At 41.6% G+C, this 72,089-nt stretch overlaps 2 protein-coding genes across 2 annotated transcripts; both read right to left on the bottom strand.

Moving 5' to 3' along the window:
- Positions 1-18,469: 18,469 nt before the first annotated feature.
- Positions 18,470-23,259, bottom strand: LOC116761755 (protein pitchfork-like). The gene is made up of 6 exons (XM_032647949.1): positions 23,207-23,259; positions 22,829-22,974; positions 22,109-22,207; positions 21,243-21,373; positions 19,729-19,846; positions 18,470-18,699 (listed from the first exon to the last, which is right to left on the bottom strand). The coding sequence occupies exons 1-6, from the start codon at positions 23,223-23,225 to the stop codon at positions 18,631-18,633; spliced, it is 582 nt and encodes a 193-aa protein (XP_032503840.1). The 5' UTR covers positions 23,226-23,259; the 3' UTR covers positions 18,470-18,630.
- A 24,974-nt stretch (positions 23,260-48,233) lies between these two features.
- PIFO (primary cilia formation) lies at positions 48,234-54,135 on the bottom strand. Its single transcript, XM_032605385.1, is given in 6 exon segments — positions 48,234-48,302; positions 49,343-49,460; positions 52,109-52,239; positions 53,010-53,108; positions 53,723-53,865; positions 54,117-54,135. Coding segments are annotated over 6 exon segments (579 nt in total).
- Positions 54,136-72,089: the final 17,954 nt, after the last annotated feature.

Below are 72,089 nucleotides of genomic sequence, written 5' to 3'. Positions count from 1 at the left end.
ATAGGAAAGGCAGCTCAGAAACCAATGATTGAGATAGCCTCATACACCAGAGGGCAGACAGCAGAAACAAGAAGAACTACAATCCTGCAGCCTGTGGAACAAAAACCACATTCACAGAAAGATAGACAAGATGAAAAAGCAGAAGGCTATGTATCAGTTGAAGGAACAAGATAAACCCCCAGAAAAAACAACTAAATGAAGTGAAGATAGGCAACATTCCAGAAAAAGAATTCAGAATAATGATAGTGAAGATGATCCAGGACCTGGGAAAGAGAATGGAGGCAAAGATCGAGAAGATGTAAGAAATGTTTAACAAAGACCTAGAAGAATTAAAGAACAAACACACAGAGATGGACAATAAAATAACTGAAATGAAAACTACACTAGAAGGAATCAATAGCAGAATAACTGAGGCAGAAGAACGGATAAGTGACCTGGAAGACAGAATGGTGGAATTCACTGCTGCGAAACAGAATGAAGAAAAAAGAATGAAAAGAAATGAAGACAGCCTAAGAGACCTCTGGGACAACATTAAATGCAACAACATTCACATTATAGGGGTCCCAGAAGGAGAAGAGAGAGAGAAAGGACTAGAGAAAATACTTGAAGAGATTATAGTCAAAAACTTCTCTAACATGGGAAAGGAAATAGCCACCCAAATCAAGGAAGCACAGAGAGCCCCATACAGGATAAACCCAGGGAGAAATATGCCAAGACACATAGTAATCAAATTGGCAAAAATTAAAGACAAAGAAAAATTATTGAAAGCAGCAAGGGATAAATGAAAAATAACATACAAGGGAACACCCATAAGGTTAACAGCTGATTTCTCAGGAGAAACTCTACAAGCCAGAAGGGGGTAGCATGATATACTTAAAGTGATGAAAGGGAAGAATCTACAACCAAGATTACCCTACCCAGCAAGGATCTCATTCAGATTCGATGGAGAAATCAAACGCTTTACAGACAAGTAAAAGCTAAGAGAATTCAGCATCACCAAAACAGCTCTAAGCATATGCTAAGGGAACTTCTATAAGTGGGAAACACAAGAGAAGAAAAGGACCTACAAAAACAAACCCATAACAATTAAGAAAATGGTCATAGGAACATACATATGGATAATTACCTTAAACGTGAATAGATTAAATGCTCCAACCAAAAGACACAGGCTTGCTGAATGGATACAAAAACAAGATCCATATATATGCTGTCTACAAGAGACCCACTTCAGACCTAGGGACACATACAAACTGAAAGTGAGGGGATGGAAAAAGATATTCCATGCAAATGGAAATTAAAAGAAAGCTGGAGTAGCTATACTCATATCAGATAAAATAGACTTTAAAATAAAGAATGTTACAAGAGACAAGGAAGGACACTACATCATGATCAAGGGATCAATCCAAGAAGAAGATGTAGGGCTTCCCTGGTGGCGCGGTGGTTGAGAGTCTGCCTGCCGATGCAGGGGACACGGGTTCGTGCCCCGGTCTGGGAAGATCCCACATGCCGCGGAGGGGCTGGGCCCGTGAGCCATGGCCGCTGAGCCTGTGCATCCGGAGCCTGTGCTCCGCAATGGGAGAGGCCACAGCAGTGAAAGGCCCGCATACTGCAAAAAAAAAAAAAAGAAGAAGATGTAACAATAATAAATATATTTGCACCCAACCTGGAGCACCTCAATACATAAGGCAACTGCTAACAGCTATAAAAGAGGAAATCGACAGTAACACAATAATAGTGGGAGACTTTAACACCTCACTTACACCAATGGACAGATTATCCAAAATGGAAATAAATAAGGAAACAGAAGCTTTAAATGACACAACAGATCAGATAGATTTAATTGATATTTATAGGACAATCCATCCAAAAACAACAGATTACACTTCCTTCTCAAGTGCACACGAAAGAGGATAGATCACATCTTGGGTCAGAAATCAAGCCTCAGTAAACTTAAGAAAATTGAAATCATATCAAGCATCTTTTCTGACCACAACACTATGAGATTAGAAATGAATTACAGGGAAAAAAACGTAAAAAACACAAACACATGAAGGCTAAAGAATATGTTACTAAATAACCAAGAGATCACTGAAGAAATCAAAGAGGAAATCAAAAAATACCTAGAGACAAAAGATAATGAAAACATGATGATCTAAAACCTATGGGATGCAGCAGGAGCAGTTCTAAGAGGGAAGTTTATAGCTATAAAAGCCTACCTCAAGAAACAAGAAAAATCTCAAATAAACCATCTAACCTTACACCTAAAGGAACTAGAGAAAGAAGAACAAACAAAACCCAAAGTTAGCAGAAGGAAAGAAATCATAAAAATCAGAGTAGAAAGAAATGAAGTAGAAACAAAGAAAACAATAGCAAAGATCAATAAAACTAAAAGCTGGTTCTTTGAGAAGATAAACAAAACTGATGAACCATTAGCCAGACTCATCAAGAAAAAGAGGGAGAGGACTCAAATCCATAAAATTAAAAATGAAAAAGGAGAAGTCAGAAGAGACACCACAAAAATATAAAGCATCCTAAGAGACTACTACAAGCAACACTACGCCAATAAAATGGACAACCTGGAAGAAACGGACAAATTCTTAGAACCGTATACCTTCCAAGACTGAACCAGGAAGAAACAGAAAATATGAACAGACCAATCAGAAATAATGAAAATGAAACTGTGATTAAACATCTTCCAACAAACAAAAGTCCAGGACCGGATGGCTTCACAGGTGAATTCTATCAAACATTTAGAGAAGAGCTAACACCCATCCTTCTCAAACTCTTCCAAAAACTTGTGGAGGAAGGAACTCTCCCAAACACATTCTATGAGGCCACCATCACCCTGATAGCCACACCAGACAAAGATACTACAAAAAAAGAAAATTACAGACCAATATCACTGATGAATATAGATGCAAAAATCCTCAACAAAATACTAGCAAACAGAATCCAACAACACATTAAACGGATCATACACCATGATCAAGTGGGATTTATCCCAGGGGTACAAGGAATCTTCAATATACACAAGTCAATCAATGTGATACACCATTTTAACAAATTGAAGAATAAAAACCATTTGATCATCTCAATAGATGCAGAAAAACTTTTGACAAAATTCAACACCCATTTACGATAAAAACTCTCCAGAAAGTGGGCATAGAGGGAACCTACCTCAACATAATAAAGGCCATATCAACAAACCCACAGCAAACATCATTCTCAAAGGTGAAAAACTGAAAGCATTTCCTCTAAGATCAGGAACAAGACAAGGATGTCCACTCTCACCAGTGTTATTCAACATAGTTTTGGAAGTCCTAGCCACAGCAATCAAAGAAGAAAAAGAAATAAAAGGAATCCAAACTGGAAATGAAGAAGTAAAACTGTCACTGTTTGCAGATGACATGATGCTATACATAGAGAATCCTAAAGATGCTACCAGAAAACTACTAGAGCTAATCAATGAATTTGGTAAAGTTTCAGGATACAAAATTAATGCACAGAAATCACTTGCATTCCTATACACTAATGATGAAAAATCTGAAAAATCTGAAAGAGAAATTAAGGAAACACTCACATTTACCATTGCAACAAAAAGAATAAAATACCTAGGAATAAACCTACCTAGGGAGACAAAAAACCTCTATCCAGAAAACTATAACACACTGATGAAAGAAATTAAAGATGATACCAACAGATGGAGAGATATATCATGTTCTTGGATTGGAAGAATCAATATTCTGAAAATGACTATACTACCCAAAGCAATCTACAGATTCAATACAATCCATATCAAATTACCAATGGCATTTTTTATGGAACTAGAACAAAAAATCTTTAAATTTGTATGGAGACACAAAGGACCCCGAATAGCCAAAGCAGTCTTGAGGGAATAAAATGGAGTGGGAGGAATCAGACTCCTTGACTTCAGACTATATTACAAAGCTACAGTAATCAAGACAATATGGTACTAGCACAAAAACAGAAATATAGATCAATGGAGCAGGATAGAAAGCCCAGAGATAAACCCACGCACATATGGTCACCTTATCTTTGATAAAGGAGACAAGAATGTACAGTGGAGAAAAGACAGCCTCTTCAATAAGTGGTGCTGGGAAAACTGACCAGCTACATGTAAAAGAATGAAATTAGAATACTCCCTAACACCATACAGAAAAATGAACTCAAAATGGATTCAAGACCTAAATGTAAGACGAGATACTATAAAACTCTTAGAGGAAAACATAGGAAGAACACTCTTTGACATAAATCTCAGCAATATCTTTTTTGATCTGCCTCCTAGAGTAATAGAAATAAAAACAAAATAAACAAATGGGACCTAATGAAACTTCAAACCTTTTGCACAGCAAAGGAAACCATAAAGAAGACAAAAAGACAACCCTCAGAGTGGGAGAAAATATTTGTGAACGAATCAACAAAGGATTAATCTCCAAAATATATAAACAGCTCATGCAGCTCAATATTAATGAAACAAACAATGCAATGCAAAAATGGGCAGAAGAGCTAAATAGACATTTCTCCAAAGAAGACATACAGATGGCCAAGAAGCACATGAAAAGCTGCTCAACATCACTAATTATTAGAGATATGCAAATCGAAACTTCAATGAGGTATCACCTCACACCAGTTAGAATGGGAATCATCAGAAAATCTACAAACAAAAAATGCTGGAGAGGGTGTGGAGAAAAGGGAACACTCTTGTACTGTTGGTGGGAATGTAAATTGATACAGCCACTATGGAGAACAGTATGGAGGTTCCTTAAACAACTACAAATAGAATTAACATTGATTCAGCTATCCCATAACTGGGCATATACCCAGAGAAATCCATAATTCAAAAAGACACATGCACCCCAATGTTAATTGCAGCACTATTTACAATAGCCAGGTCATGGAAGCAACCTAAATGCCCATTGACAGATGAATGGATAAAGAAGATGTGGTACATATATACAATGGAATATTACTCAGCCATAAAAAGGAACGAAATTGGGTCATTTGTTGAGACATGGATGGATCTAGAGACTTTCATACAGAGTGAAGTAAGTCAGAAAGAGAAAAACATATATCGTATATTAACGCATGTATGTGGAACATAGAAAAATGGAACAGATGAACTGGTTTGCAGGGCAGAAGTTGAGACTCAGATGTAGAGAACAAATGTATGGACACCAAACGGGGTAAACTGTGGAGGGGGATGGGGATGGTGGTGTGATGTATTGGACTATTGAGATTGACATGTATGCACTGATGTGTATAAAATTGATGACTAATATAACCTGCTGTATAAAAAAATAAATAAAATTAAATTTAAAATTAAAAAAGAAATCAATGATTTACATATATGTCAGAATTCATTTTATGTATTATATATAATTTATATAACACATATATAATATATATAAAATACATGAACATGAATCACTGACATTTACCTTCTTAGACATGTACACAGACACACATATACCCTTAATACCCCAAAGACCTTTACAAATAAACACACTCACTTCTGGTTCTTTGTAATCAAATCCAGGGGTTGTGGTAGAGAAGAAATTGAAACTGGAATATTTGTTTTTTCTTCACCAACTCCGACCAACTCTTTTATCTCTAACTGCATGTTCTGCCTTGCCTTTCTGTCTCTGTTCTCCCTCCTTTGATAAGTTTAGAGAAGAGTAAGCAAAGGTAAGACAAAGGAAGATGAGATTGTCCTGGGGCAGCAGGAAGGAGGTTCTGAGTGTTCATACCCCTTTGTTCATAAGAGAGGAGATAGAATTAAAGCTGCCAAGAGGAGGAACATTACCCCTTATATTGATGAGCAGGGTAACAAAAGTGCCAAACTTTTACCATGGCGGGGTGGTCACAGAGGGCCCAATAATTTTGCTGGCATAACTTTTAAGAAGGAGACGATAAAGCTAACCATAATCAACCCTACTACCACTAATGCAAGTGTGTGAGAAGTCGGTAGCCTCAGTCTCTCAGACCTTGACGATTCATTGGTGACCAAAAGGGGACTTGATGGTTCCTGTAGGTGCACTTGCCAATAAAATCCTGGCCTCAGGACCATGTCTGCATGCTTGTTGGAGGCTGCTGGCACTCCATAAGCGTAACTGAAGACAAAGCTCTCTCTGCTTAGAGAGTTCTTTTTTGAGATTATGACACAATTTATTTTTATTCCATGGAAATAGAAGGAAATCTACATGTTATTGATTATCTACAATGTGCTAGCTTTTTAACATATGTTATTCCATTTAATTCTTATAATAAGCCTAGAGGCTAGATTACATGAAGAACGCATGATGAATGTATGCTCAACAAATGCAAGTGTTATTATTATGAAATATGTATTATAATTTTCATTTTCTAATAAGGAAATTGATGCTAAGAGAGGTTAATTTACTTTTGGAGGGCATATAGTAAATGGTATACTAGTATTTGGTTTACAGGTCTGAATAATTCCAAACTTATCCTCTATTCACCACACCTTAACAGACTCCCAGTTTGTAAGAACACTTGTCATTCCAAGATCCTCTTGTATAGGGTTCAGTTGGCTTCCTCTTTTGGAAAACAATATGGCTGTATATAACAGGAATTGTGTAAATATGTATACTCTTTAGCCTCCAATTTCAGTTCTTGGGTATTTTTGGAAAGACAATATGATCAAAGCATTTATGTATTAAGGTATTTCTCAGAGTCTTGCTTATGATTGTAAAACATCACAAGAATGAATAATGGTGTATTAAATTATATTTCATAAACATGAAAAAGTATTTTAAATCATTAAAAATAAGTATAAAGATTAAGCAGAAACATGAGAAATGTTTATTTGTCATCCAAAGTGAAAACAAAGATAAAAAACAGGATAGAGATGGTTTTTATGCTGTGATGGTGACCTTGTAAACAATGATGGTGGGTGCATGAAGACTGTGATTAACATGCAAAAGTGATGAGTTATTTTAGAGTGGTATGATGAAGTTTTTCTTTATATTTTCTTTTTACAAAGGTATTGCATAATGCTTTCAATAATTTTATAGTGTTTTAAGAGACTTTGTGCTAGGTTGATAGATGACACTCATCACAAGTGAAGTTTCTGAAAGCCAATGGATTTGACGGTTTGGGGTCTTGGCTTAGATGACTTCTTGGGAAACTTCTAAAGTGAGGGTTTATACCTTCTGATCTCCAAGCTCAAGTCTCTGCTGGGGCTTTAGACACCAGGTAATTAGAGAAGCACCTTGAACCAAAAAAACTATACTTCCATACACATTTGTTCACTTACTGATTCTCTAGGAAGCAGAGGCACAAGGCATGATTCCTGCTGTGGGGATTTAAATTTATTTTTGCAGAGAAAAATTAAAAATTCTAGTAAGGATGACCATATGCTTTACTTCCCAACCTGGGATACTTTTTTTCCCCTTCTCTAAAAACAACTTTATTGAGGTATAGTTTACATACCATGAACTTTACTCATTTTAACAATACAATTTTACAATTTCACTCATATTGCGATTCAAAGATTTTTGTAAAATTTATAGACCTGTTACCACAAATCAATTTTAGAACATTTTCATCATCCTAGAAAGATCTCTCAGGGAACTTTCCTGATGGTTCAGTGCGTAAGATTCCACGCTTCCACTGCAGGGGGCGTGGGGTTGATCCCTGGTCGGGGTACTGAGATCCCACATCCTGTGCAGTGTGGCCAAAAAAAAAATCTCTCAAACAACCCATTTGCAGTCACTCCCCATTCCTCCTCAGCCCCAGGCAACACTAGTCTGCTTTCTGTGTCTACAAATTTGTCTCTTCAGGATACTCATATGCATGGAATTGTAGTATTCATGTTGTAAGTGTATCAGTACTGGGACATTTTTGAGTGAATAATAGTACAACCCTATAGAGTCCACAGAAACATGGGATGGATGGTCATCCTATTTAGAGTAGGCCAGAGCCCATGAACCATTTCACCTAGGCATAGGACATTACAATTTAAATGTACCATGAGAGTCAGTACCTTGAACATCAAGACAACTTATGGTTTCTAACATTCAATAATTTCTCATCTGAGAGTTTGAGATGGGCTTTTGAGGTAAATTATTGAACAAAACCCTAGAAAATATGCACTTTTCCATCTGTCAGTATGCTATATACAAAATTACTGCCTTGCTATGGTGAACTTGAGACTAATTCATTTTGCCTATCAAGAAACAGCTATTGCTGTGTAACCCAGCAAAGAAACTAAATACCAAATATTTCAAGACTATATATTTTCTCCAGTCTATCTAGTGAAAGGAATAAAACTAGGATTCTTTTCACTTTGAGCAAAGAATCCTGTGGTAATCTGCAACTCTGCTCTAATCTTTGGTGAAAAGTGTTCTCCTACCTCTAATCTGGATTGATTTGGATTTAAGAAAAGACTTTTCTAATTTTGTATGTTTAGGGTATTGATCCCTCTACTATTCTAGTGAAGAGCTCACTTTAGACTTATCTGAATGTGGAATCAGTATGTTGTTTTCTTTCCAGAGACTACCATTGATAAAAAGATAATTCAAATTATAATAAACTAAAAGATCTAGATGAATAAGTTGTAGGGAAACATGAACTAATCAAATTGACATAAAAAGAGGTAGAAAACTTAAACAGACCAATAACCTTGGAAGATGTTGAAAGTGCTATTAAAAATTATCCCCAAGGGCTTCCCTGGTGGCGCAGTGGTTGGGAGTCCGCCTGCCGATGCAGGGGACGTGGGTTCGTGCCCCGGTCCGGGAGGATCCCACGTGCCGCGGAGCGGCTGGGCCCGTGAGCCATGGTCGCTGAGCCTGCGCGTCCGGAGCCTGTGCTCCGCAACGGGAGAGGCCACAGCAGGGAGAGGCCCGCGTACCGCAAAAAAAAAAAAAAAAAAAAATTCCCAAAGCTACCAGGCCCAGACACTCCTCAAACATTTAAGAAAGAATTAAGAACTTCCAGAGCTTAAAAAATCTTTTCAATTTATTTACATTTCAACTAAACCTGATAGAGATAAAGAATAAGCACATATGTATTGAGCATCTATTATTTCCCAGGATTCTGCTAGGCCCTGGGGATCAGGAGCAAATAAAATATATAAATTTCTTTTCTTCATAGCTTTTCTAATCCATCAGAATAAATCATATACCTATATGGGAAAGCTCAACATTATAAATTTGTCATTTTTCACATAGTAATTTCTAAATGTATCACAATGTAAAAATTCCAGAGCTGCGTGTGTGTGTGTTTTAATTGGAAAAACTGATTATCAAGAAAAATACACTACTGAAAGTGGTCAAGAAAATATTTCTTTAAAAATTTGGAATACGGCTTCCAAATTGCCTTTCAGTGATTCTTGACTCCTTGTCTTCATGCCCTTGTATCATCCCCTCCCACACTGATAAGACTGGCCTGTGTAACCAATAAGGACACTGTGGATACATTGGAGTGGGACTTCCGTCATGCTCTTTCTTGGTTCATTTACCCTGGGAGAATCAGCTGATATTCCCCCAGCCCTAAAGAGAGGCCCACAAGGAGGTACTGAGACCTCCTGCCAACAGCCAGCACCAGCTTGCCAGCCGTGTGAGTGAGTCATTTTAGGAATGGATCCTTCAGACGCAGTCAAGCCTTCAGTAACTGCTCCAGTCAACATCTTGACTGCAACCTGCAGTCCTCATCAGAGAACCCAATCCAGAGCCACTCAGCCAAAGCTGCTCCTGAATTATAGACTCTATATGAAATAATACATATTTCTTATTGTTTTAAGTGGCTAAGTTTGGAGAGAATTTGTTATACAGCAATAGATAAGGAATAGAGTCAGGAATAGCTTGGTTGTTGATTTTGGCCATGAGATTGCCCAACACCAAAACTGTTGAAGAAGAGACATCCATTTATTCAACCAACTTGTATCAAGTGCCTAGTCTGTGTCAACTTCCAGGGATCCAAAGATGAACTCAAGAAGACTTAAAGGAGGCTAGATACACTGAAGAAATTCTTGGTTCAACCTGAGGACCTGCTTTAAGGCCAAGGCTGGCAGCTGCCCCTCCACCTGTGCCAACTCTTAACTGCCCGGTTGGCTTAGGGTCAGTTTGAGAGATGTGGCTGCTGGCAGTGGCAAATCTATGGCCTTGGGGCATCAGGTGAACTAAAACAAGCCCTGACCTCTGTAACTCCTGCCCACCTTGTAACACTGACTACTCTCCCAGGCACACCTCTCCCTCCTTCCCCCACACCTCTAAACCTCATCTATTTTTCCTAAGGAGTCAAGCTCTAGCAAAAATAGGACACAATGTTCCTTGTACCCTAATACCACCATCCCTCCAAGAATGAGGAGGAGGGGGCGGAGATACAAGGTCCATGTTTCTCTGGCAGCAGCTGCTTTCTTTCCATCTCTCCCCTGGGCTGGAATAAGGGGGGAGAGCTGGCAGCTGCAGCATCCTATGTCTGTCCTTGTCCTTTCCCTCCAGAACTATGGCAGTAAAATCACTAGGGGACAAAGGGGAGAAGATGAGCAGGGCTAATCCTTCCCTGAACCAGGTTCCTTCCAGGACCCTTGCCATTGGCCTTAAATGGTCATATAGGAGGAAAATTACATGCCTTAAATGAATACTCAATATCGCAAATAACCGCCCCCTGCAATGTGTTTTCCTGGTTCTGGGCCCTTACCTTGGGACCCTCACTCCAGCATTGTGCCCTTCATTCCTTCCCTGGGCTTCCACATCCCCAGGGAGACTTGGCCTCAGTGCTAAGCTAAGGCTTCCATTTGTAAGCAGTTCTTTCAAAGTAGCCAGGCCTGGGCTAGTGAGGGAACTCTCCTGGGATTCTCTTCCCCTTAGATTCTCATGAATCTGGGATGAAATGGGATGGGTGGAGATATGAATGTGACAGCCTCGGGCATCTGTGATCATAAGATGGCAGCTGTGCTGTTATCTGAATGATGAAATGGGTCTCGTCTTTACATAAGGACTGCGCCAAGAGGCTGCCCAAGGTGGCCAGTGTGTAGGCATGGTGGGGAGGATGCTGCTCTGGGCTTGTGAGTCTCCTACCCTTTTTGCCCTTCTTCCTTCCCACAGGTCATGGGGTGTCCCTGGGAATGGGGAGGAGGGCAGACTTCTGTTTCAGTGAGGCTTTTACATGCCGCCATCCCCCTCCCCCACCCCAATGCCTTGGGCTCTGAAAGGCCACTGATAAATCCAAAGGCCTTTGGGCCCTTGACATCCTGGAAGTCTCCTGGGTAGGAGCAGGTCATAACTGGGAAACCCATTTGAGGACTCCTTGTTTTTGTATTTTGTTTCTTTGTTTGTTTCAGGCTTGGCTCTTCTGCTGCAGGTACAGCTAGGTAAGGAGTAACACAGCCTCCTGTCCACACTCCAGTTTTCCTGATCATTACTCCTTTTTCCCTCCTTCCTTCCAACTCTGCATTTCCTTCTCCTTTCGTGATGTCAGGACTAGAACCCCAGTGTGGGTTGGGGCGCAGGCTGCTGTGGTCCCAGCAGCAGTCAGCATCCCAGACTGATCCTGATCCACTGCCTCCTTAGGCTCCAACAATGGCTGCCCTTGCCCTGTTGAGATGCCTTCTGGGTCCAAGCCAGCTACATCCCTCACAACTACATGGTCCGCTGGGCCATAGCAGCTCTGGCCCTACTGTGGAGCTGCACTGCAGAGAAAGAGTAGCCAGAGCGGGTGCTCTACTGAGGCTGGGGCACGCACTGGGGCAGTGGTGGGAAACCGGTCTGAGTCCCAGGCAGTTTCAATCTGCTTCCTCCACCTTGTTTTGAGGATTAGCAAGTGTGTGTACACTCTTCAAGAGTGGAGTCTAGGCTTCTTATAGCTCCTTGCCAGTCCCACTAGTTTTCAAAGCACCTAAGGGGACTTATCCTCCTGGTGTTGGACCCCAGGGCTGGGACGTCCAATATGTGGCCCACCAGGGAGGATCTCTGAGCCCACATAATCCTCCTCCTCTTCTGTGTCCCCTCCCAGGGGTGCAGGTCCTGACCTGATCACTTCTCTTCCCTTCCTACCTGATTACATGTGGATCTTTCTTACAGCTTTGGTTGTATAAAAGTCATTCTGCCAGTCTCCAGTTTGTTTTCAGTGAGAATTGCTCCACATGTAGATGTGTTTTTGATATGTTCATGGTGGGAGGTGAGCTCCACATCTTCTCATTCCGTCATATTGATCTCCCCTCTGAGGGTGTATAAACATGTGTTTATAGACTATAAAACTGCTGACTATGGCAGAGGAGCTAAATTTTCTAGATATTAAGGCACCTTCAAATACAGGATTCAGAAAACATTTAATAGCATATTCTTTGTGGTGTCAGAAGTGCCTCATTAAATGTATTCACAGATTGTAAGTCACATCTTAATTTGGGAACAGTAAATATAAAAAACAAACATCATAGAATCAAAGAAATATAGTTATCTAAACCACTGCCCTTGAAAGATCTCACTACAAAAGAAAATGTACATGTACCTTTGATCTTATGAATAAGTAGAAAAATACTATTCAATGGGTATACCAAAGAAAAAAAAGTTTAAATTAAAAATATTCATCCATTAATTAACATTAACATTTTTGAGTTCATCTTAACTGTAAAAATACAACAGGGGTTATTATAAAATGCAAATTAAAAATTAATATTAGAATGGTGTGGGGAGGATTCCTGGATCTGTGATGTTAATACAGACAAACTCTCTGCCTAGATTCACCACCATGGTCTCCACAGCTGTCAAAAGCAAAATCTTCATCTGTCCTTTCATTGACTTCCTTTGTCAACATGGATTTGATGGCACTGACTTGGATATAGAATATCCAGGGATATAGAATATCCCAGGGAATATCCCTCCCACCTAAGGACAAACAGTGATTTACCATCTTGATTAAGGTGGGAATGAAGCACTAGCTCTGTGTCTTCTTGTAGGGAGGCTGGTACCTTAGTAGATTTTCTATAAGAGTTGCATTTCCTGGGGATAGCAAAGGGTGCTGCCCTCGGAAGTACACTAGTGAAGGTGTTTGTGGTTTGCAGGCAACAGAAACAGACTAGCTAACTCAAGCCAAAAGAGGATTTATTGAAAGGATACTGGTATCTGAAGGAACCCAAGGAGGACATTCTTGAGTTGAGGAGGTGGAACCATTTGTTATATCATTTGTTCAGTAAGTATTTATTAAGCATCTACTGTGATCCAGACATGGTGCTTTTCACTAGAGATAGAGCAGTGAACAAGACAAGCATGATCCCTGCTCTTGCGGGGTTACAGCATAGTGGAGGATACAGAGGGGGGAAAAAAAGAAAAGAAAGAAAAATAAAATGAAAAAAGAAAAAATCAAATAATTGCAAATGGTGATAATAGCAGTGATACCAGCAAATAGGATGGTCGGGACAGGGGGCCTTCTCAGAGGAAGTGATATTTAAGCTGCAATATGAAGAGTTAAAAGGAGCCAGGCATACAAAAGATAGGAAGAAGAATTTTCTAAGGAAGTGGTAACAGCATTAGCAAAGGACTGAAGGCAGGAAAGAGGCATGGCTATTAAAAATTGAGAGACTAGAGCTTTAAAAGGGAGAGTGAAGTCACAGCAGGCAAGATAGCTCCTAGACTCTCTGCCAGGAGTTCCTGGGCTTTTTTTTAGAATTGTCATAAAGTGTGACTTGGATTCAAGGATTGTTAGTGTCCTTGTACCTCTTTGGTCCAAGTTACACCTTGCCAGAACCTATCCCTATATTTCAGGGGTTATTTCCAGAAATAAGGGAATTGCTATAAGCTGGAAAGCAGCCCCAAATGTACGTACTATTGGACAGAGATAATGAAGACAACCGCAAAAATTCACCCTTTATTCTCTCCAGGAAATGCTACAGACTTTTGAAGAAGAAGCTAAGGAAACAGGATACCCAAGACTACAGATCACAGCAGCTGTATCTGCTGGCAAAGGGACCATTGACACAGGATATGAAATTGCGGAGGTTGGGAAGTGAGTGTGATGAACTTCCCAGGGCCCCCAAATCCTAGAGCAGAGATTTGTAAACTTTTTGGTGGAGAGCATCCCAAGTAGTTATGTAAACATAATGTTGAGAAAGCTGGTACCTTCAATTGCCAAAGAAGTTTGGGGAATTAATGGCTCCGGGATAAAGAGCTGACTCCTTTAAATTGCCACTATGATGGGTGTTGGGGAAAAGAGGAACAAGATTCAAGACCTTGGCAAATCCTTATATGCAATAGAAATTCTCATTAGCAGTTCCTTTTGGAAAAGGTTGTAAAATCAGGAAAACTATTATTGACAAAGCTACTCATTTGTGCTTACCATGGCCCTGGAGATGTGTATTTCTAAAACACACTCTTCTAACAACATATCTTTCCCTCTTCTCTGGGTTTGCCCTTAATCTTTCAAGGAAGTAAAGGAGACTTTCTGTCTAGCCCTATGGGAGTCACAGAAGATAATCTGCTCCCTGGAGACACCAAGGAAGCCACATTAGTGGGGCCATATGTACATCTACTTGACATCATGAATTTCCACAGCTACCATTTCTTGCTCTTAAATTGTCTATAAGAAAATGCTCCCAGGATCTTGATGGCTCAAAATCTCTTGTTCCAGGCTCCTTGATCCCATCAGTGTGATGACCTATGACTTCCATGGTGTCTGGGGCACATATGTAGGACACAACATTTTCCTGCATGTAGGAAACAAGGATGGAGGTGACATGTGTTATTGCAACTGTGTAAGAAAGAAGACTCAAATCATATGCAGAAGGGAGATGGGGAAGGGATTGGGAGTCTTGGTTGTTGGAAAACAGGGTTTCTCTTTGGGGGACAATTAGCTAGACTGTTGATCATATGGAACAAACACTGGTGAGGAATAATGTCTGTGTCGCCTTCTGCAGGAATATGCCGTGAAGCCCTGGAGAGACAGTGGGGTCCCTTCGGAGAAGCTCATCATGGGTTTCCCCACCTATGGGAGGACTTTCCGGCTCAGCACTTCTGACACCTCAGTCTGTGCCCAGTCTCTGGAGCAGGGTCATCTGGTCCTTACACAGGTGAGGCTGGCTTCTGGGCTTACTATGAGGTAACTAACACAGCTAATTCAGAGTAAAATGCCCTGGGGAAAATTCTTCCACTCTCCAAGTCATCTTTCTACCCTTCTGCTCTTGAGATCCTATATCCATCCCGGCTTTCACAGATCTGACAGCTCTGAGCATAGCAGCCTGTGGAAAGGCAAGTTGATGGCTGTGTAATACTTTTCACTTAAAAAAATCAATCTGAGTTTCCTTTTTGGGTTTTGAAGTATATGTCACCATCTTTCCCACAGCCCAAAGCAATACTGAATTTTAGTACGTCCGTGTAAATAGGTGGAGGAGGAGTTCAACAGACTAGCATGGGGATGGCAAATATTTTGATCTCCCTGCCAATCTGAATTGATTGATTTTACTCAAATTCTATGTTGAAAATCCAGAGAATGATTAGCAGTGTTTGCCAAAGACTAGAGTGTTTGTGGTAGAATGATCTCAGCACATATGGTCATGCTTACCATTTCTCAACCTCTGGGTACAGAATTAGAATTTCACTTGTTTGTAGCCTGTTTTCATAGAAATTTGTGTTCATTTTATGAAACAAAATCACTTTTGAGAGAAATATGTGAAATTAATGTAGATATTTCACAACGTCCCCTTTTCCATCCCCCTCCCATTTCTTACTATTTTTCTCCCATTTAAGTCCTTTTTCTTCCAATACATGACATAATCTGTGACGTGTTCAATGTTGCCTTCTTTATTCCCCGCATAGATCTGCATATTCCTAAATAAAGCCACAAATGCCTGGACTAAAGACCAAAAAGTCCTATATGCTTATAAAAACACTGAATGGTTTGGTTATGACAATATTGAGAGCTATGGATATAAGGCATGAACAGTGTAAAAAAATTACAATTCTAGCTTTGAATCTTAAGCTCATCAGGAGCCCATTTCACTAAGATCTATGGTTTCAAAGTTTTAAACATGCACAAAGTGGAGTAGACACCAGGCAATGTCTAGATAAGTACTTCGAATGTGGCTCCTATGAGGTCTGACCTTGACACACCTACAGTAACTTGTGAGACTTCAGGGCATCATTACAACTGGGAGTGGAGGACAGATACAATCCACTAGCCTCCCTGGGGAGTCCTTCTTATACTTCAGCCAGGCCCAAGGAGCCAGTAGATGAGTTTATTTTGATTCCTGCTGTATCCCCAGTGCTTGCCACTACCTGATCCATGGTAGGAACTCAATATGATGATGACTGACAGACTAAATAGATGATGTAATGGGAAAGGAGGATTTTTAATTTATATATATATTTATTTATTTGGCTGCATGTGGTCTTAGTGGTGGCAGGCAGGCTCCTTAGTTGCAGCTCCAGGGCTCCTTAGTTGCAGCTCACCAGCTCGTTAGTTGGAGCACGGGGGCTGCTTAGTTGCAGCTCACCGGCTCCCTAGTTGCGGCACGTGGGCTCCTCAGTTGTGGCAGGCAAACTCTTAGTTGTGGCATGTATGTGGGATCTAGTTTCCTGACCAGGCCCCATGCATTGGGAGTGCAGAGTCCTATCCACTGTGCCACCAGGGAAGTCCCTGAAAGGGGCGATTTTTGACTCTGTGAGTTTTACATGAATATGGGAAAGGCAATCAAATCAGGACATTCCCACTCCATGCCAGGGAACTCAGACACTTGGAAGAGCTCCTTTTCAGTTATTGTATTCTTCAACTCTGTTTGGTTGTTCTTTATATTTTCTAACTCTTTGTTAGAAACTTCTTGTAACTTCTCACTCTGTGCATCCATTCTTTTCTCAAGTTCTTGGATCATCTTTACAATCATTACTTTGAACTCTTTCTCAGGTAGATTGGCTCTCTCCACTTCACTTTGCTGTTCTTCTGGGGTTTTATCTTGTTCTTTCATCTGAAAATATTCCTCTGCCATCTCATTTTGTCTAAACTTCTATTTGTATTTTTATGTATGTGGAAGGTTAGTTATATTTCTCAGCCTTGGAGAAGTGGCCCTCTGTAGGGGATGTCTTATGTATCCCAGGAGTACACTCCCCTCTCATCTCCCAAGGACCAGGGACCAGCTGGTCTCAGGGTAGGTTCTGAACTGTGTTTGAAGACTCAGTTCCACAGGCTGCAGGACTGTAGTTTCCTTGTTTCTGGTGTCTGCCCCCTGGTGGGTGAGGCTGGTCTAGAGGTTTGTGCAGGCTTCCTGGTGGGAGGGGTCAGTACCTGCCCACTGGTGGGTGGAGCTGGGAGTCTTGGCCCTCAGGTGGGTAAGGCCATGTCAAGGGGCATGTCTAGAGATGGCTGTGGGCTCAGGAAGTCTTTTGACAGCCTGTCTGCTGATGGGTGGGGCTGTATCCCCATCCAGTTTGTTGTTTGGCCTGAGGCGTCCCAGCACTGGAGCCTAGAGGCTGTTGGATGCGGCCAGGTCTTTGTGCTAATGACCCAAGCAAGATGTCAGCCTCCAGCAAGAGTTCATGCAGATGAACACTCCCCAATATTTTCACCACCAGGGTCTATGTCCCCAGGATGAGCTGCCCTCACCCCCCCAGGAGAACCTCAAATACCAGCAGGTAGGTCATGCCCAGGCTCCTATGAAGTTACTGCCTTTGCTCTGAGACCTGGTGTGTGTGAGATTTTGTGTGCACCCTTTAAGTGAGGTCTCTGTTTCCCCCAGTCCTGTGAAGCTCCTGCAATTAAGCCCCACTGGCCTTCAAAGCCAAATGCTCTGGGGGCTCTTCTTGATGCCGGACCTGCAGGCTGGGAGCCTGATGTGTGGTTCAGAACTCTTACACCTGTGGAAGAACTTCTGTGATATTATTCTTCAGTTTGTGGGTCACCCACCCAGGGTGTATGGGATTTGATTATATCATGAGTGTGCCCCTCCTACTGTCTTGTTGTGGTTACTTCTTTATGTCTTTGGATGTAGAAAGGACATCCAAATATGTCTTGGATGTCTACCAGACATTTGGAAACTACCAAATATTGGAAACTACCAAATATTTTTTTGGTAGTTTCCAGCCTTTTTTGGTAGTTTCCAGCCTTTTTTTATCGATGGTTGTTCAGCAGTTAGTCGTGGTTTTGGTGTGCTTTTGAGAAGAGGTGAGCTCAAGGTCCTTCTACTCTGCCATCTTGTCCAGGAATTGGAAGAGCTCCTAAAACATGATTTATTCTGCCTTAAGAATCCTCTACATACAGCAAGCCCAAATACAAGGTCAAGCAAGCCATCCAAATCTGTGATATGTGTAGACCAACAGTCTCTTATCACCAGGGCTAGTGGTAGAAAACATAAAACTCGTGCCTGGGAATTAGAGCTAAAGGGCAGGGACCCACAAGTATTTCAGTAAAGTGAAGCCACCCCCCTGAGCACTCAATAGAAACCCCCCTGACCAATCTACATGTATATGCAACAAACCAGCACATGGAGAGACCTCTGAACTAATCTTTATGCTGTTATATAGTAGTTATGAGCCCCTTGCCCCTCCCTGTGCCCCATGCTGGCAGACAGGCGGGCCAGAGCAATGCAGAAGGACAAAAGCAGCTCTGTCCTCAATCCTGGAGGGTCTGTGGTCAGGAGGAACACGTGAAGGTAGTCACAGCTTTTCAGTTGTAATACAGGCTTAGGTAGGCCACACGGTTCCGATGCTTTCTAAAGTCTTTGTCTGTGGGCAGCTGCAATGGAAGAATGCTGTCTAGGTTAATATTAGAATGAGAACCCTCTGCCTCTGGTCTTCTTGGCTGTGCAAAATAGAACTGTATGTTATAGCTGTTGTGGCCTAGCTGAATCCCAACCCATAGGAGCCTAGCCTTAGTGAGTCTCTCAACATTGCTATGTACATCTACTCTTTGTCATCTTACTCTAGGATATATCATAGGAATTATTTTCTCTTGATAAATACCCAAGTATAGTTGGTAAATTTCTTGAAAACAAAGATTATGTGTTTAATTCTTGAATGTTACCCATAGGCCCTATCACAATTATGTTAATTCATTTGGCATTTAATAAATACTTGTAGAATTAATCCAAAGTTCCACTAGGGGAAAAAAGGGCACTTCTGGAATTATGATAGCTGACACGGATTGAGCATTTATTATGTTACAGGTACGGTGCTAAATACTTTTCTACGATCTCTCAATCTTCACAACTTTATCAGATTGAGTCTATTATTACATCCATTTTAAAGACAAGCAAACTGAGACTTAGAAAAGTTAGAGGACACACAGCAAGCAAATATAAAAGTTAGAAGATACACAGCAAGCAAATATGGAATTCGTATTTGAACCCACTCAGTCTGTCCCTGGTATCCATGTTCTTGCCAGAATGATCTATAGCCATTTGTAGATCAAGTGTTGTAATGGAAAGAGCAGTGGCTTAGGAGTCACAGCTACAAGCTGCTTAATCCATCTGAGCTTCAGTTTACTCCTTAATCATAGAGGTTAATTATCTTAGACTACCATAAAAGATTGTTTGAGGTTTAAGTAAGAAAATGTGACTTTTGTTCAGCACACACACCTTTAAAAGTCAAGTGAAATTGTGTAACTCTCCAAAAAGATACCCATATCCATATACACACAAAATTCTGCAAGTAATTTCAGGGGAACAAGGACTTCTTGAAGCTTATTCACAGACTCCTGGTTAAGAATCACTGATACATGTGGAAGTATTAAATACAGGGCTCCACAGAAGTCCAATCTTATTACCTCAGCTTTCAGGGTTCTTTTCTGTAGACATGGAACCTGGGCCCAGTCTGGAGATCCAAATTTCATTGGCCAGGTGATTTTTTTGGGTGCCTTTATCTCTGGGTTATATGTGTCAGGGCTAGAAATAAAAATATAAAATATTATGTTGAATGAGTTAGTGACCATATACAAACCTCATCAGTACCACATGTGCACCTGAGCTAGTCCTCACTCCTTTGGAAAAGGCAACAGACTGATTAGATCTTAATGTCAGGCAAGCATAGTGTTCCTTTGCCTGTTAGTGTATTTCTAAATAGGTGTTAGTGTTCAAGATTTCCAGTCTTGACATGCAGTGAGGGTAAAAATCGACTCTAGTTTAAAATATTTCTGAACCTCAGTATTCTTAGCTGAGAGACCAAAAGATCCCAGAAATGGTGGATGATAAAAGAGATCTTCCACAGTGATGCTTAAGTTCTGCCCATGATGTGAAATTTCCTGACAATGGGATGTTTTGTATTGCCTTTGTTCATAACACTTTGTCTTTTGGTGTAGACTCTTTGCTGTGGAAATAACACATAGAGTGGTCATGGGAATCAAGATTTAACACTTCTACTCCTTTACTGAAACCTTGAGAGAGTTACACTCACTCTCTGATCCTTGGAATGCTCACCAGTAAAAGAAAGACCTTGACCCTGTGCCCTACAATTCCGCATACTCTGAATGGCTTCCTAAAGCACTTAGAACGCATTCCTTGGTCTACTAGGCTTATATACTCTAGCCCCTCCTCCTCCTCTGTTCTCATTTCCTCCTTGCCCCACTACACTGTAGCCATACTAGCCTTTTTTCTTTTTTCCTCACACCAAATTCTTCCCAGTTTACAGCCTTTGTACTTGCAGCTCCTCCTGCCTGGGAAGCTCTAGGCCTAGGTCTTCACAGGGCCATTTTAGTCTTATCACTGTGATTTCAGATCAGGTGTCATTTCCATAGAAAGACCTATCTTGACAGTCCTTGCCAAAATAGATTCCAGCCATCACTCCATATCATATCATCTTGTTTGGTTTTATTAAGCACATCACTAGGTCACTATACTTCCTGGTGTGCTCATGACAGCCCTAGCTTATGGCTATAGTCTTGGTATAATTATTAATAAGATCCTCTTTCACTCTCGGAAGTGACACACTAGCTAATAAATTGTATGGTCACTCTCCTTATTACCACTGATACTTTCTTGTTTATTTGCTTCTCACCTGTCTGGACTCTAGAGTGTAAGCTCCAAGAAATCAGGAGCCTTGCATGGTGGGTTTAGTGCAAAATCTTCAGAGCCTACAAAACTGTTTGGCCATTTATAAATATTTATTGAATGAATCACTATCCTTTATAATAATTTTGTAATTCTAGAGATCTGGAAGGCAAGAGGTTGAATCTTTAAAGATAGATAGTTTCTTATTTAGAGGGCATAGTTGGGAAGTAACCCCTTTTTGTACTTGCTTTCCTATTGCTCTTTGTTGAAGTGCACCAGAAAGAGGGGCACTTACCCAGGATAACAAGCGTCCTTAGAGTATGTCCTAAATCGAGGCAACAAGGCATTAAATGGAGCAAAATTTTGTTTGTGTGTTTGCTCCTGAGGACCGACTGTTTGGTACATGCCTGGATAAGGTGTCATATCCTATTTCCAAGAAAAAGATCAATAGTTTAGAGGGTAATATATATACATGTAAAGCCTTCTAAGTAGAATAAACAAAATCATCCTCTCCCAGTTCATGTTATCAGCTATGATTGAACCACCTCAAGCTATAGAAATAGACCTACAATAAGTAGAAAACCAAGATAATGGTATGGTTCAGCTACCTAAATGTACTTAATGCTTAGGTTGTAGAAATAAACCTACGGTGGGTAGAGAGCCAAGGTAACTATTGCAGCTACTACCCCCACCATCCCACCATCCCACTCAGAGATTCTTTTAGAGCCAGTATCCCTCTCGAGCTTAAGCATCAAGAAAATGTCCAACAAGAGATTAGGAGCCTATACTGAAGACTTGAAGTCCAATCACACAAAAGCGTGAAGAAGTTGGAATTTGTTTTTTAACTGACAAGATAATATGATGCATATAAACAAAGCTTCCGGTACTTTAACATCAGGTATCTCAGGACTGAAGCCCTGCCCTGGTACCATTCCTTCTGAGAATTATTTTCCACTCTCCCAGGACACTCACACATACACATTTGCAATGTTAATATCTAAGCTTTTCATATAGGCTTCTTAGTAGCTTTCGTCTAAATGACTTTTTTTTCTTGAATTTCAGGGCATGTCCTTTAGGTAACCTCTAGCTTTGCTCCCCAATGCAAATACATGCAGCATCATGGATCACACTAAAATCTAAGTACATTCAGCCATTTCTAACCTTGCTGATTGGCTTAAACCTCACAGCTGTTCTGGCTCCAAAAGCATATCCTTTTATACTGGTCGGGATCTTAGAGAGGTTGTATGCCAAACCATACCTCTTCCGGTAGTATATAGAAAACAAAGAAAAAACATACATAGAGAACATTATAGTTATTAAAACAGAGTGAACTTAGAGTATTCCTGAATCTTCTCTGTCAAAGTTGCTCTTTCTTTCTTGATTCCTCTGCATCAAGACCATACAAGCAATTACATAAGTAACAGAGGCAACTCTACAAAGGAATGTGGCTGGATAGGTAGAGTGAATGACATTTCTATGCATTCCAGTGAATCCAGTTTTCTAAGGCCCACAGAGCTGAATCTGCTCTCATGCAATTGTCAGTCTGATTATATGATTTCATAAACTGACCTACCAGCACAGCCACAGTCCAGGTTTGGACTAAGGGGAGCTATTGATTCCTTTGTAGGTGGGAATGGTATGGGAACTATACTGGGGGCTGCATAAGGCCAAGGCTTGCATTTGGTGGGGATTCAAAGGGACGCAATGCAAGCAATGCAATTTCTGATATTGGCACTGACAGCTGGTTGCAGAGGACCAGGTCACTTTCTCATGTTGGGACCCTGAAGGTCACAAATCTCACAGGGCTTTTCTTCCAGGAAACTCAAGCACCCTTAGATAGTCTGGGAACTGAGACCTACTTAAAGGAAAGTGAATACTCACATCTTCTGCTATGTAGTAACATCCAGGCCCTCTGTGGGGCGCTCCCCTAAGAGGGAGAAACTTGTTCCCCAACAAGTTTGGGGGGTGGAAGTGAGGAAAGAGCCTCCTCTGTTGACATGTTCCAAAGGAGCAGTTAACCAGCGTCTCTGGAGAGCAAGAAAGAGGAGAAACTCCACATGAGGGAAGGCCCCATGGTCTAAGTGAGAGCTTGGGGGCAGGTGGGGTGTGGGGAGGGGGAGCAGAGACCTGGGCAGACAGAACTCTGAACAAAACAGTGACCAATCCAAGGAGGGGGGTGAACAAATTTCCCTCCTTCCCCCTCTTTCCCAGTCTCCCCACTCTTCCTCCTGCCTCTACTCTTGACTCATCCCTCCTCACCTGCTTTGTTGAAGCACATTGTGCCAGTGCCACTAGGACCAGCGTTTGTGTATTGCGTTGCCTAGGAAACAGAAGCTGGCCGGCAGCTCCAGCTCTGTTGCTCCTTGAGGGGCGTGGCTCCTAGTACACATGCGCGGCAAGCGGAGCTGCCCCGGAGCTGTCCCGGAGCCACGTTGGGTGGGAACCTGCACTTCCAGGGCCAGGAGCCCAGGAGAGTGTGAACTAGCAAAAACAAAGTGACTGTATGTGTACCAAGGATATGAGGGACATAAAAAGGCTGAGAAATTACTTCAGGCTGAGGGATATTGATAAAACATGAAAATCTAATGCAACACGTATTCCTGAATGAGATAAGAAAGATGTGCTGTTGTGACAATTGCCAAATTTGAATAGGGTCTGTGGATTTAATGATAGTGTTTATCAGTGTTGATTTTCACGTTGGTAGGGGTGTATGGTCATAATGTTTGAGAGAATCTCTGGGAGAGTAACAGTAGAGTTTTTAGGATGGTTGCGGAATCATATCAGAAAAATTATCTATATGTGGGGTGGGGGTGGGGGCGGGGGGGAGGGAGAGAGAAGTAACATTTAACAGTAAGAAATAGAACCTAATTTTAAAAATGGGTAAAAATTGGAATGGGCACCTCAGAGAAAAGAATGTCCAATCTGTACTACCTGTATCTTTCCGTTTCTTCCCATTTTGCTTTCTTTGTTTTGAATGTCAGGCTCAGCAATGGAGACTCTGGAATTTAAAAAAAAAAAACATCATTTGGGTGTTGGCAGACATTGCATGGAAGGTAAAAGTGGGACATTAAAGGTTGAGCCTCTCTGGCAGTTGAGCTTGAACACTACTTATTCAGGACAGCTATGTGGAGAGTTTCTGAACTTAGCCAGTCACTGAGAAGACACTGAATTATTCAACATATTTTTTACGACTCTGTAAGACATTTATTCAAATTGTTCAACAAATATTTATTAGTGTCCAAATAACAGAGAAGATTTAACCATACTGGACTGTGTGCTACGCAGATCATTGCGGAGATTCATCTTTGTCTCCTAAGAACTTATTTTGCAATGTTTTCTTACTGGAAGCAGGATAATGGATTTTACTAGCCATTCCATCTTTCTCTGTCTTTTTCTAGAAGCTTTCCCCACCTAATTTTCTGGACTGTTAGTAGGACATCAGTAATGCCAGAATAAAGTCAAATGGCTTGAGAGTTAGTTAAACCTTCTAACGATGCAGACTTTGCTTTTATAGGAATAACTTAATTTGTTAGTTTATTGACAATGGGCTACTTGAATCCTAGAAGTGAATTGCTGTCTTGGCATAATCCAAGCTTGTTTTCCTTACCCTCTTCCCCACTCCCAACAGGTGCTGTTGAATTGTGGGAGCTGGATGAGAATGAGACACTCATTGTCAGCAAGTTCTGCAAGTATAAGCATTATGACCTCATGTCTACAGTCAGTGTGCTGAGCTCTGGCACACAAGCTGTCAGTGGTAGGAAAGACTTCTGGTGAGTCCCTGCCCCCATTGAGTCTCTAGGCCTCCTTTGTGGGTCTTTAGTGTCATACTGGCCTCATTAAGTAATGTTTTGGACTTATTATAAGAACCCAATTACTAATTATGGCATGTCTATAAGGTTTCCTTAGAGATTTTGCAATCTACTGTAAAAACAGGCTGTATCAGATGTCCAGTAGACAAAGACATAGGATGTGTCTGTTAAAGGAATTTCTTTTCTGAACACATGTTTTTATGTAGACAGTGTAGGTCAACATTAAGTTTCTGTTTCCTTTTGCTTCTTAGCATCAAGGTTTTGGACCTTGCTCAGCAAATGGTTCTGAATTCATACCGAGGTGAGTGCATGCTCTTTCTTTTTCAGTCCTAGCCTTGGCTGTTTTGTTTTTGGATGGTACTAGGAATCCACCTGGAAGAGGCTTTCCTTGGCCAGAGTCAAAGGTGAAGGTGCCAGAGGCCCAGTCACTTTGACACAAGTGACATAATTATTTTCTTCCCACTAAAGTTCTGCTGACCCCATTTCATGCAGAGGATCCCAAGAGGAAGGGCTGATTCCTGGGTGGGTCATTTACATTTCCTGGATGGGGGAACAAAGGGGCCAGAGTTGTTATCTTCATGCTTTGTTTTGAAACTTGCCCGTGACTCACATCTGGAAAGGGCAAGAGGCTGATGGGTAGATGTAGGTTGTGAGGGTCAAGGATGAGGACAGGACTGCCTTAGCAGGGCTTGGGACACTGAATAAAGGTGCTCCTGGGATTTCAAGTGACTTCACCTGGGAAGCTTCGACTCAGAGCTGGGCTTGGAGTCTTGTTCCAGACCCCTCTTCTCCCCTTTGCAGGCTGCAGTGCCTCTGGCTACCTTCCCGCCTCCCTGGCTTGGCATCCTCAGCAGAGTGAAGTCTTTGTCTTTGGTAAGGCAGCATGTCGAACTGTGTGTTGACTCTGGGAAGGGGAGGATGAGCCAGAGAGCTGACCCCATAATTCGAGACTCTGGCTGCTCAGTCTCGTCAGCACGCTTGGGCGCAAGGTGAATTATATTAATGGGGGTGCAGGGAGGTGGGGTGACCCAAAAGTGGTTTTAGTTTAGCTTTGGAGAACATGGTGATTCTTGCCCTCGTAGATTTGATTCCTGACTCTTTGCTGTGGCTCTTGTATTCATGGCTAGAAGTCAGTGGGCCGCAAAGCAAGTGGATTGCTACATGGGGAATATTGTTGTCTAGCAGGGACAGTTGTGTTAACATGGTGATATGGCTGGGTATATGGTGACATAGTTTGTGATAACAATTATGTCATCCATTAATTTAATTTCCAGAACCCCCAAATGACCAGTTATTCCTACTTTACCAAAGTGGAAACTGATGCTCAGAGTGGTTAACTTGTTCATGATGGAGGGCATTCAAATCCAGATCTGGCTGAGTCCAAAGCCCTTGCTTGTAACCTCTGTGATGTACTCTCTCTTTCCTTCAGGTGATGAGAATGGGACTGTGTCCCTTGTGGACACCAAGAGTGCAAGCTGTGCCCTCAGCTCAGCTGTGCACTCCCAGTGTGTCACTGGGCTGGTGTTCTCCCCGCACAGGTACTGTTCTTTGTCATCAAGGGCCTAGTGGGTATGAATAGGAAGAATGAGGGGGGATCCTTGTGTTGACGTAACATTAGCTGATTGGGTATCTCCTTAAAGCAGGCACTGTTGTAGCTGAGGTTTTGGAATGTGAAAGATCTCTTAAGACTGTTGTCCATTTTTGGGGTTGTATGGTCTCTGACTGCAAATGGCTAAAATATGGTCTTGTTCTTGCTTGACATCCAAAATGATTAATATTGTGGGCTTGTAGGGCTGTGTGGTTGGAAAGCCTGTGTTTCTGGCTTTTTGCCAAAGCTACAGGGAGGGACCAGATGGGTTGGTTAGTTGCCAGGATGGCTTTCAACCCTGGCTTCCCTCCATTTCCTTTATCTTTCCTTGGAACTTGTACTGTAGACTTGAGTGGTAGCCAGACTTTAATGCACAGTGGGGATCAAGCCACCTTGTCTGATCATTTTAGGTGGGCTTTGGGGATTGCTCAGTCAGGTTTTGTCTTGAGACCCATGGGCTTTACCTTTCTCAACCTTCTTCTCTCTTAATGCTCCCCTCCTGGTCTCTGTTAGTGAAGACTGCTCCCTTGCTGTGCTTGACTCAGGCTTTTCTGAGCTGTAAGTGTGATGTAGAACCCTGTGATCAGGAATTAGGGAGGGGAGCAGCAAATCGCTGGGTCCTTTTTCTCTTCTGAAAAATATTGTCTCTTTCAAGGGGACTGGGTGATTGAAGCAAGCAAACTGTTGACTGTCTCCCTGTTCTGGGGGGCTGACTCAAAACCAGCTCTGTCCCTGGTAGAGGAGGAATGTGGTGGTGGGTGTGAATTCTAAGTCTGATATTCCGGGGGTCAGTGCTGTCCAGAAGTGTGCTTTCAATATTGCAGCTGCACCCTGAGTCAGCTCCCCAGAGCCAGCTCTGCCCGCCAGTACACCTACAGCAGCTGTTGCTAAGCTTCACTTTCAGCCGGCTTGGAGGCTAGTCCCACCTACCAGCACACCCACAACTGTCATAGAACCACCACAACAGGAAGGCCCATGCAGGGTATATCTCTAGAGTGCCTGGCTTTGGTGACCAGAAGTGATTGCTCTCTGGTCCCCATAGGAATTCTTCTACATAAAGCCACTCCTTCAAGACTGGGGGATGTAGGTGATCTATCTAATATATAGAAACAAACAGAGTTAGAAAAAATGAGGAGACACAGGAATACGTTCCAACGAAAGAACAAGACTAAACCTCAAAAAAATAATTGAACCAAATGGAGATATGTAATCTACTGATAAGGAGTTCAAAGTAATGGCCATAGAGTAATGTTCATAGAGTATGAAAGGGTGAACACAGTGAGAATTTCAACAAAGAGATAGAAAATATATAAAAGAACAAATCGGGAAGAATACAATAACTGAAGTAAAAAATACACTAGATGGAATCAACATCAGATTAGATGACAGAGAAGAAGAGATCAGTAATCTGAAAGACATAGCAATGGAAACCATACAATTGGAACAGCAAAAAGAAAAAAATAATTTTTAAAATGAGGAGAGTTTAACAAACTTTGGGAACAACATTACATTGTAGTAACATTCATATTATAGGAGTCTGAGAAGGAGGAGTGAGGGAAAGGGACAGAAAGCTTATTTGAAGAAATAATAGCAGAAAACTTCCCTAACCTGGTGAAGAAAACAGACATCCAAGACCAGGAAGCACAAAGAGTCCCAAGCAAGATGAACTAGAAGAGACCCACACCAAGACATAATTAAAATGTCTAAAAGTTAAAGATAAAATAAATCTTAAAAGAAGCAAGAGAAAATCAACTAGTTACAGGCAAGAGAACCCCATAAGACTATCAGCTGATTTTTCAGCAGAAAGTTTACAGGCCAGAAGGGAGTGGCATGATATATTAAAGGTGCTGAAAGAAAAAAAAAAAGCAAGACTACTCTACCCAGCAAAGTTATCATTCATAACTGAGGGAGAGAAAAGAGTTTCCCAGATAAGCAACTGTAAAAGAAGTTCATCACCAGTAAATTGGCCCTGTAAGGAATGTTAAGGGATTTCTTCAAATGGAAAAGAAAAGGCCACAACTAGATACAAAAAAATTATGAAAGAAAACTCTCACTGGTAAGTGGAAACATAAAGTAAAAGGCAGTGGATCAAGCACCTATAGCTAGTACGAAGGCTAAAGGACAAAAGTAGTAAAATAATCTACATCTAAAATGATTAGTTAAGGGTATGCAAAATAAAAATATGTAAAATATGACACCAAAATTATGATTCTCCCACAAAAACAGACACATAGCTCAATGGACCAGAATAGAGAGCTGAGAAATAAATCCATGCCCATATGGTCAATTAAGCTATGACAAAGGAGGCAAGAATACAGAACGGGGGAGAAAAGAGAGTCTCCTCAATAAATAGTGTTGGGAATATTGCACAGCTATATGTGAAAGAATGAACTGGGCCACACTATCTTACAGCATATACAAAGCTGAGTTCAAATTGGTTTCAAACACTTGAATGTAAGAATGTAAGACCTGAAACCATAAAACTCCTAGAAGAAAGCATAGGCAGTCAGATCTTTGACTTAGATCTTAGCAATATTGTTTTGGATCTGCCTCCTCAGGCAAGGACAACAAAATGGCGGGGAGGAAGAAAGAAAGGAAGAAAGAAAGAAAGAAAGAAAGAAGGAAAGAAAGGAAGAAAGAAAGAAGAAAGAAAGAAAGAAAGAAAGAAAGAAGAAAGAAAGAAAGAAAGAAAGAAAGGAAGAAAGAAAGGAAGAAAGAAAGAAAGAAAGGAAGAAAGAAAGGAAGAAAGAAAGAAAGAAAGAAAGAAAGAAAGAAAGAAAAGAGAGAAAGAAAGAAAAGAGAGAAAGAAAGAAAAATGGAGCTATAGCAAATTAAAAAGCTTTTGCAAGGAGAAAGAAACCAGCAACAAAACAGAAAGGCAACCTATGGAATGGGAGAAGACACTTGCAAATCATATATTCAATAAGGGGTTAATATTTAGAAAAATAAAGCACTCATATAACTTAATATCAAAAAACCCAAACAACTGGATTAAAAATGAACAGAAGACCTGAAATACATTTTTCCAAATGTAAATAAATAAATAAATAAATATGGCCACCAGACACCTGAAAAAATGCTCAACATCACTAATCATCAGGAAAATGCAAATCAAAACTACAATGAAATAACACCTCACACCTATCAGAATGACTATTATCAAAAACCAAAACATAAACAGGACAGCTACATGTAAAAGAGTGAAATCAGAACACTCCCTAACAACATACACAAAAATAAACTAAAAATGGACTAAAGACCTAAATATAAGGCCAGACACTATAAAAGTCTTAGAGGAAAACATAGGCAGAACACTCTATGACATAAATCACAGCAAGATCCTTTTTGACCCACCTCCTAGAGAAATGGAAACAAAAACAAACAAATGGAACCTAATGAAACTTAAAAGCTTTTGCACATCAAAGGAAAGCATAAACAAGACAAAAAGACAACCCTCAGAATGGGAGAAAGTATTTGCAAACGAAGCAACTGACAAAGGATTAATCTCCAAAATTTACAAGCAGCTCATGCAGCTCAATATCAAAAAAACAAAAAACCCAATCCAAAAATGGGCAGAAGACCTAAACAGACATTTCTCCAAAGAAGATATACAGATTGCCAACAAACACATGAAAGAATGCTCAACATCATTACATCATTAATCATTAGAGAAATGCAAATCAAAACTACAATGAGATATCATCTCACACCAGTCAGAATGGCCATTATCAAAAGATCAACAAACAATAAATGCTTGAGAGGGTGTGGAGAAAAGGGAACCCTCTCACACTGTTGGTGGGAATGTAAATTGATACAGCCACTATGGAGAACAGTACAGAGGTTCCTTAAAAAACTAAAAACAGAACTACCATACAACCCAGCAATCCCACTGCTGGGCATATACCCTGAGAAAACCATAATTCAAAAAGAGTCATGTACCACAATGTTCATTGCAGCTCTATTTACAATAGCCAGGACATGGAAGCAACCTAAGTGTCCATGGACAGATGAATGGATAAAGAAGATGTGGCACATATATACAACGAAATTTTACTCAACCATAAAAAGAAATGAAATTGAGTTATTTGTGGATGGATGGACCTAGAGTCTGTCCTACAGAGTGAAGTAAGTCAGAAAGAGAAAAACAAATACTGTATGCTAACACATATGTATGGAATCTAAAAAATAAATAAATAAAAGTGGTCATGAAGAACCTAGGGCCAAGACGGGAATAAAGACACAGACCTATTAGAGAATGGACGTATATACACTGCCTGTGTTTCAAGACTATTCTACAACATGCCCATTGATTGTAAGTTGCCTTACAGGCTTTCCTTTGAATTCCTGTTTTGATTGATTTAGCCAGAGCTGGTATCTGTTGTTTGCAACTCCACAACTCCAACAATTACTGTCTTGGTCAGTGGGGAAAATGCTGCATGTTCTGTGAGGTTGGAAGTGAATAGAAGTTGTTGTCAGAGTTACGGGAATCTTTCTGCGAAGTCATCACTGTCATCAGGAATAACAGTCCCTCTTCATTGGTTTCTGTGAAGGGTATTGTCTTTCTCCTTCTGACCCTGCTCTTCTGACTGCAACCCCCCAAGAGTCTTTCTGGGCCCCATGCACTCTGGTGTGCCACCAAAGGTTGGGCAGCTGCTCATTAACATACACTTTAATAACAGTGCAGCCTGCGCAGCTGGCTGTCGAATGACTATTCTCTCTCCTTCCTCCACATTTACCAACAGGACTTTGATTTTGTTCAGGTACAGGTGGCCATGTCCTTTAGAGAAGAAACACATCAAGAACTTGGGTCCTGGATGGTTGTGCTGAGCACCTGGATTAAGCAGTGATGATTAAGCCACCTCTTCTGGATTTCTTTTAATGAGTGTAAATAAGTTTTAATTTTGATTAAATTGCTTCTAGTTGAGTGTTCTGTTGCACCTAAAAACTGCAAATAGTTAATAGTCATTATATTTTTGAGTACTTACCCTTTAAACACTCTATTTAAAGTAAGACTTTTAATAATCTGAACACTCGGAAAGATAATTATTAATATTTTAACATTATAGGCGGGAAAACAGGCTCATAAAGATTAAGCAACATGATCCAGGATTATATAGTCTGTCAGTCAGGGTCCTAAGGAAAACAGATGGTATACTCAAATTAAGATAATGTGAGGAGGGTTCATTTACAAAGAGAGTAACTACGGAGTTTTGGGAGTGGTGTAGGGGAATCATAGAGCTAGTGTAGGAAGCCAGGGCTAGAACAGTGGAGCTGTTACAGGGAGAGGTTACCTGAAACTGGAAGAAGAGATAGTCAGGTCGAGCAGTCTTCCTTGAGAGGAGCAGTGAACCTCGAAGGAGGGTTATGGTCATCTTGATGTGACCTCACAGGGAGTGATCCTTAGGGGAATAAACACCCTGACCTCACTCTCCTTCCTCCATCTACTCTTCTGTCAGGCAGAGCCCACTGAGCTATTGGGTGTAGTCCAAACAGACTGACTTGCAGGGGCAGAGAGCAAGGTGGAGAAAGATAGGGAGGTAGAGGGATAATTGGAAAATATCTGTTGTGGTCCAGCCTGTTTGCCCCCTACTGTCCTGTCTTGTCTGAAATGCAGGTCAAATGTCATGACCTCAACACAAGAGATGCCCAAAGTTCCATCAGCTATTTATCATCATGGGATGATGTTCATTTGTTCATAATTTCACTTTAAACCTAAACAATTAGCCATCAACAGTGCCCTCATATAAAGTAACAGGAGGGAAATGGGAAGATAAAAACAAGTAATATAAAATATAGCTGTTACAATCCCTGCTTCTATAACTGGCCACAATGCCAGTTGCCTCTTTCTAAGCCAGAGTGTGCTCCTTGGCTGTGCTTTTCCTTAGCTCATTCATTCCAAAGGCAGACTATTTAATTATTGGTTCTGGAGCTACAAAGATAAATCAATCACTTATCCTCACTAAAAGAGCTCACTTTGCAATAGTTGAAACAGTTGTTTAATTTTAAACCTAGGGTAATAAGGGGTAAGTATATACGTGATCTCAGGTTTGTGATGGCATTAAAAGAACAAGAACAATAATGAAAGCAACTCTGCTTTAACTGGGTTTTTTTTTCACCCTTGGGATTATTAATTATCAATAATGGATAATTCTTTGCTGTTGGAGGCTGCCTTGTGCCTTGTAGGGTGTTTAGCACCATCCCTGTCTTCTACCCACTAGGTACTAGTAGCATCCTGTCCCCATCGTGACAAGCAAAAATGTCTCCAGACATTGCCAAGTGTCCCATGGGGGTGATTTATTGCCCAGTAGAAAACCACTGGCTTAAAAGGTAAAGAAAGAGGTCATTGCGTGTATGTGCAATAACATATTTATCTGTCTCCAAGTAATGGTCATTTAGTTAGTTGGAAATTCTCTTTTTTGTTGTTGTTACAAATAAACCTGCAGTGAACATACTCTCTTTGTGTACTTGGGCAGATATGTCTGCATGGCAGATTTCTAAAAGTGAACTTGCTGGGTTATAAAATGCGTTTAGGATTGTGGTGTTCTCAAAATGTCTTCTAAGGAGATTGAATAGTGTTACCTTTACGACTTCATTAAAATATTCTTTTTTGAATTGCCTCAAGTTTTACACTTAAATAATAGCTAAGAAATCATGGGATTTTTGGGTAATTACATTTTCTAACACATTAAAAATAAGCACATAAATATTAAAATTTAAACATCCTAATGTACAACCAAAAATCATCTTTTATATTAAATATTGGGAAACATTGCTCTAGTCTATCTCCTTCATTTTAGAGATGTGGTAAAGCTATTTCAAGTTTACACTGATCTGGAGTCAACACTCTTTGTGTTCTTATGTTATTCAACCATTTGCTTTTGTTCGAGTCATACATCTCCAATTCTTCCACATGAGAATCATGAAAAGTTTGGTCAAATGCTTTGTTAAACCCACAGCCCTTCACATCTGTGATCTTGCCTTCATCTAGTTGAGTGTGTAGAATGTGGAAGAGGTTGTGCTGCAGTGGGGATTTCTTCAGCAAGCCAACTAAAAGGTATTGTATGTGCCTTTTCTCATTTTGTGAGAACAGGCTGAGCATTGGGAAGGAGTGTTTTCCAAGCATCTGGGTGGGTGTGTGAAAATACAAAGCAACGATCATACTTTTGACAGCAGGAACCCAAGGAGGAGGATTAGGAGCGAGCAGTGCGACATGGCACAGTGATTTTCAACCTGACCCTCACTCAGCATTTCACTGTTCATCATCTCCTACACACAGAGGCTTAGTTGCCAATTCTTTGGCACAGTCATCCCTGAATGAAGCAGACGTCACTCCTGGGCATCCATTGTTATATCTTGCGTTCTTCTCAGCATCATTAGTCACTTTTGAATGTATGGAAGAGGGAGGTCTGGGATCCAGCCTTGCCCACTGCAGCAGACTAGGAGCCCAGAACACTGAGCCATGTGCAGGTGAATGAGGTTCAGTTGGCAGGCACATCTGGCCCTGTGATGGGTACAGCATGAACAGCTAGTGCCCCTGGCAGGAGTCTGGGTGGAAGGGCACAAACCTCGTGGGAAATCTCAGTGATGTGGTATCTGGGGAGCAAGAGGTGGGGTGAAGGGAGGCTTAGAAGCAGAGAGAAGCAGACATTCACATCAGGGTGGTCTTAAGAGACAGGCAGTAAGGCCCCAGGAGCCTGCCAGAATGAGTCAGGACCAGGCCCTAGGAACCAACTGGTTCCTAAACCAGGAAGAGAAATCAAAGCAGAGACCCAGAAACAAGATTTAAGGCGCATGGGCTGGGAATTAGGAAACAAGAGCTTGGTCACTAGAGTTAGAAGCCGCACCAGGGGTAATCTACCAATGGTGCGAGATGTTGCCAAATCTGATCTAGCATTACATTCAAGGACTTATTTATCTCCTGATTCAGGTTAATATTAGCTCAAGGTACAGAGGGTGGCATTGAACATGCAGGTGGGACATAATGATAGTGCAGAGCAGGAACTGGATCTCAATCCTGTTTAGAAACAAAACTCATGTGATTTCCACTGCACTCATCCAGGAGGTACAAGAGAGAGATACACACTAGCTCTGGAGGATGTGATCCATGTGCTCACTAGACTAGAAGCTCTTTGAGCAGAAACTATGTCTTCATCACCACAAACATAGGGTGGCTATCAGGGCCTGGCCCGTGCTCAATGAATATTCATTGAATACATAAAGGAAGGCAAAGAGGGCTGAACAAATGGAGACACAGCCTCTGTTGGATGGGGTATTCCCACAAGCTTTCCCAAGTTTCAGTGAAATATCCTTGCCCTAAACATTCTATACCATTGTTTATACTTATTGTTTTTATTCCATGATATCCAAGCAACCTGCTGATATGAATTAAACTTTCCTAGCTTCTTCATATTGGAAATGAAGTGAATTCAACCACTAGCCATTGTTATTTGTCAGTGTCATTTATTATATTGATATCTGGTTAGCACCTCAATGGCGTGTGGATTGGGTGAGCTGTGTGAGTCTCCAAGAGGATGGGCATAGTGGATACACTGAAAACATCCAGTTTCTGGTCTCCCATGATTGAGGCTCAGACCCTGAAATATGGGAATTCTCATGGTCTGAGAGCCTCTGTAGCAGAGAAAAAAGCTGATGGATCATTGGAGTATAGACTTACGTTATTTATCCTTCATAAATTGTTGTACCCTTCATATTATTGTGGTATATTTTAAAAATCCAGGTGTCCAGAGTTGGATTCATTATATTCCTTAGGTTCATGACACCTCTCATGACAGTGTCACCATTGGCTCTTACACTGGCTCAAACATTGTTGACTCATACAAAAATTCAGATTTTTGTCTTCTCTTGGGAAATTGAAGAATCCTCCAAAAGATTGGTTCTGTTTCTCTGCAAGGCAGAAATTAGTGGCTACTCAGTGCTGTCCCTGTTCATACCAATCTCTGCTGCCTCCTCATGTTAGTTGAAGTGTATCACTGAGCTTGAACTGTTATTCTTCCAATTAAGTGGAAACAACTATTCTATTGTGTGCACTACACTGATTTACATTACCTGCCTGTCAGCATTTGAGTTTGAGAACCCTGCTCTCGGGGAAACTCTTATGGTATCACTAATACCTGCTACCATTGACTGAGCCCTTACTATATGCAAAGCACTGAACTAACAGTTTTTCACACAGTCTCTCTTTTTTTTTAACATCTTTATCGGAGTATGATTGCTTTACAATGTTGTGTTAGTTTCTGCTGTATAACAAAGTGAATCAGCTATACATATACATATATCCCCATATCCCCTCCCTCTTGCATCTCCCTCCCACCCTCCCCATCCCACCCCTCTAGGTGGTCACAAAGCACCGAGCTGATTTACCCTTGTGATGCTGCTGCTTCCCACTAGCTATCTATTTTACAGTTGGTAGTGTGTATATGTCAATGTTGGGACGAAGTGACACATTATCTCTTTAATATGTATAAAACCCTATGAGGTAAGTTCAAGTGTTATCTCCGTTTTACAAGTGTGGAAGCTGAAGCTCAAAGAGCTAAGTAACTGTCCAAGATGATAAAACTTCTACTTTTTCTTTTCTTATAAATTTATTTATTTATTTAATTTTTATTTTTGGCTGCGTTGGGTCTTCGTTGCTACGTGCAGGCTTTCTCTAGCTGCGGCAAGCGGGGCTTGCTCTTTGTTGCAGGGCACAGGCTTCTCATTGCAGTGGCTTCTCTTGTTGCGGAGCACGGGCTCTAGGTGCGTGGGCTTCAGTAGCTGTGGCACGCAGGCTTAGTAGTTGTGGCTCATGGGCTCTAGAGCTCAGGCTCAGTAGTTGTGGTGCACGGGCTTAGTTGCTCCGCGGCATGTGGGATCTTCCCAGACCAGGGCTCGAACCCGAGTCCCCTGCATTGGCAGGCAGATTCTCAACCACTGTGCCACTAGGGAAGCCCTAAAACTTCTAATTTTTGACACTAGGATTCAGACTTTGGCCTGCCTGAGTCCATGTCTGGTGCTTTTTAACTTTACATTACACAGCTTTCCTAAACCACTAATTTTAAAACAATAGAATTAATGCTGCCCTTCAGTGTTTCTTCCTCATACTCAGTCCACATGGGGCTGATTTCCAGGAAGAGGGCTGAGTACCACCCTGCCCTCGCCAGGGCCCATGGTGGACACCCACTCTGTGCCAGTGTCAGAGGGAGTTGTTTCTTTGTTGGATCTAAGAGCTATAGCTCTGCTGGGCGGGAGGACGGGAGATGCTGGGGTCACTGTGACTCTGGGGCAGCTGCCCATTAATCATTGTCCCTGGTTTTGTGTGTATTTAGCTGGACTATCCCAGTGTTGTCCCAGGGTCATACCTGGGGAAGCGCACATAAAGGGGTTCCATGTCTAAGCCTACAGCTCTCAGAACATTGAGATGGGGAATCTGTTGCTATGGGTTGGTGACTGTGGTGGGTTCCAGCCCTGCAATGTCTCTCAGTCCAGGGGTGCCAGGCTTCATAAGCTTGTTGTCTCTCTGGTGCCTGAGAAGCATCCTGGGACTCAGGGGCCTGGATTAGGTAGAGGTGGGACAGGACACCGTGAAGGATCAGAGGGGCCCAGGGAAGAGAGATCAGAGCAGTGGTGGTGCTCTGGCTACACATTAAACATTTTTATGCCTGGCATCCACCTCAGATCTATTCAATCAGAATCTCTGGGGGAGGACCCAAGATAATACGACTTTTATTTTATTTATTTATTGAAACATCTTTATTGGAGTATAATTGCTTTACAATGGTGTGTTAGTTTCTGCTTTATAACAAAGTGAGTCAGCTATACATATACATATGTCCCCATATCTCTTCCCTCTTGCGTCTCCCTCCCTCCCACCCTCCCTATCCCACCCCACTAGGTGGTCACAAAGCACCGAGCTGCTCTCCCTGTGCTATTCGGCTGCTTCCCTTTAGCTAACAATTTTACGTTTGGTAGTGTATATATGTCCATGCTATTCTCTCACTTTGTCCCAGCTTACCCTTCCCCCTCCCTGTATCCTCAAGTCCATTCTCTAGTAGGTCTGTGTCTTTATTTCCAACTTGCCCCTAGGTTCTTCATGACCATTTTTTTTTGATTCCATATATATGTGTTAGTATGTGCTATTTGTTTTTCTCTTTCTGACTTACTTCACTCTATATGACAGGCTCTAGGTCCATCCACTTCACGACAAATAACTCAATTTCGTTTCTTTTTATGGCTGAGTAATATTCCATTGTATATATGTGCCACATCTTCTTTATCCATTCATCTGTTGATGGACACTTAGGTTGCTTCCATGTCCTGGCTATTGTAAATAGTGCTGCAATGAACATTATGGTACATGACTCTTTTTGAATGATGGTTTTCTCAGGGTATACGGCCAGTAGTGGGATTGCTGGGTTGTATGGTAGTTCTATTTTTAGTTTTTTTGCAGTACGCGGGCCTCTCACTGTGTGGCCTCTCCCGTTGCAGAGCACAGGCTCTGGATGCGCAGGCTCAGCGGCCATGGCTCACGGGCCCAGCTGCTCCATGGCATGTGGGATCTTCCCAGACCTGGGCATGAACCCGTGGTTCCTGCATCGGCAGGCGGACTCTCAACCACTCTGCCACCTGGGAAGCCCTATTTTTAGTTTTTTAAGGAACCTCCATACTGTTCTCCATAGTGGCTGTATCAATTTACATTCCCACCAACAGTGCAAGAGGGTTCCCTTTTCTCCACACCCTCTCAAGCATTTATTGTTTGTATATTTTTTGATTATGGCCGTTCTGATCGGTGTGAGATGATATCACATTGTAGTTTTGATTTGCATTTCTCTAATGATTAATGATGTTGAGCATCCTTTCATGTGTTTGTGGGCAATCTGTATATCTTCTTCGGAGAAATGTCTATTTAGGTCTTCTGCCCATCTTTGGATTGGGTTGTTGTTGTTGTTGTTGTTTTTTGTATTGTTGAGCTGCATGAGCTCCTTGTAAATTTTGGAGATTAATCTTTTGTCTGTTTCTTCATTTGCAAATATTTTCTCCCATTCTGGGGGTTGTCTTTTCGTCTTGTTTATGGTTTCCTTTGCTGTGCAAAGTCTTTTAAATTTCATTAGGTCCCATTTGTTTATTTTTGTTTCCATTTCCCTAGGAGGTGGGTCAAAAAGGATCTTGCTGTGATTTATGTCATAGAGTGTTCTGCTATCTTTTCCTCTAAGAGTTTTATAGTGTCTGGCCTTACATTTAGGTCTTTAATCCATTTTGAGTTTATTTTTGTGTATGGTGTTAGGGAGTGTTGTCCTTTCATTCTTTTACATGTAGCTGTCGAGTTGTCCCAGCACCATTTATTGAAGACACTGTCTTTTCTCCACTGTACATTCTTACCTCTTTTATCAAAGATAAGGTGACTATACATGCGTGGGTTTATCTCTGGGCTTTCTATCCTGCTCCATTGATCTATATTTCTGTTTTGGTGCCAGTACCATATTGTCTGATTATTGTAGCTTTGTAGTATAATCTGATGTCTGGGAGCCTGATTCCTCCAGCTCCGTTTTTCTTTCTCAAAATTGCTTTGGGTATTTGGGGTCTTTTGTGTTTCCATACAAATTGTACAATTTTTTGTTCTGGTTCTGTGAAAAATGCTATTGGCAGTTTGATAGGGATTGCATTGAATCTGTAGATTGCTTTGGGTAGTATAGTCACTTTCACAATATTGATTCTTCCAATCCAAGAACATGGTATATCTCCCCAACTATCTGTTTCATCTTCAATTTCTTTCATCAGTATCTTACAATTTTCTGCATAGAGGTCTTTTTTCTCCTTAGGTAGATTTACTCCTAGATATTTTATTCTTTTTGTTGCAATGGTAAATGGGAGTGATTTCTTAATTTCACTTTCAGATTTTTCATCATTAGTGTATAGGAATGCCAGATATTTCTGTGCATTGATTTTGTATCCTGCTAGTTTACCAAATTCATTGATTATCTCTAGTAGTTTTTTGGTAGCATCTTTAGGGCTCTCTATGTATAGTATCATGTCATCTGAAAACAGTGACAGCTTTCCTTCTTTTCTAATTTGGATTCCTTTTATTTCTTTTTCTTCTCTGATTGCTGTGTTTAAAACTTCCAAAACTATATTGAATAATAGGATAACACTACTCTTAAATTAGCATCCAGGGTTGAGAACCACTGACCTTGAGCTTTTGCTGGGAGTTCTAAATGTCATGGCTGTCCCTGTGCAAAGCATGTGTGTATACATGTGGTGTTTACTGAAGTGGTGTTCATTTTTTTAGGTAGATCTGGCTTTGTCTGCTCAGTGTAGAGAAGAGGAAAGAGGGAAGGGTGTGTGTGTCTCCATTTGTGTTAGTTTGTAGATGTACTCAGAACTGGAGGGTATGCTGGGATGTGTCACTCCGGGTGTGCCTGTGAATCTGTGTGTGATTCCTCCTTTGTGTCCTGCAGGGCTGGTTCTTGCGCTGAAACACCACAATGGTAAGGACCCTGTGTGGTCCTCTCCAGAGCCAGGGAGAGTGTCCACCTGAGAAGTGCTCCAGGTCAAGTGCCCCTGCAGCCCTGCCCTGCCCTGGCTCCATGTCAGGAATCGCTGACCCAATGCAGTTCAGCAGATGATTTTCAGTCACCTACTATTTGGCTCACTCTCTGTGCCAGGATCCAGACTCGAGGTACCATTCAGACCAGGGTTTCACAAGGCATTCTTCCCCCCGCCCCTGGGGACCCCAGGAGTGGGGGAAGGACCTGCCTTCAGTGTAGCTTTGGGGTGTGAGTGGGGATGTGTTACTGTGGCCTTGCCTCTTGAGCTGTGTCCACGCTGCTCTGTGGAAGCTGAGCTCCATCCCCACCTTGGTTTCTGCCAACAAATGCCTGCTCTCCCCTGCCAGGTGCTGCCCACAAACTGGTGTGTTATTTCACCAACTGGGCCTTTAGTCGGCCCAGCCCTGCTTCGATCCTGCCCCGGGACCTGGACCCCTTTCTCTGCACCCACCTGGTATTTGCCTTTGCCTCAATGAACAACAATCAGATTGTTCCTTAGTATCCCCAGGATGAGAAAATCCTCTACCCAGAGCTCAACAAGCTCAAGGAGAGGTGTGTTAACTTTGGATGTGGGGTTGTATTTTACAAATGGAAGTGAGTTAATCCTTTTCTCCTGTGAGTCATCAACTTTCCTCTGATTCTTGTGTCCTAGCCTCCTGTCCAGGATGCTCCAGAGCTTCCCTGCCTTGGGAGCTCCCCACTGACCAGCACTCTGAGCTCGTCCTTGCCTCCTTGCCTTCGTGGCTGCTGTGGCCCCTGCTTGGAATGCCCTCCTCTCTCTTCTCTGCCTGGCATCCCCCAACTCACCCTTCAAGCGCCGTGTTGAGGATTCTATGTGTTAATGCTGTTCAAGCACTTCAGAGAGGGCTGTGCATCACAAATGCTTCACAAATGCTAGTGTTTCTATTACCGTCTATCACCTGCAAATGAGCCCCCAAGGGAAGGGTCAATGTCTGTGATATCTTTGTTCACCAGTGGCTGGGTCAGTGCCCGGCAGAGAGCTGGTGCTCAGTACTCCCTCCCCAGGACTCCTGGGCTCTCCTGGCCAGGGGGTGGTCTGTCACGGCATGCATGGTTATAGAAGGGTGGGGAAAATCCATGTAACCAGATTACAGGCTCTGGAGAGGAGAGCAGGGAGCTTATCCTCTGTTCACTGCTGTATCTCAAGCACCTAAAACAGTCATTGGCAAATAGTAATTGTTCAGTAAATGTTTGTTGACTAAGAAAGTGAGTGAAGAGAAATTTTAGACTGCTTCTTCTTTTCCTTTTTATGGGACTGTCATGGGAGCGGGGAGTTTGGGGGCCTTTGGACAGCCTGGGGGTTCCTGGGTGTGATGACTTTTGTGTGGGCTAGTTGTTCTCCCTCTTTTCCTTCTTCCCTTCTTGGGTTCTGCTGGGCTCTGCTCTTTTCTTCCTTAGGTTCCCCCACCTGTCTCCCCCTTTCCGTTCCTGTCCTCCCATCCCCCCAACTTCCCAGTCACCAAATGAATGAATGAGAACCTAGCTCACAGACTCTGTCCTGCATCACAGGAACAGGGAGCTGAAAACACTGCTGTCCATCGGGGGGTGGAACTTCGGCACATCGAAGTGAGACTGTGCCGTCAGTTCTTCTCTCTGGGGTGGGGGCGGTGTATGGGGGAGGAGCAGGCAGGCCAGAGGTGGGGACAGACTGGGGAGCCAGCTGGGCTGTGGGGAGACATGCTAGTACTCCCCCGAGTCCTGACCTGGCCCTGGAGTCCAGGGTCCCCCGACCTCTCCTCCATGGTGAGTGAGGGGAGACAAGGCAGGTCCAGGAGGTGGTGAGAAAGGGGCTGGGGGGAAATGAGGGGAAAATGGGATGCTCACAGTTGTCCCCTCAATGCTTCAGAAGGGGCAGGGCTTTTGCCTCAGAGAGGGGAGGAGTCTTGTTTAGGACATGGATAAACCCCAAGCCTCCCAGGGCCTGGGTTTCCTCGCTTTATAAATGGATCCAGTGGTATCAACCTGAAAGGATGGGAGGAAAGAAAGTGATATAAACCAGATGCTCAGCTGAGCACCTGGGCACATGGTCTGTGTCCAGTGCATGGTGGCTACTCTTCGTTACCCTCCAGTAGGCAGTGTGGAGGTGACAAACTGCCTTCATGTTCTCTGAAGAAACTATTCCCCTCTTTCATGGCTGAGGCCAAGGGTAGAGAGTTGCCTCCCTTCCTGCCTTAGAGGAAGGAGCTGTAGCAGAGGGTCACCTGAAGGCCTGAGAGTGGGGGGATGTGAGGAAGCACCTGGCACAGAACCCAGGAGCAATGCAGGGAAGATGCAGGGAGCTGGGTGAGAACCGGCTCTGCCCGACTCCAGGCCTCGCCTCTCCCTGGGCCACGACTTCTTGAACATTCGCTGTGTACAAACGCTGGCCAGAGGCTTTGCATGCATTATCTCATGGTTACTTGGGAGAGGCTTACAAAGTGGCTGTTTACATTCTAAATTTGCAGAGGAAAGCAGGAACGTGAGCTTAAGAAACTTACCATATTTCACACAGGTGACCATGAGAGATGGCCCAGCTATGGGTGGAAACCAGATAATGGAACTAGGCCTGCCTAAGTCTGAATCTGGTTAATTTTCTAATCATTGCACTCAGGACTAGTCCCGACACATGAAGACTTGCTTAAAGTTCAACTCCGATAAGTTACAAGTTTTCCAATAGTGTCTTCACTGTGGAAGAGAAAGCACTAGAAAAAAAATAAAGAAAGAAAGAAAACAGTCAAACAGCCAAAGAACAAAAGAGCAAAGGGTACAGAACTCCTAGTCTGAGCATGGCCCTCCTGTGCCACGTTAGCTCAGAGATCGTTCTGGAAATGCCGGCCCTTGGCTCATGTTCCCTCCGCTAATCTGTTCAGGCAGAGAAAGTCAGTGCCAGGACAGGGTGTCAGGACTGAGCTGTTACCCACGAGGAAACAGCAGAGGGACAGTGCGTGGCTAGGGGCGGACCATGTTTACAGAGGCCAAGCTGGCCTGAACCTGCTCTCTCCACCCCAGGCTGTGTGCTTGTTTCCAACTGGCAGGGGAAGTTGTGGTTTGCAAATCCTCCCTGGAGCCTGAAGTCCCCATTCTTGGGTATTGGAGCCCCATGCTGGGAGGGGCTTTAAGAGGCTCTGAGAGTTTCAACAACTTGCCTTCCTTTCCTCAATCACATCCACTGTGCCCTCCATGGGGTGCGAACCAAGGGGTCTTGTAAGGGAGGCTGAGGTTGTGCAGAAAACACTCCTGGCCTCACCTCTGGTATCCCTGCAGGTTCACCACGATGCTGTCCACATTCGCCAACCGGCAGAATTTTGTCAATTCAGTGATAGCCCTCCTGAGGACACATGGCTTTGATGGTCTGGACCTCTTCTTCTTGTACCCTGGACTCAGAGGCAGCCCCAGGCATGACCGCTGGGCCTTTGTCTTCTTACTTGAAGTAAGGCCAGCCTGGCAGCTCCCGAATCCAGAAATGATTCTACTTTGATCATATCTGGGCTCAGGGCACAGGGGAAGCCTAAGGCCGGGGACAAGGGCAAGACAGCGGTAACAGAAGTTTGTTTACTGCCATCACCTGCAGGTGTTGGACAAAGAGTTGCCTAGCAAGGGCCCTATGGCGGCTCTTTCTCTCTGTCCCATCCGGGCCTTGGCCCAGCCCTGCAGCCTGAGTGATGCCTTCTCTGTGCAGCTCCTGGACTCGCTCAGGTGGGCTGTCTGAACTCTGCTCCTGGGCCTGCTGCCAGCCTTCTGTTCAATGACTTACCACATTGGCTCACGTCCGGCTCTTTCCATCACACTGCTCTGTCAGTTCATCTTTACAGAATCCTGGCCAGGAGAAAGGTGGTCAACATGGAAGAGAAAGGGTCTGTATCGTGCAGTGGTTAACAGTCTAGACTTTGGTGTCAGATATACCTGGTTCTCAAGTCCTGATCTAAGACTGGGTGACTTCCCAGAAACCTGTGAAAGAGTAATAATAATAGGATCTACCTAGTAGTTCCTGTGAAGATTAAGCAAGTAATGAATGTTAAAATGTAGCTTAGCTTGGAATACTAGTATTAAATAAACATTAGCTTTGTTTATATTAATACCCAAGAGTTTATTAACTGGAACAAGAAAACAAAAATAGAACTGAGTTAGACAATCATACCTTGAATTCACAAAGCACATATCCTTTCATAAAAGAAAAATTCATAGGGTTTCAACCCACTTGCATTTTTCTCCCTAATATCCCCTTGTCACCCTGTACTCCATCCTTTGTTGTGTAGATGCCATTCGATTCTGGCTACCAAGTGCTCTTTGTGTCTGCAGGTTGACTTTCTTAAGGAGAACAATTTTGGTGAGGCCGTGATTTGGGCCATTGATCTGGATGACTTCTTAGGCTCCTTCTGCAATAAGGGCAAATATTCACTCACAATTAAGCTGAAGTCACTCCTGAGCTTGTCCTCACGTGCATCACTACTAAGTTCACCACATTGTTCTAAAGATGATGTAGGTCAAGCTGCAAGGATGGCAACTGCAGAGGGGCAAGAGTGCATGGAGGTAGCCACAGAGCATCATGTGAACAAGGGACAGATTTACAGGAAGAGGCTTTTTAGAAATACTGCTTTCAACCAAGAGGCCGGTCTAAGTACAGTAGCTATGTGGGCAAAGATTTGAATATACCTTATACCCTAGAGGTGGGCCTTTCTTCTCAGGAAAATTTTGTCTGGGAGGAAGAATCTGATATCTTGAAAGTAAGTCTGATGCATGTGCTGACATTTTCTCTAAACTAGACAGCTCCCCTGTCAGGGCAGTGCACCATATCCTAACTTAGACATAAGCAGGCCAGCTTAGCCACTTCCCACCTGCCTTAGTTACAGATTTTGTCTTTGGGTGCTAGTAGGGAGGGTTGGAGGTAGGTCTTGAAGAAGAGCAGGCACAAAGGCTCACATTGATGATTGGTCCATGACTCAGCAGTGTGAGGAGAGAAACCCCTGCTCTTCACATGCTTTGTATGTTCCTTGATTAAGCATCCCTGGGGTAAGTCTAAAGATGGAGGTAGAGAAGTAGAAGATATAAGGGTTCTGTATGTCTCTACTCTCAGGAAATTGACAGAATAATTGATTTTTTTAAATTGTAAAACCTGTTAAGAGATGATTATAAAAAGATGGGCTCAAATTATAGAGTGAGGGAGTAAGAAGCAGCAAATTCTAGTGGTGGAGAGGGTTCTAGTAATACAGTAAAATGAAATATAAAATGTCTGAATTGCCAGAGGGAGAAAAAGGGGATAAAAAGCAATGTGGAAAGGAAACAAGCAAAAACAAAGTATAAGAAACAAAACATAACAAGATGAAAAATCTAAGTATAATACGGCTAACAAGATGACAAAATGCAGATGTATTACTTATGACAGAAATATGGATAAGCCTCCTCTACGAAAACACAAGTATTAATTAGTCCCCCACATAAAATCCTTGGTCCAATCACGGTAGGGTTGGGTTCACTTCTCCCTGAGTAGAAACGTAGCATAAGCCCAGGGCTGACATCCTGCTAGGACTCCAGTGGCCCTTGTTCTCCCTTACTCCTTGCTTTGGACATCTGTCCCCTCATAACATTCTTCCCAACCATAGCTTGGGAACTCTCACAGGGCTCAAATTCTTGGAGAACAAAACTGATATAAGAGGAGATCTATAGTTTTTGCTTCTAGGTTCAAAAACAGCTTATGATGATGCTCTGAAATGGTCTTTTTGTTCTTTTAGAATGCACTCCACCAGCCACCAAGACCTGGTACAACCCAACAGTGACACCTGGAAATGAAGTTTCCTGTGCCAGTATTGGTGGAGACAACCCACCAGGGACACCGGAAGTGAAGGTTTCTGTGCCAATATCAGTGGAGACAACCCACCAGTGACACCCAGAAGTGAAGGCTTCTGTGCCAATATCGGTGGAGACAACCCACCAGTGACACCTGAGAGTGAAGGTTTTTGTGCCAATATCAGTGGAGACAGTGGCAGTGGTGGAGAAAGTGGTGGTGATGGAGGAAGTTGTGGAGGTGACGGTGATGGGGGCAGTGGAGGAGATGAAGGTTTCTGCACTGGCAAAGCAGATGGTATTTATAGCAATCCTAAAGACACCACCAAGTTCCAACCAGTGTGTTGGAGGCAAGACCTTCCACTTCCAGTGTGCTCAGGGTCTGGTGTTCCACCAGAACTGCAAGTGTTGTAATTGGCCTTCAATTTAAAATGTTGGAAAAATTCTACTTTGCTGCAAATTCTCTTGTGCTGCATGTCAAACTTAATCTTCCAATACTCCATGTAGTCTACATATTATATCAATCTATCTGTCAATTTGGAAGCCCTACCTTACTAAAGCAGAATTATATTTAGGTGTTATTCCATTAAGATCTAAAAAAAACTGTAAACCCCTTGAACAAAATCCATATGTAAAATAAATGACACTGTATGCTTTATTTTTTGTACTCATTTGTATTTTTTCTTAAGTACTTGTATATACAATTAAGCATTTCAAGGGACCCTGGAGGTTAACTGAAGCTATAGTAAAATTTTTACTTTTTGTCAAATCAGATTACTATTTTAGAAAGGGGAGTTGCCTTCCCTGGCAAAAGCCTTGAGAGTATGAACCAAAAAACATTGTGAAAGATGTTCTCTCATCCCTGTCAATATCCTCCAAAGAAGGGGCCCAAGACCCTAAGTCAGAAAAAATAATGAATGCTAAATTACCACCTCTGAAAAAAGCAGCATGTGTGTGGATCCAAAGGAGAAAAGGGAGGGAGTTGTGTAAAAGCGGCGAGAAATGTTAATCTTGATTTATCTCAAGTCATAAAAATACTTCTTAAGCTTCCGTGGTGGCGCAGTGGTTGAGAGTCCGCCTGCCAATGCAGGGGACACAGGCTCGTGCCCCGGTCCGGGAAGATCCCACATGCCGCAGAGTGGCTGGGCCCGTGAGCCATGGCCGCTGAGCCTGCGTGTCCAGAGCCTGTGCTCCACAATGGGAGAGGCCACAGCAGTGAGAGGCCCGCGTACCAAAAAAAAACCCGACTTCTTGACAAGATAATAGAAATCTTTAAATGATCAGATTAAATGAAGTAAAAGTTTTTAGACTGAGGTATATTTAGCATTATCTCAATATTCTAATTTGATTTCCAGTGGACTTGTCTTTCACCGTTTTTCTTCAGAAGATCTTGGCCGCTAAGGAATTAGGCCTCTCAGCATCATACTCCCAATAGGTTTCAACTCCTAGTGCTTCTTTCACCAGCTAATACTTATCATATGCTGACCCTGAAGAGTACATCAGGCTACAGCTTTTTGAGACACTAGCAGTATCTCACTCTTTGGTATCCCGACACATGAAGACTTGCCATTGGTCTGATAAATACTAAGAAGGCTAAGTAGGCACAAAGGGACCTTCCCATTAAAAGATAAGGTAGACTATACTTAATGCCCTTTCTGAAGGAACCATACTTGAGTTATTTCAGTTTGTGCTGGAAGGAAAAGGCCTGTCTCCCAGGCCAGTGTCTAGATAAGTACATTGAATGTGGCTGCTATGAGTTCTGACCTTAACACACCTAGAGTAACTTGTAAGGCTTCAGGGCATCATTCAAACTGGGAGTGGGGAACAGATCCAATCCATTAGCCTCCCTTGGGAGTCCTTCTCATACTTCAGTCCAGGCTCAAGAAGCCAGTAAGTGAGTTTATTTTGATTCTTGCTGTATCCCCAGTGTTTGTCACTCTGTCTGATGAATGGTAGGAACTCAATACGATGATGACTGAAAGACTAAATAGATGATGTAATGGGAAAGGGGGTATATTTTGATTCTGTGAGTTTTACACAAATCTGGGAAAGGCAATCAAATCAGGACCTCCCCAATCCATGCTGGGGAACTCAGACACTTGGAAGAGCTCCTAAAACCTAAATATTAACTCTTCCTTTAAGTATCCTCTGCATCTAGCAAGCCCCAATACAAGGCCAGGCAAGCCATCCAAATCCTTAATATGTATAGACTAACGGTCACCTATCACGAGGGCTAGTGGTAGAAAACATAAAACTCATGCCTGGGAATTAGAGCTAGAGGGCAGGGACCCACAAGTATTTCAGTAAAGTGAAACCACCCCACTGAACACTCTGTAGAAACCCCCTTGACCCATCCACATGTATACACAACAAACCAGCACATGGAGAGAGAGCCCTCCGAACTAGTCTTTATGCTGTCATATAGCAGTTATGAGCCCCTTGCCCCTCCCTGTGCCTCATGCTGGCAGACAGGCGGGCCAGAGCAATGCAGAAGGACAAGAGCAGCTCTGTCCTCAATCCTGGAGAGTCTGTGGTCAGGAGGAGCATGTGAAGGTAGTCACAGCTTTTCAGTTGTAATACAGGCTTAGGTAGGCCACACGGTTCCGATGCTTTCTAAAGTCTTTGTCTGTGGGCAGCTGCAGTGAAAGAATATTTTCTAGGTCAATATTCAAATGAGAACCCTCTGCCTCTGGTCTTCCTGGCTGTGCAAAACAGAACTGTACGTTATAGCTGTTGTGGCCTAGCTGAACCCCAACTGCATGGTAACCTAGCCTTAGTGAGTCTCTCAACATTGCTTTGTACATCTACTCTTTGTCATCTTACTCTGGAATATATCATTCTAGGAATTATTTTCTACTTGGTAAATTGTCAAGTATAGCTGGTAAACTTCTTGAAAATGAAGATTATGTGTTTAATACTTGAATGTTACCCATAGGCACAATGATGTTAATACGTTTGGCGTTTAATAAATATTTGTAGAATTAATCCAAAGTTCCACTAGGGGAAAAAAGGCACCTCCTGAATTATGATAGCTGACATGGATTGAGAGCATTTATTATGTTACAGGTACCATGCTAAATGCTTTTCTACAATATCTCAATCTTTACTACTTTATCAGATTGAGTCTATTACTATATCCATTTTAAAGATAAGCAAACTGAGGCTTAGAATAGTTAGAGGACTTGCACAGGATCACAAAGCAAGCAAATATGGAACTAGTATTTGAATCCAGTCAGTCTGTCCCTGAAATTCATGTTCTTGCCAGAAGGATCCACAGCCCCTTGATGATCTAATAAGCAAGTGGTGTGATGGAAAGAACACTGGCTTAGGACTCACAAGACCTAGATTCAAGTTGAGTAACTTCTACAAGCCACTTAATTCATCTGAGCCTCAGTTTTCTCCTCAGTCATAGAGGGATAAGTATCTCGGACTACTATAGATTATTTGAGAACTAAATAAGAAAATGTGACTTGTTTGCTCACACGCACATTTAAAAATCAAGTGAAATTGTGTAACTCTCCAAAAAGATCCCCATATGCATATACACACAAAACTGTGCAAGTAATTTCAGGGGGACAATGATTTCTTGAAGCTTATTCACAGACTCCTGGTTAAGAATCACTGATATACATGGAAGTGTTGGGTAAAGGGCTCCATAGAAGTCCAATCCTATTACCTCTGCTCTCAATGTTCTTTTCTGTAGACATGGAACCTGAGCCCAGTCTGGAGATCCAAATTTCATTGGCCAGGTGACTTTTTTGGGTGGCTTTATCTCTGGGTTGTATGTGGTGGGGCTAGAAACAAAAACACAAAACATCATATGTAATGAGTTAGTGGCCATATATGAATTTCTACCTCTGATCTAGAGTCCTAACTTTTTGGGGAAAGGCAGCCAACTGATTAACATAGGATTCCTTTACCTTTTAATGTATTTCTAACTAAGTTTTAGCGTTCAAGATATCTAGTCTTGACAAAGTGAAAATCAACTCTATTTTAAAATATTTCCAGAACTTCAGTATCCTTAGCTGAGAGACCATAAGTTCCCAGAAATGGTGGGTAATAAAAGACAGCTAACACAGTGATGCATAAGTACTGCTCATGATATAAAATTGAGGATAAAAGTGCAGTGCTAATTTAAAGTTATCAGTAATCTAGGGACAGCAAAGCAGAACCAGGTGAAATTTCTTGATAATAGGATTATTTAATAATTGCCTTTGTTCATAACACTTTGTCTTTTGGTGTGGACTCTTTGCTGTGGAAATAACACATAGAATGGATGAGGGAGTCAAGATTCAACATCTCCACTTCCTTACTACAACCTTGAGAAAGTTATACTCACTCTCTGATCCTTGGATTTCTCACCAGTAAAAGAAAGACCTTGTGGCTGTATCAATTTACATTCCCACCAAAAGTGCAAGAGTGTTCCCTTTTCTCCACACTCTCTCCAGCATTTATTGTTTCTAGAACTTTTGATGATGGCCATTCTGACTGGCGTGAAATGATATCTCATTGTAGTTTTGATTTGCATTTCTCTAATGATTAATGATGTAATGATGTTGAGCATTCTTTCATGTGTTTGTTGACAATCTGTATATCTTCTTTGGAGAAATGTCTATTTAGGTCTTCTGCCCATTTTTGGATTGGGTTGTTTTTTTGTTATTGAGCTGCATAAGCTGCCTGTAAATCTTAGAGATTAATCCTTTGTCAGTTGCTTCATTTGCAAATATTTTCTCCCATTCTGAGGGTTGGTGGAATGTAAATTGATACAGCCACTATGGAGGACAGTATGGAGGTTCCTTAAAAAACTACAAATAGAACTACCATACGACCCAGCAATCTCACTACTGGCCATATACCCTGAGAAAACCATAATTCAAAAAGAGTCATGTACCACAATGTTTATTGCAGCACTATTTACAATAGCCAGGACATGGAAGCAACCTAAATGTCCATAATCAGATGAAAGGATAAAAAAGATGTGGCACATATATACAATGGAATATTACTCAGCCATAAAAAGAAACAAAATTGAGATATTTGTAGTGAGGTGGATGGACCTAGAGTCTGTCATACAGAGTGAAGTAAGTCAGAAAGAAAAAAAACATATACCGTATGTTAACACATATATATGGAATCTAAGAAAAAAAGGTCATGAAGAACCTAGGGGTAAGACAGGAAAAAAGACACAGACCTACTAGAGAATGGACTTGAGGATATGGGGAGGGGGAAGGGTAAGCTGTGACAAAGTGAGAGAGTGGCATGGACATATATACACTACCAAACATAAAATAGATAGCTAGTGGGAAGCAGCTGCATAGCACAGGGAGATCAGCTCCGTGGTTTGTGACCACCTAGAGGTGTGGGATAGGGAGGGTGGGAGGGAAGGAGATGCAAGAGGGAAGAGATATGGGAACGTGTGTATGTGTATAGCTGATTCACTTTGTTATAGAGCAGAAACTAACACACCATTGTAAAGCAATTATACTACAATAAAGATTTTAAATAAATACATTAATTAATTAAATTAAATTTAAAAAAAAAAAGAAAGAAAGAACTTGACCCTTTGCCCTACAATTCCACACATTCTGAAAGCCTTCCTAAAGCACTTAGAATTCCTCCCTTGGTCTACTAGGCCTACGTATTCTAGTCCCACCCCTCCTCCTATGTTCTCATTTCCTCCTTGCTCACTGCACTCTAGCCAAACTAATCTTCTTTCTTTTTTCCTCACACCAAATTCCTTCCCAGCTTATAGCATTCACACTTGCTATTCCTCCTCTCTGAGAAGCTCTGGGCCCAGATCTTCACAGGGCCAGCTCAGTCTTGTCATTGTGATTTCAGATAGTGTCATTTCCCCAAAAAGACCTATCTTGACAATCCTTGCCAAAGTAGATTCCAGTGCACCACTCTGTATGATATCATCATACTGTTTGATTTTATTCAGCACATCACCAGGTCACCAGACTTCCTGATGCACCCATGACAGCCCTAGTTTATGGCTACCATCTTGGTATAATTGACACCCTTTCATTCTGAGAAGTGTCACTGTCTGACTAACAAATAATATGGTCACTCTCCTTATTATCATTGATATTTTCTTGTTTATTTGCTTCTCATTGTTTGGACTCTAGAATATAAGCTCTAAAATATAAGAATATAGGAATAAGAATATAAGAATCTAGAATATAAGACATCAGGAATCTTGTGTGTTGGGTTTAATGCAAAATCTCTGAACCCTACAAATCTGCCTGGCCTTCAATAAATATTTATTGAATGAATCACTATACTCTACAATTTTATAATTCTAGAGACCTGGAAAGCAAGAGGTTGAATCTTTAAAGATAGATGATTTCTTATTTAGAGGGCATGGTTGGGATGAAACCCCTTTTTGTACTTCCTTTCCTATTGCTATTTGTTGAAGTGCACCAGAAAAAGGGACACATACCCAGGATAGCAAGAGTCCTTTGAGTATGTCCTAAATCGAGGCAGCAAAGAATTAAATGGAGCAAAATTGTGTTTGTGTTTTTGCTCTCAAGGATTGACTGTCTGGTACATGCCTGGGTAAGGTGTCATATCCTGTTTCCAAGAAAAAGACCAATATGTTAGAGGGTGATATATATATATATATATATATATATATATATATATATATATATATATATATATATATACATACACACACACACACATGAAAAGCCTTCTAAGTAGAGAAAACAAAATCATCCTTTTCCTGTATCAGCTATGGTTTAGAAACAAGCCTATAGTAGGTAGAAAACTAAGATAAGGGTATGGTTCAGCTACCTAAATGTACCTAAGGCTTAGGATGTAGAAATAAACCTATGGTGGGTAGAGAGCCAAGGTAACTTATTGCAGCTACTACCCCCACCATCCCACTCAGAGATTCTTTTAGAGCCAGTATCCCTCTCCTTGAGCTTAATTGTCAAGAAAATGTCCAACAAGAGATTAAGAGCCTATACTGAAGACTTGAAGTCCAATCACACAAAAGGGTGAAGAAGTTCGATTTTATTTTTAACTGACAAGATAATATGATGCATATAAACAAAGCTTCCAGTATTTTAACATCAGGTGTCTCAAGACTGAAGCCTTGCCTTGGTACCATTCATTCTGAGAATTGTTATCCACTCTCCCAGGATACTCACACACACATTTGAAATGCTAACATCCAAGCTTTTCTGATAGGCTTCTTAGTAGCTTTTGCCCAAATGACTTTTTTTCTTGAATTTCAGGGCATATTCTTTACATAACCTCCAGCTTTGCTCCCCAGTGCAAATACACACAGCAATATGGATCACACTAAAATCTAAGCACATTCAGCCATTTCTCACCTTGTTAATTGGCTTAAACCTCACGGCTGTTCTGGCTCCAAAAGCATATCCTTTTATACTGGTCGGGACCTTAGAGAGGTTGTATGCCAAGCCATACCTCTTCCTGTAGTATATAGAAAACAAAGAAAAAACATACATAGAGAACATTATAGTTATTAAAACAGAGTGAACTTAGAGTATTCCTGAATCTTCTCTGCCACAGTTGCTCTTTCTTGATTCCTCTGCATCAAGACTATACAAGCAATTACATAAGTAACCCAGGCAACTCTACAAAGGAATGTGGCTGGATAGGTAGAGTGAATGACATTTCTCTACCTCCAGTGAATCCACTCCTCTGAGCCCCACAGAGATGAATCTGCTGTAATGCAACTCTCAGTCTGATTATATGATTTCATAAGCTGACTTACCAGCACAGCCACAGTCCAGATTGGACTAAGGGAGCTATTGAGTCACTTGCCTTTGGAGGTAGGAATAGAGTCTCTTTTGGTGAGGACTGTACTGGGGACCGCATGAGGCCAAGGCTTGTGTTTGGTGGGAGGCAAAAAGGGAGCAACTGTCCTTTGATTTCTGATATTGGCCCTGACAGCTGGTTTCAGAGGGCAATTTCTCATGTTGGGACCCTGAAGGTCAAAAATCCCATAGAGTTTTTCTTCCAGGAAACTTGGGTATCCTTAGATACCTTGAGACCCACCTAAGGCAAGGTGAATACTCACATCTTCTGCTATGTAACATCCAGGCCCTCTGTTGGGTTCTCCCCTAAAAGGGAGAAACTTGTTCCCCAACAAGCTTGGGGGACAGGAGTGAGGAAAGACCTTCCTCTGTTGACATGTTCCAAAGGAGTAGTTAACCAGCGGCTCTGAAGATCAAGAAAGAGGAGAAACTCCACATGAGGGAAGACCCCTGGTCTAAGTGAGAGCTTGGGGGCGGGTGGGGTGTAGGGAGGCGGGGCAGAGCTCTTAAGAGCAGGCCCAGCTCTTCACAAAAACCAGATCAACTCCATGTAAGGGGGTGAAGCGCATTTTCCTTCCCTTCGCCCTTCTTGTTTCACAGCCTCCCTACTCTTCCTCTTGCCTCTACTCTTGACTCCTCCATTACAGTCCTCCTTACCTGCTTTATTGAAGCACATCTCAGCAGTGCCACCAGGGCCAGAGTTTGTGTACTGCATTACCTAGGAAACAGAGGTGGGGCTGGTCAGCCCCAGCTGCCAATTCCCAGAGAGGAGCGGCTCTGAGCTAGCCTACTCAGCAAGTGGGGAATCCTGCAGAGCCACCCTTGGGGCAGGAACTGCACGTCCAAGGCCAGGAGCCCAGGGGAGTGAAAATTCTGCAGCTGGGCAAGAGGTAGGGGGTTTGCTGGATCTGAGGTTGTAGGCTGAAAAGCTTTGGAAGCTGGGCCACCAGAAATGCACTGCTGAAGAAGGAGGTACCCCCATGTTCAGGATGCCCTGAAATCCAGGCTACTAGGTTCAGGGATGTAGGAAAACACAGTCTCTGCAGTGGTGGCCTATGGGGGTGGGATTCCTGGGAAATGCTCAGAAGAGGGGAGTTGGGGACCTAGTGGAGCCCAGAAAGTTCTGTATTAGGCCTCTCTTAGACACATTTTCCCTTTTCTTCAAGCAATTCCCATCAGGTTACCTCCTTCTACCCCTAAGTGGTGCTCGAGGCTTTAAAAGGTCTGGAATCCTTAGGGGAACAGTTAGAGTGCAGTGGAATCACAGAAGTACTTAATTTGGGGTAGTTACTTAAGTCACAGTTTCCTCACCTCTAAATTGGGAACAATAATTCCTCTTTATAGGGTTGTTGAGAAGATTAAGATAACAGAATTAAAGCAGTTCATTGCCTGGTGCTTGGTAGATGACAATGCAAGAGATTATTGTTACTGAAATAGTATCTAGCTAGCTTAGGAGCACTCCCATCCTAACCCAAGAAGAAATATCAGAGTGTATGATGACTTCTTTACCTTTGTCCTAGATATTAACACTAACTTGTTATCACTTGATTTTAGGATAACTTTAGGAGTTGTCAGGTGTGAGAGGCAACAAGATGCAGTGTGATTGGTACATTCTACCTTTGGCTTCTAAGGATGATCTTGGGATCCACACATACCCAAGGCTAGCACAGTCTACAGGGATGATTTTATAGCTCTAATATAGGGGCTCCAAAAGAGGTAATACTGAGTCCTAGAGGATATCTTGGAAACTTGTAGAAGTGTTTTGCTTGTTAGAAATTACTGAGGCGATGCTCCTGGTCAATGGGCCAGGGAAGCTGGATACCTGTAGCTCATTGCCCAGTTACACAGTGAATTGTGTCAAGTCGTATATAACATTCAAATGTCTTCCTGGCCTCTACAAAAATAACTGATTTTATCTGACATATATAGCAACATTGAAGAAGTTTGGTTTTTTTTTAACCAAATAATGCAGAAAGCCCAGTAATATAGGAGAAGGTCTTATGAGAAACAAAGCTTAATTGGAATAAAAATATGGTCTCAACATTATTGCACAATTTGCTTCAAGTCTCCTTTCCACTCAAAATATAATTACAGTAAAAATTATGGTAAACAAAATGTAAAGAGATGTAGTATTAATTTGATAATTTTCACTTTCTTTAATATTTTAAGGAAATTAACATTTTTAATACAGTGGTTTTTGAAAATTAGTGTTTACATTATTAGTGACATGAAACATGTCTCACAAAGTACTTTGAAATTATGGCAACATATTCCCTCATTGGTAGATTGGTTTGCTTCAAGATAATCCTCCAAGTGAGAAGAGATAGAAAAAAACAGACTCAATAAAGCATATATATTTCAAGACATCAGAAATATACCGAAGAAGAAAGAACCTGCAGGACCAAGATTCCGGAGGGAGGGGTAGCCCAAAGTGGTGAGCCCAACAGTTGATGCTGCTGTTCCCTTTGAACATTCGCTAATTAAAAAGCTGGTTGACATAAAAAGGAACGAAATTAGGTCATTTGTAGAGACGTGGATGGATTTAGAGACTGTCATACAGAGTGAGGTAAGTCAGAAAGAGAAAAGCAAATATCGTATATTAACGCATATATGTGGAACCTAGAAAAATGGTACAGATGAATCAGTTTTCAGGGCAGAAATAGAGACACAGATGCAGAGAACAAATATATGGACACCAAGGGGGAAATGCGGTGGGGTGGGGGGTGGGGTGGTATGATGAATTGGGAGATTGGGATTGACATATATACACTAATATGTATAAATAGATAATTAATAAGAACCTGTTGTATAAAAATATAAATAAAAAAAAATAAATTTAAAAAAATAATAATTTTTTAAAACCTGGTGGAGAAGCAGAGGATTTGAGCAGAAACTTGAGCAGATGGTCTCTGAAAGATGGGGAGCAAAAATTAGGCTGACCATGGGGGAGGGGAGACTGGAAAACACCCTGGACTTTTTGTTAGAACTCTAAAGAAATACACCTCAGGAATAAAAGTAAGTAAGAACTAGAGCAGCTCTCAAAAAATCCTGAAATTCAGCTTTGTATCATCTCAGTCCCCAGCTGCATTAAGATGATCTATTTCTACCCTTACTGCGTACCAGAAACAAAAGTAATTCATCTATTAGCATAACATCATCCGAGCCTCAAATAATTTTTATAACTTTTTTATGCAAAATGTTTGGCATTCAATATAAAACAACCACTCCTACAAAAAAGAAAAAAAGTAGAAATAAACCCCAAGGAAATCCAGAGATTAGTGTGGACTTTAAGATCAAGTGCAGAATTTAAAATACCTGTACTTGGCTTTAGATTTTAGAAGAAGGCTGAAGATTGCAGCATGAACATAGGAAGCAAAAGAAAACAAGGAAATTTGTGATCATGAAGCAAATTCTTGGTTTCTGAGGTAAGAAGCTAAAAGAAAAAGATAGATTAGACCCTAAAAACAAAACCAATAGCGATCTCAGTGTACTCAGGGAAAGATAAAATTTCCCCATCAGTCTTTATGTTTATGTTACTCATATAACACACAACAGGGTCCACCTTCATCCAGACTGATGCAAATGTAACAACTTTTCATTAAAGTCAATCCAGACATAGTACAGTCAAAGATAGACTGTCTGTATGTTATGTATATCTCCTGTATTACTATTTGTGGAATGGTAAAATTCAGAAGCTAAGCAGAATTTCAGGTAGCTCCAAGGATTGTCAAGAATCATTGAATCTTTAAATGATGGATTATTTTGAATGATAATCATGTGCAAAGGAAACTTTGCAGGTGACCACTTAGAACAGAAGAATAGTTAGACAAAGTTTTATATGTAGCCACTTTTGATGAAGACCTTAAAGAATTCAGCAATTCCTGTCATGTATATTTCTAACCATAGTGATAGCATAAAGAAGATGCCTGATATTTATGGAGACTATCTGTTACAGATTTATGAGATAGTTATCTGCTTTCCTCATTTGACTATGTATGAGGCCATTGTAAGAATTATGATTCTAGGGAACCACTTGTTCTGTTGCAGTGGTCTAATTGAATGGGGATAAGTAGATTCAACATTTTGTATAATGTTTTAAATAGATTTTTGTCTCATTTCACATATATACAATAGAATATTACTCAGCCATAAAAAGAAATGAAATTGAGTTATTTGCAGTGAGGTGGATGGACCTAGAGTCTGTCATACAGAGTGAAGTAAGTCAGAAAGAGAAAGACAAATATCGTATGCTAACACATATATATGGAATTCAAGAAAAAAAATGTCATGAACAACCTAAGGGTAAGACAGGAATAAAGACACAGACCTACTAGAGAATGGACTTGAGGATATGGGGAGGGGGAAGGGTAAGTTGTGACAAAGCGAGAGAGTGGCATGGACATATATACACTACCAAACGTAAAATAGATAGCTAGTGGGAAGCAGCCGCATAGCACAGGGAGATCAACTTGGTGCTTTGTGACCACCTAGAGGTGTGGGATAGGGAGGGTGGGAGGGAGGGAGATGCAAGAGGGAAGAGATATGGGAACATATGCATATGTATAACTGATTCACTTTGTTATAAAGCAGAAACTAACACACCATTGTAAAGTAATTATACTCCAATAAAGATGTAAAAATAAATAAAAATGTGTTGGATTTAACAGTAATATATCAATACAGCAATTGGTAAAAGCTGATAATTGTATTTAAGAAACTAAATGAAAAGATGGAGAATTTTAGATGTAAAAACAGAAGCAAATAAAAATTGTAGAAATTAAAAGTGCTGTCACCAAAAGTAATAACTGAATGCATGAAGAACAGAAGATTATAAAAGGTGAAAAAATTAATGAAATGGAAAATTAATCAAAAGAAGGTACTCAGACTGAAGCCTGGAGAGGCAAAGACAGAATATACAGAGGCAGATGAGAAACAATGAAAAGTTCTAACACAGTTGTATTTGGAGTTCCACAAAGAATGGAGAGAGAAAGAATGTGGCAGATGCAAGAGTTGAAGAGATAATTGTTAAGAACATTTCTGAACTGTTGAAGAACATTGAACCAGAGATTAACAAATGCTACAATCTTAAGCAAAACAAATACAAGGAAAACTTCATTTGGTCATATCATAGTAAAACTGATGAAAACCTAAAAAGAACGATTTGAAATTGGCCAGATAAAAAAGGCAGGTTACTCTTAAAGAAGCAACAAGAAGCCTGGAGGGTAACTCTTCAACAGAAAAAAAGAGAAGCCAGGAGACAATGGAATGGTATTTTTAAGTGCTAAAGAAATAACAGTAAAAGGATGGAATATATATCCCATATGAAAACTAACAGAAACAAAGTTAATGTATGCGTACCAAGAGTATGAGGGACATAGAAAGGCTGAGGAATTACTTCAGACTGAGGGATACTGATGAACATAATGTAATGCAACATTTATTCCTGGATAGGATCCTGAATGAGATAGGAGAAATATGTAGTTGGGACAGTTGGCAAATCTGAATAGTGTCTGTGGATTTAATGATAGTGTTTACCAGTGTTGATTTTCAGATTGGTATGGTTGTATGATCATGATTTATGAGAGAATCTCTGGGAGAGTAACAGTAGAGTTTTTAGGGAGAAGGGGGAATCATTTCAGAAAAAGTATGTATATATGGAAAGAGAGAGACAGAGAAGTAACATTTAACAATTGAGGAATTTGGGTGAGGGGGATAAGGAAATTCTTTGTACTGTTTTTGCAGCTTTTCTTTAAATTTGAAACTTTCAAAATAATAATTAAAAATATATATGTATCAGGTATCATTATGAGAGTGAACAACAAAGCCAAGATATGGGAGAATATATAAGCAAAAAAGCATCTGAACCTGCAATATACAATAAAGTATCCACTACCCATATGTAGCTATTGAGCACTTGAAATGTGGTTAGTCCAAATTGGGATGTATATAAGTGAAAAATGCACACTAGATTTAACAACTTAGAATGAAAACGAAGTGTACAAATTATGTCTTTAATAATGTTGTATTGGTTACATGTTGAACCGATGATAGTTAGATATAATTGGTTAAATAAAACATATAGTAAAATTAACTTCATATGCTACTTTTTACACTTTTTAATGTAGCTATTGGAAAGTTTAAAATTAAGACATTTGTTCAAATTGTATTTCCATTGGATAGTGCTGATCTAGAAGATATAAACCTCTCTTACAGATCAATAAGGAAAAACAACCTAATTTTAAAATTTGATAAAAGACTTGAATGCACACCACAGAAAAAAGAACATCCAAATGACCAGTAAACATAAAAACTGCTCAAAGTCAGTAGTCAAAAGGAAATGCAAATTAAAATCACAATGACATATCCACCTGATGGCTAAAACTATAAAGATGGAGAATAGTGCTAATGATGTGAAATAACTGGAAAGCTTCAATACACTTTTAGTATAAGGGTAAATTGATACATTCACTTTGGAGAACTAATAGTATTTACTGAAGCTGGACATAGACCTCTCTGTGACCTAATAATTTCTACTCCTTGATATCTACTTAGCAGAAATGCATACAGTTGTGTTCCAAAAACATGTATTGATACAAGAACATTGAAAGCAATGTTACCCATAATAGTCCCCAAACTGGAACAAGTGAACGTCCATTAGCATTAAAACGGGACCTTCGGGGGGGACCTTGAAGATGGCGGAAGAGTAAGACGCGGAGATCGCCTTCCTCCCCACGGATACACCAGAAATACATCCACACGTGGAACAACTCCTACAGAACTCCTACTGAAGGCTGGCAGAAGACCTCAGACCTCCCAAAAGGCAAGAAACTCCCCACGTAACTGGGTAGGGCAAAAGAAAAAACAGAGACAAAAGAATAAGGACGGCACCTGCACCAGTGGGAGGGAGCTGTGAAGGAGGAAAAGTTTCCACACACTAGGAAGCCCCTCCGCGGGCGGAGACTGCGGGAGGCAGAGGGGGGAGTTTCGGGACCGCGGAGTAGTGCACAGCGACGGGTGCGGAGGGCAAAGCGGGGAGATTCCTGCACAGACGATCGGTGCTGACCGGCACTCACCAGCCCCAATGGCTTGTCTGCTCACCCGCCGGGGCGGGCGGGGCTGCGAGCTGAGGCTCGGGTTTTGGTTTTGGACGGAGCTCAGGGAGAGGACTGGGGTTGGCGGCTTGAACATAGCCTGAAGGGGTTAGTGCACCACGACTAGCCGGGAGGGAGTTCGGGGAAAAGCCTGCACCGGCCGAAGAGGCAAGAGACTTTTTCTTCCCTCTTTGTTTCCTGGTGCGCGAGGAGAGGGGTTTAAGAGCGCTGCTTAAAGGAACTCCAGAGACGGGCGCGAGCCGCGGCTAAAAGCGCGAACCCCAGAGACGGGCGCGAGCCGCGGCTGAGGGCGCGAGCCCCCGAGACGGCCGCGAGCCGCGGCTGAAAGCGCAAACCCCAGAGACGGGCGCGAGCCGCGGCTAAAACCGCGGACCCAAGAGCCGGGCGGGAGACGCTAAGGCTGCTGCTGCCGCCACCAAGGGGCCTGTGTGCGAGCACAGGTCACTCTCCACACCCCTCTTCCGCGGAGCCTGTGCAGCCCGCCACTGCCAGGTTCCCGGGATCCAGGGACAACTTCCCCGGGAGTACGCACGGCGGGTCTCAGGCTGGTGCAACATCACGCCGGCCTCTGCCGCAACGTCACGCTGCCTCTGCAGCCGCAGGCCCGCCCCGCACGTAGTGCCCCTCCTACCCCCATCCCCCAACCCCCGGCCTGAGTGAGCCGGAGGCCCCGAATCAGCGGCTCCTTTAACCCCGTCCTGTCTGAGCGAAAAAACAGACGCCCTCCAGCGACCTACACGCAGAGGCAGGGCCAAATCCAAAGCTGAGCTCCTGTGAGCTGTGAGAACAAAGAAGAGAAAGGGAAATCTCTCCCAGCAGCCACAGAAGCAGCGGATTAAAGCTCCACAATCAACTTGATATACCCTGCATCTGTGGAATACCTGAATAGACAAGGAATGATCCCAAATTGAAGAGGTGGAATTTAGGAGCGAGATCTATGATTTTTTTCCCTTTTCCTCTTTTTGTGAATGTGTACGTGTATGCTTCTGTGTGAGATCCTGTCTGTATACTCTTGCTTCCACCATTTGTCCTAGGGCTCTATCCGTCCATGACTTTTTTTAAAAAATTCTTTTTCTTAATAATTAAGTTTAATTGTAATAACTTTATTATACTTTACCTTCGTTCTTTCTTTCTTTCCTTCCTTCCTTCCCTCCTTTAGACAACGAATCACCCCAAATTGAGGAGGTGGTCTCAGGGAGCAGGATTTATGATTTTTCCCCCTTTACCTCTTTTTGTGAAGGTGTATGTGTATGCTTCTGTGTAAGATTTTCTCTGTATAGCTTTGCTTCCAACATTTGTCCTAAGGTTCTATCCGTCCCTTTTTTTTTTTTTCTAAATATTTTTTAATTCAATAACTATATTATACTTTATTTTATTTTTACTGTATCATCTTTCTTTCTGTCTTTTTTCCTTCTTTCCCTCCTTCCTTCCTTCCTCCCTCCCTCCCTCCCTCCTTTCTTTCCTTCTTTGCTTCTTTCTTCCTTCCTTCCTTTCCTCCTTTCCTTCTTTCTTTACTCATACTTCTACTAATTCTCCCTACTTTTTCTCCCTTTTATTCTGAGCTGTGTGGATGAAAGGCTCTTGGTGCTCCAGCCAGGAGTCAGGGCTCTGCCTCTGAGGTAGGAGAGCCAACTTCAGGACACTGGTCAACAAGAGACCTCCCAGCTCCACATAATATTAAACGGTGGAAATATCCCAGAGACCTCCATCTTAACACCAGCACCCAGCTTCACTCAACGACCAGCAAGCCACAGTGCTGGACAACCTATGCCAAACAACTAGCAAAACAGGAACACAACCCCACCCATTAGCAGAGAGGCTGCCTAAAATCATAATAAGGCCACAGACACCCCAAAACACACCACCAGACGTGAACCTGCCCACTAGAGAGACAAGATCCAGCCTCATCCAGCACAACACAGGCACTAGTCCCCCTCCACCAGGAAGCCTACACAACCCACTGAAACAACCTTAGCCACTGGAGACAGACATCAAAAACAACGGGAACTACGAAAGTGCAGCCTGCAAAAAGGAGACCCCAAACACAGTAAGATAAGCAAAATGAGAAGACAGAAAAACACACAGCAGATGAAGGAGCAAGATAAAAACCCACCAGACCTAACAAATGAAGAGGAAATAGGCAATCTACCTGAAAAAGAATTCAGAATAATGATAGTAAGGATGATCCGAAATCTTGGAAGTAGAATGGACAAAATGCAAGAAACAGTTAACAAGGACCTACAAGAACTAAAGATGAAACAAGCAACGATGAACAATGCAATAAATGAAATTAAAATCACTCTAGATAGGATCAATAGCAGAATAACTGAGGCAGAAGAACGGATAAGTGACCTGGAAGATAAAGTAGTGGAAATAACTACTGCAGAGCAGAATAAAGAAAAAGAATGAAAAGAAATGAGGACAGTCTCAGAGACCTCTGGGACAACATGAAACGCACCAACATTCGAATTATAGGGGTTCCAGAAGAAGAAGAAAGAAAGAAAGGGACTGAGAAAATATTTGAAGAGATTATAGTTGAAAACTTCCCTAATATGGGAAAGGAAATAGTTAATCAAGTCCAGGAAGCACAGAGGGTCCCATACAGGATAAATACAAGGAGAAACACGCCAAGACACATATTAATCAAACTGTCAAAAATTAAATACAAAGAAAGCATATTAAAAGCAGCAAGGGAAAAAACAACAAATAACACACAAGGGAATCCCCATAAGGTTAACAGCTGATCTCTCAGCAGAAACCCTACAAGCCAGAAGGGAGTGGCAGGACATACTGAAAGTGATGAAGGAGAATAGCCTGCAACCAAGACTACTCTACCCAGCAAGGATCTCATTCACATTTGATGGAGAAATTAAACCTTTACAGACAAGCAAAAGCTGAGAGAGTTCAGCACCACCAAACCAGCTTTACAACAAATGCTAAAGGAACTTCTCTAGACACGAAACACAAGAGAAGGAAATGACCTATAGTAGCGAACCCAAAACAATATATAAAATGGAAATAGGAACATACATATCGATAATTACCTTAAATGTAAATGGACTAAATGCTCCCACCAAAAGACACAGATTGGCTGAATGGATACAAAAACAAGACCCTTATATATGCTGTCTACAAGAGACCCACTTCAGAACTAGAGACACATACAGACTGAAAGTAAGGGGATGGAAAAAGATATTCCATGCAAATGGAAACCAAAAGAAAGCTGGAGTAGCAATTCTCATATCAGACAAAATAGACTTTAAAATAAGGACTATTAAAAGGGACAAAGAAGGACACTACATAATGATCAAGGGATCGATCCAAGAAGAAGATATAACAATTGTAAATATTTATGCACCCAACATAGGAGCACCTCAATACATAAGGCAAATACTAACAACCATAAAAGGGGAGATCAACAGTAACACATTCATAGTAGGGGACTTTAACACCCCACTTTCACCCATGGACAGATCATCCAAAATGAAAATAAATAAGGAAACACAAGCTTTAAATGATACATTAAACAAGATGGACTTAATTGATATTTATAGGACACTCCATCCAAAAACAACAGAATACACATTTTTCTCAAGTGCTCATGGAACATTCTCCAGGATAGATCATATCTTGGGTCACAAATCAAGCCTTGGTAAATTTAAGAAAACTGAAATTGTATCTTTTCCGACCACAACGCCATGAGACTAGATATCAATTACAGGAAAAGATCTTTAAAAAATACAAACACATGGAGGCTACACAATACACTACTTAATAATGAAGTGATCACTGAAGAAATCAAAGAGGAAATAAAAAAATACCTAGAAACAAATGACAATGGAGACACAACGACCCAAAACCTATGGGATGCAGCAAAAGCAGTTCTAAGGGGGAAGTTTATAGCAATACAAGCCCACCTTAAGAAGCAGGAAACATCTCGAATAAACAACCTAACCTTGCACCTCAAGCAATTAGAGAAAGAAGAACAAAAAAAACCCAAAGCTAGCAGAAGGAAAGAAATCATAAAAATCAGATCAGAAATAAATGAAAAAGAAATGAAGGAAACAATAGCAAAGATCAATAAACTAAAAGCTGGTTCTTTGAGAAGATAAACAAAATAGATAAACCACTAGCCAGACTCATCAAGAAAAAAAGGGAGAAGACTCAAATCAATAGAATTAGAAATGAAAAAGGAGAAGTAACAACTGACACTGCAGAAATAAAAAAAATCATGAGAGATTACTACAAGCAACTCTATGCCAATAAAATGGACAATCTGGAAGAAATGGACAAATTCTTAGAAATGCACAACCTGCCAAGACTGAATCAGGAAGAAATAGAAAATATGAACAGACCAATCACAAGCACTGAAATTGAAACTGTGATTAAAAACCTTCCAACAAACAAAAGCCCAGGACCAGATGGCTTCACAGGTGAATTCTATCAAACGTTTAGAGAAGAGCTAACACCTATCCTTCTCAAACTCTTCCAAAATATAGCAGAGGGAGGAACACTCCCAAATTCCTTCTACGAAGCCACCATCACCTTGATACCAAAACCAGACAAGGATGTCACAAAGAAAGAAAACTACAGGCCAATATCACTGATGAACATAGATGCAAAAATCCTCAACAAAATACTAGCAAACAGAATCCAACAGCACATTAAAAGGATCATACACCATGATCAAGTGGGGTTTATTCCAGGAATGCAAGGATTCTTCAATATACGCAAATCTATCAATGTGATAAACCATATTAACAAATTGAAGGAGAAAAACCATATGATCATCTCAATAGATGCAGAGAAAGCTTTTGACAAAATTCAACACCCGTGTATGATAAAAACCCTCCAGAAAGTAGGCATAGAGGGAACTTTCCTAAACATAATAAAAGCCATATATGACAAGCCCACAGCAAACATCATCCTCAATGGTGAAAAACTGAAAGCATTTCCACTAAGATCAGGAACAAGACAAGGTTGCCCACTCTCACCACTCTTATTCAACATAGTTTTGGAAGTTTTAGCCACAGCAATCAGAGAAGAAAAGGAAATAAAAGGAATCCAAATTGGAAAAGAAGAAGTAAAGCTGTCACTGTTTGCAGATGACATGATACTATACATAGAGAATCCTAAAGATGCTACCAGAAAACTACTAGAGCTAATCAATGAATTTGGTAAAGTAGCAGGATACAAAATTAATGCACAGAAATCTCTGGCATTCCTATATACTAATGATGAAAAATATGAAAGTGAAATCAAGAAAACACTCCCATTTACCATTGCAACAAAAAAAATAAAATATCTAGGAATAAACCTACCTAAGGATACGAAAGACCTGTATGCAGAAAATTATAAGACACTGATGAAAGAAATTAAAGACGATACAAATAGATGGAGAGATATACCATGTTCTTGGATGGGAAGAATCAACATTGTGAAAATGACTCTACTACCCAAAGCAATCTACAGATTCAATGCAATCCCTATCAAACTACCACTGGCATTTTTTCACAGAACTAGAACAAAAAATTTCGCAATTTGTATGGAAACACAAAAGACCCCGAATAGCCAAAGCAATCTTTTTTTTTTTTTTTTTTTTAAATAAATTTATTTATTTATTTTTGGCTGTATTGGGTCTTCGTTTCTGTGCGAGGGCTTTCTCTAGTTGTGGCAAGCAGGGGCCACTCTTCATCGCAGTGCGCGGGCCTCTCACTGTCGCGGCCTCTCTTGTTGTGGAGCACAGGCTCCAGACGCTCAGGCTCAGTAGTTGTGGCTCACGGGCCCAGTTGCTCCGCAACATGTGGGATCTTCCCAGACCAGGGCTCGAACCCGTGTCCCCTGCATTGGCAGGCAGATTCTCAACCACTCCGCCACCAGGGAAGCCCCAAAGCAATCTTGAGAACGAAAAAAGGAGCTGGAGGAATAAGGCTCCCTGACTTCAGACTATATTACAAAGCAACAGTAATCAAGACAGTATGGTACTGGCACAAAAACAGAAAGATAGATCAGTGGAACAGGATAGAAAGCCCAGAGATAAACCCACGCACATATGGACACCTTATCTTTGATAAAGGAGGCAGGAATGTACAGTGGAGAAAGGACAGCCTCTTCAATAAATGGTGCTGGGAAAACTGGACAGGTACATGTAAAAGTATGAGATTAGATCACTCCCTAACACCATACACAAAAATAAGCTCAAAATGGATTAAAGACCTAAATGTAAGGCCAGAAACTATCAAACTCTTAGAAGAAAACATAGGAAGAACACTCTATGACATAAATCACAGCAAGATCCTTTCTGACCCACCTCCTAGAGTAATGGAAATAAAAACAAAAATAAACAAATGGGACCTAATGAAACTTCAAAGCTTTTGCACAGCAAAGGAAACCATAACCAAGACCAAAAGACAACCCTCAGAATGGGAGAAAACATTTGCAAATGAAGCAACTGACAAAGGATTAATCTCCAAAATTTACAAGCAGCTCATGCAGCTCAATAACAAAAAAACAAACAACCCCATCCAAAAATGGGCAGAAGACCTAAATAGACATTTCTCCAAAGAAGATATACAGACTGCCAACAAACACATGAAAGAATGCTCAACATCATTAATCATTAGAGAAATGCAAATCAAAACTACAATGAGATATCATCTCACACCAGTCAGAATGGCCATCATCAAAAAATCTAGAAACAATAAATGCTGGAGAGGGTGTGGAGAAAAGGGGACACTCTTGCACTGCTGGTGGGAATGTGAATTGGTTCAGCCACTGTGGAGAACAGTATGGAGGTTCCTTAAAAAACTACAAATAGAATTACCATATGACCCAGCAATCCCACTACTTGGCATATACCCTGAGAAAACCAAAATTCAAAAAGAGTCATGTACCAAAATGTTCATTGCAGCTCTATTTACAATAGCCAGGACATGGAAACAACCTAAGCGCCCATCATCGGATGAATGGATAAAGAAGATGTGGCACATATACACAATGGAATATTACTCAGCCTTAAAAAGAAATGAAATTGAGCTATTTGTAATGAGATGGATAGACCTAGAGTCTGTCATACAGAGTGAAGTAAGTCAGAAAGAAAAAGACAAATACTGTATGCTAACACATATATATGGAATTTAAGGGAAAAAAATTGTCATGAAGAACCTAGGGGTAAGATAGGAATAAAGACGCAGACCTACTGGAGAACGGACTTGAGGGTATGGGGAGGGGGAGGGGTGAGTTTTGACAGGGCGAGAGAGAGTCATGGACATATACACACTAACAAACGTAGTAAGGTAGATAGCTGGGGGGAAGCAGCCGCAAGGCACAGGGATATTAGCTCGGTGCTTTGTGACAGCCTGGAAGGGTGGGATGGGGAGAGTGGGAGGGAGGGAGACGCAAGAGGGAAGACATATGGGAACATATGTATATGTATAGCTGATTCACTTTGTTATAAAGCAGAAACTAACACACCATTGTAAAGCAATTATACCCCAATAAAGCTGTTTAAAAAAAAATAAATAAATAAATGACAAACTCTGAAAAAGAAAAAAAAACGGGACCTTCAAGATGGCGGAGGAGTAAGACATGGAGATCACCTTCCTCCCCAAAAATACGTCAGAAATACATCGACATGTGGAGCAACTCCTACAGAACACCTACTGAACGCTAGCAGAAGACCTCAGACTTCCCAAAAGGCAAGAAACTCCCCACGTACCTGGGTAGGGAAAAGAAAAAAGAAAAACCAGAGACCAAAGAATAGGGACAGGACCTGCACCTCTGGGAGGGAGCTGTGAAGGAGGAAAGGTTTCCACACACTAGGAAGCCCCTTCACTGGCAGAGCCAGGGGGTGGGTGGGCAGGGGGGAGGGTGGGAAGCTTCGGAGCCATGGAGGAGAGCACAGCAACAGGGGTGCAGAGAGCAAAGTGGAGAGATTCCTGCACAGAGGATCAGTGCTGAACAGCACTCGCCAGCCTGAGAGGCTTGTCTGCTCACCCGCTGGGGGCGGGTGGGGGCTGGGAGCTGAGGCTCAGTCTTCGGAGGTCAGATCTCAGTGAGACACTGGGGTTGGCTGCGTCAACACAGACTGAAGGGGACTAGTGCACCACTGCTAGCTGGGAGGGAGTCCGGGAAAAAATAAGGACCTGCCTAAGAGGCAAGAGACCATTGTTTCCAGGTACACGAGGAGAGGGGATTCAGAGCACTGCCTAAATGAGCTCCAGAAATGGGCACGAGCCACAGCTATCAGCGCAGACACCAGAGAAGGTCATGAAACACTAAGGCTGCCACTGCAGCCACCAAGAAGCCTATGTGCAAGCACAGGTCACTATCCACACCTCCCCTCCTGGGAGCCTGTGCAGCTTGCCACTGCCAGGGTCCCGTGGTCCAGGAACAACTTCCCTGGGAGGACACATGGCATGCCTCAGACTGTTGCAATGTCATGCCAGCCTCTGCCACTGCAGGCTTGTCCTGCATTCCGTACCCCTCCCTCCCCCCTGCCTGAGTGAGCCAGAGCCCCTTAATCAGCCACTACTTTAACCCCGTCCTGTCTGGGCAGGGAAGAGACACCCTCAGGCAACCTACACACATAGGCAGGACCAAATCCAAAGCTGAGCCCCAGGAGCTGTGTGAAAAAAGAACAGAAAGGGAAATTTCTCCAGCAGCCTCAGGAGCAGCAAATTAAATATCCAGAGTCAAAGTGATGTACCCTGCATCTGTGGAAAACCTGAATAGAAAATGAATCATCCCAATATCAAGGTGGTGGACTTTGGCAGCAACTGTAGACTTGGGGTTTGCTTTCTGCATCTAATTTGTTTCTGGTTTGATATTTATCTTAGTTTATTATTTAGAGGTTATTATCACCAGTAGAATTGTTTATTGATTTGGTTGCTCTCTTCCTTTATTTTTTATATATATAAATATATATATGTATATATTTCCTCTTTCTCTTTTTGTGAGTGTGTATGTGCATGCTTCTTTGTGTGATGTTGTCCATATAGCTTTTGTTTTACCATGTGGCCTAGGGTTCTATCAGTGTGGTTTTTTTTTGGTTTCGTTGCTCTCTTCTTTCTTTCTTTTTTTAAATTACTTTTTAATATTTTTATTTTTAATAGTTTTTTCTTTATGTTATAACATTCTTTTCTTTCTTTCCTCCTTTCTTTCTTTTTTTCTTTTCTTCTTTCTTTTTTCTTTCTTTCTTTCTTTCTTTCTTTCTTTCTTTCTTTCTTTCTTTCTTTCTTTCTTTCTTTCTTTCTTTCTCTTTCTTTTTCTTTCCCTTTTCTTCTGAGCCATGTGGCTCACAGGTTCTTGGTCCTGGCTAGGTGTCAGGTCTCTGCTTCTGTGGTGGGAGAGCCGAGTTCAGGACATTGGTCCACCAGAGACCTTCTGCTCCACGTAATATCAAATGGCAAAAGATCTCCCAGAGATCTCCATCTCAATGCTAAGACTCAGCTCCACTCAATGACCAGCAAGCTACAGTGCCAAACAACTTGCAAGGCAGGAACACAACACCACCCATTAGCAGAGAGGCTGCCTAAAATCATAATAAGGTCATAGACACCCCAAAACACATCACTGGACATAGTCCTGCCCACCAGAAAGACAAGATCCAACCTCATCCACCAGAACACCAGCACCAGTCCACTCCATCAGAAACTTACCCAACCTACTGAACCAACCTTAGCCAGTGGGAACAGACACCAAAAACAACGAGAACTACAAATGTGCAGCCTGTGAAAAGGAGACCCCAAACACAGTAAGTTAAGCAAAATAGGAGACAGAGAAACACACAGAAGATGAAGAAGCAAGGTAAAATCCCATCAGACCAAACAAATGAAGAGGAAATAGGCAGTCAACCTGAAAAATAATTCAGAGTAATGATAGTAAAGACGATCCACAATCTTGGAAAAAGAAGGGAGAAAATAAAAGAAACGTTTAACAAGGACCTAGAAGAACTAAAAAGCAAACAAACAATGATGAACAACACAATAAATGAAATAAAAAATTCTCTAGAAGGAATCAATAGCAGAATAACTGATGTATAAGAACAGATAAGTCACCTAGAAGATAAAATAGTGGAAAAAACTACTGCAGAGCAGAATAAAGAAAAAAGAATGAAAAGAATACAGGACAGAGCAGAAGCAAGAAGAACTACAATCCTGAAGCCTGTGGAACAAAAACCACATTCACAGAAAGATAGACAAGATGAAAAGGCAGAGGGCTATATACCAGATGAAGGAACAAGAAAGACTGCAGAAAAACAACTAAATGAAGTGGAGATAGGCAACCTTCCAGAAAAAGAATTCAGAATAATGATAGTGAAGATGATCCAGGACCTCGGAAAAAGAATGGAGGCAAAGATCGAGAAGTTGCAAGAAATGTTTAACAAAGACCTAGAAGAATTAAAGAACAAACAAGCAGAGATGAACAATACAATAACTGAAATGAAAACTACACTAGAAGGAATCTATAGCAGAATAACTGAGGCAGAAAAACGGATACGTGACCTGGAAGACAGAATGGTGAAATTCACTGCTGCGGAACAGACTAAAGAAAACAGAATGAAAAGAAATGAAGACAGCCTAAGAGACCTCTGGGACAACATTAAATGCAACAACATTCACATTATAGGGGTCCCAGAAGGAGAAGAGAGAGAGAAAGGACCAGAGACAATATTTGAAGAGATTATAGTCGAAAACTTCCCTAACATGGGAAAGGAAATAGCCACACAAGTCCAGGAAGTACAGTGAGTCCCATACAGGATAAACCCAAGGAGAAACACACTGAGACACATAGTAATCAAATAGGCAAAAATTAAAGACAACGAAAAATTATTGAAAGCAGCAAGGGAAAAACGACAAATAACATACAATGGAACTGCCATAAGGTTAACAGCTGATTTCTCAGCACAAACTGTACAAGCCAGAAGGGAGTGGCATGACATATTTAAAGTGAAGAAAGGGAAGAACCTACAGCCAAGAGTACTCTACCCAGCAAGGATCTCATTCAAATTTGATGGAGAAATCAAAAGCTTTACAGACAAGCAAAAGCTAAGAGAATTCAGCACCACCAAACCAGCTCTACAACAAATGCTAAAGGAACTTCTCTAAGTGGGAAACATAAGAGAAGAAAAGGACCTACAAAAACAAACACAAAACAATTAAGAAAATGGCCATAGGAACATACATATCAATAATTACCTTAAATGTGAATGGATTAAATGCTCCAACCAACAGTCCAGGACCAGATGGCTTCACAGGTGAATTCTATCAAACATTTAGAGAAGAGCTAACACCCCTCCTTCTCAAACTCTTTCAAAAAATTGCAAAGGAAGGAACACTCCCAAACACATTCTATGAGGCCACCATCACCCTGATAGCCACACCAAAGATACTACAAAAAAAGAAAATTACAGACCAATATCACCAATGAATATACATGCAAAAATCCTCAACAAAATACTAACAAACAGAATCCAACAACACATTAAAAGGATCATACACCACGACCAAGTGGGATT

Source organism: Phocoena sinus, chromosome 1 (genome assembly GCF_008692025.1).
Source record: "Phocoena sinus isolate mPhoSin1 chromosome 1, mPhoSin1.pri, whole genome shotgun sequence".
In the NCBI taxonomy this organism is placed as follows: domain Eukaryota; kingdom Metazoa; phylum Chordata; class Mammalia; order Artiodactyla; family Phocoenidae; genus Phocoena; species Phocoena sinus.
This window is presented reverse-complemented; position numbering and strand designations above follow the sequence as displayed.

Coding starts and splice junctions, on each gene's coding strand:
- LOC116761755 (XM_032647949.1), bottom strand. Junction 22,208..22,828: donor GTTACTACATAGCAGAAGAT/GTGAGTATTCAC, acceptor TACTACCGGAAG/AGGTATGGTTTGGCATACAA. Junction 18,700..19,728: donor AAAGAACCCTGAAAGCTGAG/GTAATAAGATTG, acceptor CTTCCATTGCAG/CTGCCCACAGACAAAGACTT.